The 72,089-nt window shown below is 43.8% G+C and overlaps 3 protein-coding genes across 4 annotated transcripts in view; all 3 read left to right on the top strand.

Annotated features, from left to right (window-relative positions):
* Positions 1 to 299: 299 nt before the first annotated feature.
* On the top strand, positions 300 to 849 carry LOC311027427 (uncharacterized protein; the record flags this gene model as incomplete). The annotated part of the gene is made up of 2 exons (XM_084031454.1): positions 300 to 395; positions 757 to 849. 2 exons carry the CDS (start codon positions 300 to 302, stop codon positions 847 to 849), a joined length of 189 nt encoding a protein of 62 aa, XP_083887580.1.
* Positions 850 to 21,118: 20,269 nt separating this feature from the next.
* On the top strand, positions 21,119 to 41,789 carry atp1a3a (ATPase Na+/K+ transporting subunit alpha 3a). Of its 2 annotated transcripts, XM_084031358.1 has the most exons (23): positions 21,119 to 21,328; positions 28,937 to 29,050; positions 29,667 to 29,726; positions 29,965 to 30,168; positions 31,276 to 31,389; positions 32,009 to 32,143; positions 32,593 to 32,710; positions 33,262 to 33,350; positions 33,677 to 33,856; positions 35,812 to 36,010; positions 36,273 to 36,517; positions 36,626 to 36,818; positions 37,005 to 37,180; positions 37,348 to 37,484; positions 37,629 to 37,779; positions 37,860 to 38,028; positions 38,117 to 38,271; positions 38,741 to 38,864; positions 38,981 to 39,126; positions 39,246 to 39,376; positions 39,759 to 39,860; positions 39,976 to 40,067; positions 40,537 to 41,789. In XM_084031358.1, exons 1-23 carry the CDS (start codon positions 21,323 to 21,325, stop codon positions 40,563 to 40,565), a joined length of 3,069 nt encoding a protein of 1,022 aa, XP_083887484.1. In that variant the 5' UTR covers positions 21,119 to 21,322; the 3' UTR covers positions 40,566 to 41,789. The 2 variants fall into 2 exon arrangements, with proteins under 2 accessions (XP_083887484.1, XP_083887485.1); XM_084031359.1 differs by lacking the exons at positions 21,119 to 21,328; positions 28,937 to 29,050; positions 29,667 to 29,726; ... (4 more) ...; positions 33,262 to 33,350; positions 33,677 to 33,856 and adding an exon at positions 35,232 to 35,249.
* A 26,728-nt stretch (positions 41,790 to 68,517) lies between these two features.
* Positions 68,518 to 72,089, top strand: part of pou2f2a (POU class 2 homeobox 2a) — a 52,187-nt gene continuing 48,615 nt past the window's right edge. Inside the window, exon 1 of the mRNA XM_084031637.1 lies at positions 68,518 to 69,038. Within this exon, the coding sequence (XP_083887763.1) occupies positions 68,939 to 69,038 (100 nt within the window). The 5' untranslated portion in view covers positions 68,518 to 68,938. The remainder of the gene's footprint in view (positions 69,039 to 72,089) is intronic.

The following is a 72,089-nucleotide window of genomic DNA, read 5'->3' as shown; positions in this document are numbered from 1 at the left end:
TGTCGATCCAGTAATCGGCCCGATGGATAGACTATTAGACAAACTCCTTTCATTGTGTGACGCTGATTTAAAGAGATTTACTCTTTTGTGTATTTACTTTAAACACGGCCTCTCCTCGCCACCACCAGCCTCCATCACTCCCAGTAATGAAAGCACTTATTAGTGTTTCCCAAAGCCGGAGTGAGCAGAGATGTGAGAACGGGAAAGAAAAGACTGAGAGATGGAGGGATTAGTGTCGGCCGGTAGAGAGGTAGACTCAGACAGATTAACAGACAGAGAGACTGGGGGGGATCAATGGGATGTTCAATAGGGAGAGATATGAGGAGAGAGAGGAGGAGGGGGAGGAGGGGGAGGAAGAGAGAGATGAAGAGGAGGAGAAGGAGAAGGAGGAGGAGGGAGAGGAAGAGGATGGAGAGGGAAATGGAGATGAAGAGGAGGAGGAAGAGGAGGAGGAGGGAGGAGATGAGGAGGAGAAGGAGGAAGGGGAGGAGGATGAGGGGGAGGAGGAGGGAGAGGAGGGGGAGGTGGAGGAGGAGGGAGAGGATGGAGGAGGAAGACGAGGAGGAGGAGGAAGAGAAGTAGGAGGAGGAGGGAGAGGAAGAGGAGGGAGAGGGAGATGAAGAGGAGGAGGAGGTGGAGGAGGAGAAGGAGGAGGAGGAGGGAGAGGAAGAGGATGGAGGGGGAAAGGGAGATGAAGAGGAGGAAGAAGAAGAGGAGGAGGAGGGAGGAGATGAGGAGGAAGAGAAGTAGGAGGAGGGAGAAGAAGAGGAAGAGGATGGAGAGGGAGATGAAGAGGAGGAGGAGGAAGATGAGGAGGAGGAAGAGGAAGATGAGGAGGAGGAGAAGTAGGAGGAGGAGGTGGAGGGAGAGGAAGAGGATGGAGAGGGAGAGGGAGATGAAGAGGAGGAGGCTGGAGAGGGAGAGGGAGATGAAGAGGAGGTGGAGGAGGAAGATGAAGAGGAGGAAGGGGAAAGGGAGGAGAGGAGGAGGAGGAAGAGGAAAAGGAGGAGAGGAGGAAGAGGAGGAGGAAGAGGAAAAGGAGGAAGAGGAATTGGAGGAAGAAGAGGAGGAGGCAGAGGAAGAGGAAAGGGAGGAGAGGAGAAGGAGGAGGGAGTCCCCATAAATAAAATGGCCGGTGAAAGTGAGAATCCCCAGGTCTGATTGTGGTTATCGTGTGGAACAGGCGGCGATGGGAGATAATTTGGCGACGGTTATCCTGAAAATAATCAGGTGAAAGAAGTTTCATGTTGCGTTGAAGAAAGGAGGGAGATCTGCTACGATGAAGCCTTAATCTCAGCGGGAGTTAATGACTGTTTTCCCGTTGATGGAGACGACAGCCGGATGCTGAGATGTAAGGCGTGAATGTCTCGGGTTATTACAGTCGACAGCCGATAATTAAACAGAGAACCTTTTTCAAAAGCAACAAAATACAAAAATGTGAACTGATTTATAAAGTGCACTTCCAGTGTGTGTAGGTGAAGATAACTAATTGCCAAAAAAACACGAAATTCAATCCGTGATGTTCATGTTTTATTCAGCAGAGCACTCAAACCCCCGTTAGAAAATCAGGCTGCTTTTACGCTTGGTTCTTAACGAGAGAGAAGAGATGCACTTAATTTTAGAGTAGAACGCCACAGACAGAAACTCATTTCAGTTGTCAACAACAACCTGTGTGTGTTCTGTCAATACCAGGAGTAAATCTCCAGTATTGCTTCGGTTATGGATTAAATATTAAATGGAAATGTTTGGTTTGAATGGAGCTGCAGCTCAGACGGCTCCTCTTCTGCTGGAAAACCAATCAAATACTCACAGAAGGTCCAGATGATCCCGATGATACCTATAGAAGTGTCACTTCCGGACATCAGTTAGACTCCGCCCACAACATACATCTCTGTTTACAGAGGAGGAGGAGGAGGAGGAGGAGGAGGAGGGACCCTGTTTTGTTGGATTCCCCATAAAGAAAAATGGCCAGATAATGATCCATATTCTTTGTGATTTTAGGACTCAGACTTAGTGTTGCTTCCTGACATCAGTTAAGCTCCGCCCACAACATACAGGGGGAAGAGGAGGAGGAGGAGGAAGATGAAGAGGAGGAGGAGGTGGAGGAGGAGGAAGTGGAGGAGGAGGAAGAGGGCCCTGTTTTGTTAGATTACCCGTTAAGAAAAATGGCCCCGGAGAAAATGATAATCTGGCGCTCCACAAGTGGGAGGAAGAGGAGGAGGAGGAAGAGGAGGAGGAGGAAGAGGAGGAGAAAGAGGAGGAGGAGGAGGGACCCTGTTTTGTTGGATTCCCCATAAAGAAAAATGGCAGAGAATGATCCATATTCTTTGTGATTTTAGGACTCCTACAGAAGCATCACTTCCTGACACCAGTTAAGCTCCGCCCACAAAATACATCATCTCTGTTTGCAGACAAATGTCTTAAAGTCTTCATAAACCGAAGAAAAACGAAGCAAATTAGAATATGGACGTGCTGGTTGTGATGAAGGCTTCATCCTCTGAGGACCATGAATGTCTCTCATGACCTTCCATCATGTAGATGCTGAGATATTTCAGTGATTGACATCGTTCAACACATTATGATGACACTCTTGTCTGGCTTGATTTTGTTTTCTCTCCTATTCTGTTTTGGTGAAAGTGAGCATGACCTCGTCTTAAAATCCTGCCAGCTCCTTCCTGTTACCAAAAAAAAAAAAAAGCAGCTCATTGTCAAGTAGGGTATACCAATGCAATAAGCTGAAACGTTTGCACTTGTTTACTGACATTTCCTCTCTCTCAACACGGACGTGAGACAGGAGGAGGAAAACACAATCACCAGCTCATTAAAGCGTAATTATATCATATTACTGTATAAATACAGGGTCGCCCATGAAGTTGGAATCATTTACAATGTCTCGTCTTCTACAGCGCCAAACAAATGTTATGCATGAATTCATTTTCACCGGGTTAATTGGGACACAGCGTGTAATCATGGCAGCCGGTCAAAAGTGATGACGGATGCATTTAAACAGGAATAAACAGAGGATTGTGTCTGTAAACAAAATAATCCAACGTTACAGTGTATTATTAGACATTTTACTTCCATTTATGTTCTATTTAAAACCGTTTTCAAGCCTCAAGTTCAGCATTTTGGGCGTCGACAAGGTCAACTTTAGTTTACTAAATGAACATCATGCTGGATTAATAATAATAATAATAATAATAATCATAATAATAAGACATTTTATTTAAAGGCACCTTTCTGGTCATCAAGGACACCGTACATACATAAAATACACTTTTAAAAGAAACAATCAAAGAACAAACAGTATAAAGTGACAAAGTGTGGAAACAATAAAGTAATGATAATAAATAATAATAAATAAAAAGCAATTGACGTCAGGTGGAACAGGCCTTTGAAGAAGACTTGAAACTTAAGACCATAAACTCATGTTTATTACTGAGATTATACATCAAATGAGAATTTGGCTCATTTTCTCATAGACTTCTATACAATCAGACCTTTTACAACCAGAGGAGTCGCCCCCTGATGGCCAGTAGAGAGAATGCAGGTTTAAGGCACTTCATTATGGCGTCACTTATCAGAAGCACAAGCAGAGGTTACATTTAGGTCATTTAGGTTGACACAAACTCAAATTGAATTGAGCCGGTTGGGGAAAAAAGAGAGAATATGTTAAATGTTTAAAATCCTGTCATAAATGATAATTGATTCATCGTTTGTGAACATAGTAATCACAGACTGCGACTGCTTGTTTCTGTTTCTCCCTGACAAATTCAGGTAGATGAGTTATGTTTGTCTCAGCAGCAACAATACAGGAAATCATTTCGTCTCAGATGCCATAACACCCTCAATCACACGCTCCCAAAAAAATACCATCCAGGCATTCAGATCCTCAAATCACAAATCCTCCCACCGCCTCGGCAACACACTGGTTCCCACACTCTCCCGAGTACACTTTAACACACACACACACACACACACACACACTCTCCTGTGAGTGTGTCCGTGGTAACACTGCCCCCGTGTGTCGGCCCCCGAGGAAGTGCAGTGAAGAGCCACCCCGGGGTGCTTCACATCTAGTTATGCTGTCTAATCACATTTGTGTAAAGTTTATATCACACTGAAGTGTCGTCATGTACAAACAGCAGGAGCGATAAAGGAGGGAAAAGTGATCATAAATCATTCCGGGGGAAATTAAAAACCAGATCAAAACTGTCAGCAGCAATAAGACGCTGACGCGGCGACGAGATGCCGAGAAGCTTTCAGCCGGAGCCGCCTGCTAGAATCTGCATTATTATTATTATTATTATTATTACTGTTATTATGCTCTCTTCTTTCTTCCTTCCCATATTCATAAAGACACTAAACACATGCTTTATAGTAGATCCCCCGAAACACTAACTGGAGTTTTAGTAGTTGCATTATGGTGCATTATTTTGTTTCTTTTTTCTTTTTTCTCTTCATAAATGTACAAAGCTCTTACCTTGTTTTGTTTCACTCAGTTTAATTTTGTCTGTTTTAATCTTTTGGTTGTTTTTTTCTTGTTTTTTTCATCTGTACGTGAGTATTTATTTCACTCCTGTTTCACGCATCGTTTCTGTAAAGGCACGACTGTTTGTTTTGTTGTTGCAGCAATTAAACCTTTTTTGAAATAGTGGGTTTATGACTTTAACCAAACAATAAAACGAAGACAAGATGATATAACATCAAGCCGGTCTTAATTTAACAGTTTTATTTATTATTACCAAGCAAATATGCAGAATAGCTTAAATACTAGAATAAACCCAGCCAGTTGCCATGTGACCTCACAAAGAAAGCCAATATTAATATGTATTCACTGATTTAATTTGGGGTTAAATCAAAATTCAGTATCCACTACAACAAAACTGTCATGCATACAAGCAAGGAATGCAATACCATTAAATAATTGCTAGAAACGGGTGACAAGAAAAAAACATAACAAGTTACACAAACTCACCAGAATCTCAGAAATTAAAATATCGTTTCTGCAAATCCTTGTGGTGACAAATAACGATGATTGTAGAGAACGATGGACTTTATCGAGTTACAGTGCAACGGCTCGGTGTTTGAAAGGTTGTATGTGTATCTGGTCCCTGCTGGTCCACTGAGGTCTGCAGTGCAGGATCCCGCAGGGGGCTGTAGGTGGAGCTGCAGTTGTCTGGCAGAAGCTCTCTAGGTGAAGTGGGTGGTGCAGCTTGATGGCAAAGGCTTTAGTTGGAGGTTCAGGATGTTACATCCGGCTGCAGGTGGAGGTTCAGGATGTTACATCCGGCTGCAGGTGGAGGTTCAGGATGTTACATCCGGCTGCAGGTGGAGGTTCAGGATGTTACATCCGGCTGCAGGTGGAGGTTCAGGGTGTTACATCCGGCTGCAGGTGGAGGTTCAGGATGCAAGCTGGCATCTTGGAAAAGTAACATCTCAGGTGGAGCTTCGCTTTTTTTTTTCTTTGACAAGAATTTCCGCCTCAGATGTTATTCTAAGATGTCCTACCACACAGATATGTAACACCCCTGTTTTCACTTCACATACTTGATCCTTTTCATTGAGAAATACGTTGAAAGAAGCAGACACATCCTGAATAACGCCACCTTGAGTTCAGGTGGAGGAAGGAATGAGCTCTTTCTGGTGGACGGATGAAGGCTGTAATCGGAGGTTCAGCTGAAGGTTTTGGCCACAGCTGTCTGCTAGAATCTGCAGGTGGAGGCGGACAAAGCAGCTGTCGGAGGTTTCGATGGCGTAAAAGTAGAAAATTGAACACTTCTTCTTCCGGTTGGTGATGAAATCCCAGATCAGTCCTTTCAGCAGCATATGAAGCTGAATTCTCCAAACATTTTTCTTGAGTATCTTTCTTCCTTGTTCCAGAAGACCTTCGACATCATGTAAAGTAAGTGATCATCCAACCATGAAACAATTATTCCCTCCATAAATGGATTATCTGGCTGGTGCTTATTAGCTTTAGCAGATCAAACAATAGCAGCCATTCATATGCAAAGTGACACCCGGTCTTTGGAATTGGGAGTTTTTTCTGATGACTCTGTCATGTCTGAGGCTTTACTGGGGAATCATTTCTGTCATCTGAGGGCCATTACTGTCTCTTGATGACTCCAAGTTTGCTAATTTTCAGCGGGTTAATTGCTCTCTGCCTCTTCCTCGACTTCCCCGTAGCTCAAAGTTTGGAGTCATTAACTCGGCGACAGTAATTCTCATTCCGTGTGCCTGCCGGAGCCGTTATTCAGCTGTAAACCAATCACTCAGCTGTGTTCAGAGGAGAAGGAGAGAATGACTGTGTGTTTCATGAATTACATTTTCTGCCTGAAACAGTTGCTTTAATGACTCTTGGGAAAGAAGTTGTGGAGGGAATACTTCGCCATGCATGTCGAGGTTAGAGGAGCATTTATATGGGTTAATCCAGCCTTGAATGAAATAACCATATTGTGGAAAAAGTCACTTAGATTTCAGCTTTAATGCAGGAAGTTTCTTAGTAACAACACTTTGAAATATTTTCATTTATAAACTAACGTTACTGTCTTTGCACACATGTTGGCCATCGTTGGATTGTGGGTTAGGGTTAATGATCTCGCTGAACATAAATCAGAAATGTTTCTTTGCCACAGAGATTATTTTATATACATATATATACATATATATGTATGTATATATATGTATGTATATATATATATGGAGTGCTATTGTGTTTTCTGTGCTTAATATTGTGTTTTGCTGGTGATCTTACAAGCTGTCTGATATTCAGGGGACCACATTTGGCTGTACTGTCCCTTTAAACACCTGGTTCTTAGGGGGCGGAGTTACAGGTACAGGAAGTAGCAAATAAAGGAGGAGAAAAAGGGGGCTTGAATAGTATGTTTGGGATTGAAAAAAACCCCGAGAAGGCCACAGGACACAGGAACTCTGCATCTTCCATGGAGTTGGGATCTAAAAGGATTTACAAATAAAAACAAGATGTTCAATTATATATTTATTAAGATTTAACCCGGGATCAAAGCCTGGGATACAATACTGTTTTTAAATGAAACATCCAAACCTCCGTTGGTCCCTTTTTCTGTATCTAGACGTCCAACATGCTGTTCCAACAGTCCTCCAGCAGAGAGAGCAGTTACTACAGAAACTAGCTGAGATGGAGACAAGCATCAGAGAGACAGACAGAGAGAGAGACAGGGGAGGGGAAGGAGGGATGTCAAGGAGAGGAAGGAGGGAGATCTCCTTCACGCCTCGTCACACTGACTGTTCAGGTAAAGCCTGAAGGTCACAGACACGTAACAGGATGGGATTCTTCTCCTTCCTCTTCCTCTCGTGTTTCCATCCATCACTTCACACTCAACTCACATCGACTCCACGCAGGTGAAGTCGTCTTCGTGAGGAATGTGAGCTGTGATGTAGAATGAGACTCACTCCCGTACGTCTTCCTGCAGAGCAGCAAAGTGATGGCGCCACCTTGTGACCAAAAACATTATGCAGCGCATTTAAATCCTGTTACAAGCAGAAGGAACGTTTAGGAATTTATGCTATGAATCGATTTAAATGTCTTCAAAAAGGCTCTTTAATTATGACTTAATGGACGTACAGGAATAATTGCTATACATCTATTATATGTTTATTTTTCTCATTTAACTCATCAAGTAGCCTAGCACAACATTTTTACTCTGATATCTTGAAGTATCTTGAATAAATATGCTTTGTTATGTTAAATAACTACACTTTTTATGTGACTGGACTTCAAATCCAGATGTTATGTAACAAAAGTTAAGTAATTCAACGTTCACATGTGACACAAACGGCTGTTTCCTGGGTGAAAGTCTTCCAACTTGCCAACATTTTGGACCACAGCCAATGTCCAACTTTACAAAGTTTAGTATCTTTATCTGCCTTACATTCGTCTTTTCCTGCAACAACAGAAGCGGTGCATTTATTCTTCCTCTGCAGTTTCAAGGCTGTCAGACCAAATAATAAAAACGCCCTGTTCAACGGGGATAGGTGAGATTAATCTTACATTTAGAGGCAGATTACATTCTATATCTATATGTCAAGCCCATAAATCAGCATTCAACTATAAATTACGTGTTAGTGGGACTGACTCTATATCAGATCTCTGCTGCTGCTGCTGCTTGTGAGTTAATATGGACTCTCTCTCGGCTTCCCACAGTGCATCATCGATCACCTCCTGCTCATCCGCTCGTCCATATGTCACTCCTCATCCCTCCCTCTGCACATATCTCGGGTTCAGGTGAGTCACGTCAGCCATTAATAGCTGATCCGCAGAGAAAAAAAAGCTTGAAGGAAACGGTGCTTGTGAGAATAAAGGCACATGATGGCGTTGCTTAATGAACTGAAAAGCCAAATGTGATCACGAATCAACGATTTCTCACATTTTTAGCACAAACCTTAAGGGCCCGTTATGGAGACAGATTTATGTTTTGGCGAATCGATGCGTGGGCTCATATTAGTACACTCAACGGCCGTTAATCTGGTGAAATACGGAGCCCTGACTCACTGTAGGACGCTTATTCTACCTTTTTTATACCTTAATGGTGATTCTTGTTGTGCTCTGCTGCACACATTAGAGGACGTAAAGTTGAAATCAGTTAGATTCTGTAAATTAGGATGCAGGGTGACACATCCTCTGAAAAAACGTGCGCCATCTTAACTGCAGCAGCCACACACAGAAAACTCCTCGCCGTTTAATCACGGTGCCCCCCTCCCTCTACTCCATTTATACAGTCGCTTCACTGACTTCATTGTCCCGTCACTTCTATGACTTCCTCGTTCCCTAATCTCGTCTTCCCTCCAGCAGTCGGTGGCATCACTTGTTTCTCCTCTCCATCCTTCTTTTGGGGGGGGTGATGGAGATCTCCATGGAAACAGCCCAGCAACAGGCTGGGTCCTGGCAACCAATCAGAGCCGGCTCTGGCTTTGTGTCTCATCCAATAGGAGAGGCAGGAGAGGGGGGGCGGGGGGTTTACAGGAGGGTCCGTGGGCCATCAAGGTGAATGCTCAGGGAGGCGTGATCACGGCACGCTTACTTCCTGGTTGGACTCTGAATGTCTCTGCATTTTAGTGGAGTTCTTAATGAAAACTAAATCTTCAAACAATAGACTTTCTGTCATGTGGCCGAGTTTAAAAATATAAAATACATTTTGATCAATGGCTTTACTTCTGGTAAATTACTCACAGCACCTGCCAATTAACAGGATGGATGATGCACATTAGAGCTGCTGATTTTAATTTCTATCAGACTCATCCAATCTGGTTGATCAACTAATGGGGAAGCAAAGGATTGTGGGACATGTGTGTTGCACTTGTGTGGACGTGGAAGCAAAAATACACACAAATACAAATACACAATATTATTATGCAGACGGATCATCCTTTCAGACAGTGAAACTCCTGGATCAGTAGACAAAGAGGCTAAAGGGCAGCCAATGAGGAAAATGTCAGGGCAAAGCTGACATCTAATTAACATTCAACTTTGTCCAAAGTTCAGCCAGCTGTCACTTATTCCACTGCAGCGGTGGGATGAACGTTGATTAAACATCCTGCTTGAGGTTGGGAAATAACTACAGATGATCAATCAGAACAACCAATCAGGAGGCAAGTAGTGGAATATTACTGTATTTTAGACCATCCGGTCGTAAACTGGTTCAAGTTACTGGCAAGCCAACTTAAAGGAGCTAAATTTGACATTCAGAGCATTAATATAGGATCAAACAACAGCTATTAGCGATGGTGAAGGAATATCTGAGCAGAGAATGAGGTCACTCTCCCTCTGTGTGTGTTGTTATCCGAGCTTCTCTCTGCTGTCTCTCAATATGTTCTGAATTTTTAATATAATACCTTTTTTTTTTTAAAGAAGGGAGTTACCCAGGGGGCTGCACGGTGGTGTAGTGGGTATCACTCTCGCCTCACAGCAAGAGGGTCCCGGGTTCGATCCCCGGGTCGGCCCCGGGTTCCTTCTGTGTGGAGTTTGCATGTTCTCCCCGTGTAAGCGTGGGTTCTCTCCGGGTTCTCCGGCTTCCTCTCACAGTCCAAAGACATGCAGGATGGGGATAGGTTCATTGATGACTCTAAATTGCCCGTAGGTGTGAATATGAGTGTGAATGGTTGTCTGTCTCTACATGTCGGCCCTTTGATAGACTGGTTACCTGTCCAGGGTGAACCCTGCCTTCGCCCAATGATAGCTGGGATTGGCTCCAGCCCCCCTGTGACCCTAAATACAGGATAAGCGGTAGATGATGGATGGATGGATGGATGGATGGATGGAGTTACCCAGGGCTCAAGTCTGGGGCAACTTGTGTTCGCAAAAAACTGTCTCACAATCTCACACTTACTTAACTCATTCACCAAATTATTATAATTCTAAGAGGTTTTTTTTACCCAATTTGCCAATTTCCTACACAAATGATATTGTCAAGGTAGAACAGAAAGTTAGTATGAATTTCAACCAACAAGAAATACACTTTTACAAGTCTTAGAAAAGACTAGTTTTCTATGACTTTTCTTTCCCAAAAAGGCTTTTTTGGACAGCTCATCCAGAACACTGCTACCATATAACTAATATGTGAGATCGCTGCACTCTTTCTAAACTGATGCAGCTCATTTATAGGTTGTTCAGTGGTCTGAAAACACTTCTCTCTCTCCTCTCTGATTTGCATGTACAGTATTAAACAGCCTCCGGACTTCCCTGGAACTGTCTCGCTAGATGTTTCCTGGAGTCAGCACACAACACAGCCAATCAGCGTTCTCACTGAGCCGCACATTGCTGGAAGGAATTGCCGTTTCATTTGTGGCTCGCTATCTCTGAATCTATTTTACATCAGCAGTTGACTGGAAAGTGAAACTGAAACCACCTTTATTGTCAGTCTAACTCTACAAATAAGACGTATAGATTAGGAAATTCATGTTTTATGAACAGAAATGCTATCTGCTGGGGTTTGTTTGGAGAAATGACCTCCCAATATTGTCGTTTCACTTACATTTTTGTTGTTTCTGTCACGTGTTGGTTTCAGGTATCGTGTCAAAATCAGCTTTTGAACCATATTCCTCTAAATGTTATCTTAATGTGACATGTTACAAGGCTCAGGTGCTGTTCTCTCAGTCCTCCATTAAAGAACAGCACATCCATTACCCCCCCCCCCACACACACACACCTTACGTAACACTGCAGTTAGACCAGACTGTGAAAGCATCCAGCAGTCTGAAGGAGGACACCTTCCTCAGTCAGTTATGTGTGGCTTTGCTGATCCATAAATACAGACTTTATACTCCCTCTCGTATGTAATATGCACCGATTGCACATTTTCTTGGCTGATTTCTGAAGTTTTAAAAGTTTGACCGACCGATTCAGATTTTTGAACAAAAAGGCTTTTTTCACCTCTGTCCATCCCAAAGGCTGAATGTTATCCTTTTACTTGGTTATCTTTCATGGTCATGAGCATAAAAACACACCGTTCAAATGATTAGGAAATCAATTGGTGTGTGTGTGTGTGTGTGTGTGTGTGTGTGTGTGTGTGTGTGTGTGTGTGTGTGTGTGTGTGTGTGTGTGTGTGTGTGTGTGTGTGTGTGTGTCCGACCTGCTCCCAGGCACAAGTGTGTTACTACCACTTTCTGTGCCAGTCATCAGCTCACATGACCTGCCAAGTCAGTGTACGGTTGCTAAGCAACAGCCTCTCACCATCCCTCCATGTCTCTTATAGTCCATCAAACGGATTGTATGGGCTGAGGAGGGTTGAGAGAGAGGTTTATTTATAGAAGACACGGCAAAATAGGTGGAATTACCCTGTTGAGTCTAAAATGAATCTTTCTTTCTTTCTTTCTTTCTTTCTTTCTTTCTTTCTTTCTTTCTTTCTTTCTTTCTTTCTTTCTTTCTTTCTTTCTTTCTTTCTTCATCCGGATGGATGTGAAATGAAAGATGGAGTGATAAACTATCAACTGATTTGATTAATTTCAAGCTGATTTGATTAAAACGGTTGTCAGAGGATGAAAACGGAGCCACGTTTTATCATTTTCATACATTCATCACAAAACAAAATTGACATTTATTAAGGAAAGTGGCCTCAGGGGTGGGAGTTGGAAAAATAATTAAAAAATAATGGAAGTGATGACAATGTTTACAAATGGATAATGAAATGACACATTTTCAATTACTTACTTTAATTAAGTTGATTTTGTTAGAAACAATACCACAAAATGTCACCTAAACAGGAAAAAGCAAACTCTGTTTTAAATGTTCAACCAGACTCAACAAGGCTGCCTCCCTAAAACACCAACCCTAAAGTACTAAATCACACACTTTCCCCATTAACGCTGCTGTCACAGCCGCCTTCCCCGACGTTAAATCACCCGGCAGCCTCCACCAACCGGAACCATTTCAGCCGGGAAGCTGCTGTTAAAATGGAAGAGCCCATCGGAGTGGAGCCACGGCTGTGATGGAGCGGCTGATGGAGTGACTAATAGGTGTGTAGCAAAATGCCAAAGAGGAAGATACAGGCATGATTGAAAGATGGACACATTTCCTCCATTCAACCATTCAAAAGTTTTTACTCATAAAAAAGAATAGATCAGGGAAGAGCTTTTGTCTTCTTCTTCTTCTTCTTCTTCTTCTTCTTCTTCTTCTTCTTCTTCTTCTTCTTGCTCTCTTTTCTCTCTGACCCACCGAATAGAGCCTCAACCAACCTTTGAAAATGTACAAGGTGTTCAGCACAGCAATTATCTCAGCCTGCTGTTATCAGTAGTATGTCATCCTGCTGCACTGGATTACCTTTTAGTTGTGAGTTTCTATATTTACAGAGCGTGTCCAGAAGATAAATGAGCAGCCATTACAGGACCCGCTTCTCCCCATTACTCTGGAGGAAAGGTCCAGTAACCCCGTCACAGTGTGGGGTTGTTGGTTTTTACAATAAGGTGAACTCCTCTCCTCTGTGTTCACCAGCTGAGCTGAGATCTTTAACAGGTTCATGATGTGTTTGCAGGCAGCGACATGCAGGTCTGAAGAGTGAAGCCGACGCTGGAGTGCCTAGAACTTGCATTCAGTGGTGAGAAAATGACCCGATTCTCTCTGGATTTATTGTCTCAGTAAACATTTTAAACATGATTTATGGTCTCAATCTCTAAAGTCTTCTTCAATACAGCCTGATGTTAATTTAGTAAATCGTGGTCCATTTAGAGTCCAACAGACCAGAAAGCGAGTTTTCATCTTACAAATTTTAGTCTTTCACAATGTTTTCAATTCACGAAAAGTTTATTTTAAAATTTTGTTTGCCTAAAATTGTTGGGGGGTTTTTTTTCAAAAGAATAAAAACGTTCTGTCATTTCCCTCCCGTTCTGTCACTTCTGGTCGCACAAACCAAGATGATGACAACCAAAAACCACGATGTCAACAGCTGTTTGCACATGCAGTCAACTCAATGTAAAATCTCACATGACGTAGTTTTGGGTGGATGGCAACAATGAAATGTAAAATGCACACCACCCTTAGGTGATATAAATGCACGTAGCCCACTAACATACTTAAGCCTGTGAGAAATGGAGCAGATATCGTACTGTAACTACATCAGTGTCTCAGCTTCTTCCTGGCGAAGCCTCGCGCGGCCCCCGACCGATGTTATCTCAAGGTCTTATCAAATCTCCTGTCGCTCGCTCTGCTAGAGCCGTCACATGATGAACGGCCGGTGATTTCCTCTACAAGGTCACCCTGACACCTCGAAACATCCGTGTGTGTGTGTGTGTGTTCCCAGGGAAACAGAGATGCTGTTTGTTTGCAGGCCAAATGGAACACCAACATTATGGACGATAAGGAGAGCCGGAGAGAGACGGATGTCTGAGGTGGATCCATTACTCAGGTGAGTAGCTGAGCAGGTCCGAAGCACCGTACTGTATCGGGCAGCCAAACCACTTACTGCCTCACATCTTTCCCACTCTGTGCCATTGCATACAGAGTCAATGCAATAGACGCCAATTTGCAGCGCTTATTCACACGAGTAGAAATATTTCAACTGTGACAAGAAAGCCTAGCAGCGTTGAGATTCTCCTCCTTACGTCTAGATGACATTTGTGTTGAAGGAGCGGCTGCAATGTTAGCCTAGCCTACCTCCGTTCATAAAAGTTTTAAAACCTTTTAAAAAGTTATTTGCTTATCGTCTTGCAGATGGACAAATCATGACTTCGGACAAATGATCATTTTCATGTGTTTATTGCAATTAAATCACAAGAAAATTGTTTATTTGAGGTTCATCCAGCTGTAGTAAACCAGCCGATGTGTGTTTTTGCTATTCACAGTGAATACAGCGTTCCAAAGGTTGAACTATTTGTCTCAATTAGCAGTTGTTGCACCCTGAAAAATAGGACCTTGTCGCAGCTTGATGGCGTCTACATTGACATCAATGGATTTGAAAAAATCGGCATATGAACGGCCCCGAAAATAGGCGTGACATGAAGGGACAGCTGATCTTAAAATCATAGTCCAACATCATAATTCCAACTGAAACCAACACGTCCTCGTCGACCCTGTAACCACACACATCACTTTCATTTGAAAAGTCATATTATGCAAAATGATGCTTCACACCACAATCTCCTATTCCTGATCCACGATAGCCGTCCAACATCATCTGAGGTGTAAATCGAGCACCTCTTTCACATTCATAAGCTTTATTATGAGTCATTCAAAAGCCCAAATACAAGAGAATCAGGAGTTTCTGGTTATAAGTGTAACGTCGGTGCCTCGTGGTGATGAAGGGTTTTGCTAATCGATGAATGTGGCGTCGTTGTGCATGTTGCATCGTGAGTCATTCTCCTTGCTCCCTCCCTCCCTCCATCTTTCCTCACTCCCCCACGCTGGGAATTATGCAACACTCTGCAGGGCCGTCAGGAGACACGGAGTGAAGAGGGTTAACAACCAGAGTATATATGCATCTTCCTTCATTCATCACTCCTCACACATCCTTCACCCCTCTTCCATCAAGGTCGTCCACAAGGACGGTCAGCCACATTCTCGGGCCCTCGATTGGCCGTCGCAGCAGAGTAAAGGGCCTTAAAGGGCCAGAAAGCTTCTTCTTTTTTTCTTTTTTCTACACATTTTTGGCAGCAGCCATGTTTACCACAGTTAAATACCAGCTGGGGGGAGGAAGCATGACAGGGTTGGGCAGCTCACATTAGTGGAGTTTCCCCAAAATGCCCCTCCCTCCCACTTCCTGAAATATTCAGTATTAAATATAATGAGCAGTTGAGCTCCTGATTTTAGAGTTGGCAGTGGATGCTGTTCTCATCCTGTTCAGGCCGACACATGAATGACGTCTGGCCCCAGTTTTTATTGATCCCTTGTTTTCATCCATAGTGTATTTATAGAAACACAACAGGGATTATAAATTCCATCTGTATGAAGATTTGTATGCGTGTTGAGGAGGAGGGAAAACGTGTCAAATATAATGCTGAAACCTCCATTGTAGTCAAAATAATCTCAGAAAGGGTGAGTTTGAGTAACATTTTACATTTAAAAGAATCACTTATTTGTTCTTATGTAGCTTAAAGCGTAAAGCGACTGCAAGTCACATTTCACTGTCCAACCCTGAGGTGTAGAGGGACAATAAACAAACATGTAAGTCCAACCCTGAGGTGTAGAGGGACAATAAACAAACATGTAACCTTGTAAAAAAAATGATTTCAAAGAGCAGCAGGTGGCGTCTGTGATTTGCCACGCTTTTATGATCTGGCGTAACAGCTAGGTCAAGTGGCTTTGTCATTGTCGTTGTGGGTTATATTGGTTCTGATTTATGTGTTTGTGCTTTCAGGTTCACTTGACCTTTGTTTGTTTTTTTGCCTCTAAATCAACAGTTTAACACTGATTGTTGAAATTGGTAAATGATACGCTATATACCGGGTTAGTTGTACATATTTGTCATGGTTGTTGTTTTTTCTAGGCTGTAAAATATGATTTTCAATCACATCCCCAACTCCACACAGAGGGAACCCTAATCCGGACCTGGACCCAGACCAGGATTCGAACCCTGGGCCCCCTACATATATAGAGAGAACGTAAGAAATGTAATTGCTAGGTGATACATTTTTTATGCTTTTGTGTTTATTGTGCTTCATATTGTGTTTTGCTGATATTCAGGTGAGTATGGCTGTACTGACCTGCGCCTACCTGTACTGTCCCTTTAAGCACCTGGTTGGCAGTGCCAGGGGGCGGGGCTACAGGTGCAGGAAGTAAAGAGGTTTGGACCTATGGCAGTTCTGGTAAATGTCAGGAGGGCCGAAGCACTCTTGGGTCGATTTGGGCAGCTGGAAAAAAAAACTTAAATAAATTCACATGAGGCAACAGCACTGGTCTGCTAAATATAATGGATTGGCCCACTTTAGTGTGTGTCCATAGTTCAAGTGGCCCCTCCCCGCAAGTTGACTCGCCCAGACAGGTCAGGGGTCAAGCAAAGCTACGTGAAAATCAATTAAAGGGCCCGGTGCAGCTACATGTGCAAAGCTTACGGATAGTTTAACCATTTAACACAGAGTTGTTCTTCAGTAATCACCAAATCAGACAAACACCAACCACGACGAGGCTAAACGTCTTGTTTCAAACACGTAATGAATCAACGCGTCACGCTAAACTGAAACCAGCGTGTTTGACTTTTCCCTAAAAACCAACAGCGATCCATCAATTAATGGGATGTATTTGACTTCAAAGTTAAGGTAGGGTGCTTATTTTTCTGTTCCATCTAAATGGCCGCCGTGCCACGCAGTGTGTGTTATTATTTGAACGTTTTATGAACTGCTTCAATGTGTGTGTTATTTAATTATAAAAGGCTGTTGCATGTTATTGGGCCTGTAAAGGGACCAGATCGCCAGGGCCGATTTTTTTTTATATCCCAGTCCGCATCTGTTACACTCTTTCACTAAAAGTTTCAAATAAATTCCCGCAGTCCCAGAGCAGCATCTGGCAGTCTGTTGTGGGAGTTTCCCCTCTGGTAAACAAACATTATGCGGTGTGTCTAGGGCTTTTATTGTGAAAGGTAAGACCTTTGGACTGCAGAGCCTCCGTTTTGTTTCCGTTTTGAATATGTCTGTGATAACGATATGAGAGAGAGAGGACATACATGTGATAACACACTCACAATGCTATCACCACACCTGAACCATGCAAACACCTGTTATATTACTGCAGCTGTGTGTCGGCTCATTGACCTCTTACATGTCTGTGTGTGTGATGCATGGCATTCCTCACGGTACTCTACCAGGTGTCTGTCTGTCTGTCCATCTGTCTGTCTGCCAACTTAAGTCATGTGTGCTTGAGACCAAATCTCTGTTAGGGCCCCTCCTTATCGTGAACACTGGGTCCCTTTGCCACAACACTGCCTGGTGATCCAACACAAGTGCAATTAGACCAGTAAATAGGACGTTCACTGTGGCATTTACAGTCTGTTAGCTCGTGACCCGAGTCCCCAGACGTGCTGGGCGAGGTCTCGGCGAGGGAAATGAGCGAGTAACACCCTTGACTGCGTTAGTGAATACCACAAAGATCCCCCGGGCGAGCAAATTAACCCCCCACAGCTGCTCCATGGAGCTGCTCGGGAGACTGCGGTTGTAGCTTCCTGCACATACTCAACTGCCCCACAATGCATTGCGTCTGTGTGCTGGCTGTCAGTCATGAGATCAGTGGGATTTCTTTTTTTTTTGTTTGTTTTTTGCTTCTTATGACAGAAATTGCAGTTATTGATCACATTTCCCTGACTCATCTGAACTGTTGTTACCCACAAAATAGCACAATTAAGAGGTTTAATTGGTGATTTCCTTGGCTGCCTCTGCGAAGGCTTTCCATGATGACATTCATCCTCCTCACGTCTGTTGTTTTGTTCCAGATAGTTTGATCTCAGCTCTGCTGAGAAATCATCTGTGATTACAGATTAAAAACAGCTCCCATTTGTTGCCGATTGGAACGGTGACGAAGCATTTTATTCATCACAACATCTTTTCACCTCCATCTGTCTGATTCATTCTGCTGCAGATAATTAAACTGTAATTAATGTTTCGAAATACATGAAATAAACAAATAAAAACTGACATGCCCACTTTTAATGTTTCGAAATACATGAAATAAACAAATAAAAACTGACATGCCCACTTTTAATGTTTCGAAATACATGAAATAAACAAATAAAAACTGACATGCCCACTTTTAATGTTATACATCTTTTTCCCCGTTGACTCTGCTTTCATATCCCTCCACACATCCATCCGGTTTTTTCAATGCAATTTCCGCAATTTCGTTTTGTGTCAGCTAGATGATTAGGGAGCCACGGTTAACCTGACAGCTGTTGCTATGGTGACCAGGTCTCGGAAATGCTTTTGTTCTTTTCTTTCCACTCTACCCTGTTTCTATGATATCCTCCCCTGCCTTAAAATACACTCTTTTGTTGTTTCACCTTTTTTTATGAAAATGTGTGCTGAGCATCCAGCTAACTGAAACACAGCTGAGAGCTGAGGGAGGAAGAGAGAGGTCACAGAGGGGGTGTGATGGTGGGTGGTGGCGTGCGATAAACAGACCTGGTATGCTGGCTTTTTATGAGGAACATACTTTGTGTTTTCTAGGCCTTCCAACCACTTTACTGTCTACATTCAGCCATGTTTGATACCATACTGACAGCAGAGGCTGGCCTCCTCTAATCTAGGGGAGACAGAAGGACTACAATTCCCACTCGTTTTTACAAGTTGGCAGCACGCCATTAAAAGTCTCTCCCATCGTTGCTTTTTCAAGCAGGATGTTTGAGTGATAACACATTTCTTTCAGCTCCGGTTTTACAATTTGCTAGAAAAATCTCCCCCACGTGATCGTAGTTTCCTGCTGGAGGCATGACAGAAAACCAGGCCACGCTTTCAATTAGGATAGAGGGGAAGTATTGATCCCATCTGAACACGGTGGCTGCCTCCAAGCAGAGACGCGGTCGTGCACTCGTACAGACGAGCCTCGCCGCCGCTCACAGACAAACGTCTCTATAGCAACGCACACATGTCAACACGTTTACACACTTGATCACTGTCTCGTTGGCTCATGTGTGATGCAGCGTTTGTGAGCTTTCCCCTCCGTCGATCTGCTCGGGATGGGTGCATGCATGACATGGCAGCTGTGTAGTATTCATAGCCTCCTGCTCTGTTTGAAGGCTCTAAAAACAGCAGTGTAATTGTCTAATCTTCCACAGCAGGTGGTGCATACAGAAATAAAGCGTGTGGAGCCTCAGCTTTGCTCTGACCGTCCATGAACACCGCATTGTTTCCATGCGAGTCCTGCCGGGGTTTTCATTCCCCCATATTAGCCGTGTAAGCCATGTTGATTCCCGTGTGATGCCAGTGAATGGAGAGGCTTGTCTTAATGTCAGTAAATTCCCTTTTCCTTTGTGTCTCCCTCTTAAAAACAATCCCATGTGTCTGCAGCTCACATCTGCATCACATCTGTTTGACATATCCTGCCCCAGTAGGGCCCGCTGTCTCTTGTGTGGAGAAGGTTCTTTCCCCCTGATGCCAGTGAGGATGCAGATGTGAACCCCCGCTCATGCTTTAGTCTTTGTTTTGTGTTTCAGTGACAGAAACGCTGCAGTGGGAACGGATGCTGCAGATTAAACAAAAAAGCTTCAATTCATTGGATTGAAGTGTGAGTTTCTATTTTCTATATTCACACAGCAGATGTTTGGCTATTTGCACCCGGCCAAGTTGAATATGCTAATTAACTTAGCAACAGTAAGCTAGCCGAAAGGCAAGCTTTAGTCGTGGTAATACTAAGAGTATGGGTCCACCAATCATGGATGGTCTTTCGCCATGTGTGTGTGATGTCAACCCTACTTGAAGTACCTCTGCTATTTCCTCTCCAGCTTTTTTCTTTCACTCTGTCATGGTCGTCCCTGCAGAGGAAACATCGCAGAGACAGGGCTGTTGTTGCCATAGTAACATTGTGTAGAATGCAAACATGCTGGACTTTCTGTCTGGACGTCGGCAGGCAACCCAGACGCGACATTGGTTGTTGTCTATGTCTACGTGGTATAAAGAAAATCAGTTCGATAGTCAGAGGGCGTTCCCGATCTGAGCATCAGAACATCAGGCTGATAACGTGTCTGAACCAGGCATTAGTTGACTTTTCAGTTGAAGTTTGGTTAGATTTAGGCAACAAAACTACTTGTCCTACAATATAATACATATATGCATACTCATACCACAGAACCCTGGGTGCACCATCTTTTCAGATAGCCCTTAGGCCATGAACAGAACAATATTTGGCAATTATAGCCTATTTTAACTTAACTTTCTTACAGATTTGCACACAGCAGCATCATAGAAATGTAAGAGGGCACTTACACTGTATTATAGTTTAAATTTATTTCATTGATTTAAATTAAGTTTAAGAGCAGATACAGAAACACTTTTTTGTAATATTTGGGCTCTTCTGGTCTGGAAACACTGCAACTCGTACACATTTAATATAGATTGGAACATGACTGATTTTTCTGTAAATGGCCCACAATGAAAAATGTTTATTCCAAATTAAAAATGTATTTTTAAAATTGTATTAATCTTCCATTTAGATCAGTAATTCATTCATGAAGGGCTTTCAGATGAATGAGTAATTCCCGTCATGATTTAATTAAGATATCATGAAAAATTATTTGGTTCCCATTGTTCCAAACCGTATTTATCGTCTAAAAGTTGAGATGATGTCGTATATAAGCCTATTTGATCAATATATTCGCCTGGCCTAATCATATGGACGCAGCAACAGTCTGTAACTACCTCGTTGCTTTCATCCGCGGAGTGTGACTACCAGGGAACCCTGAGTGCTGCGGCAGCCTGGACACAGCCGCGGAGGGAGACAGCATCCGAAGAAGAAGCCTGCTGTGCGGGTCTACTTTCCGCCGGCATCATTTGCGCCTTACGGGGGGAGAAGGCTGGTGAAGTATCTCCAGCGGCCGCATATGATTTTAACATTTTACTCCTGAAAAAAAACCCAACCCTTTTTTGGTTTTTATCTGAACTGGGTTCAGCTTTGCTGGAACTTTGCCTCGTCAAGTTATCGTATGTCCGTTCATCTTAAAAAAACGTCTATTTTTAGGGTAGTATGTTAGCTAGTTAATTGATTTGTGTCTGAAGAGCAATAGATATCAACTGAAGGAAGACATTTTTTTTCCTTCTCATTATCAAACGACTGTTTCCTGCTCCGTCAACCCGCCTTAAAGCCAACTATTCTGGTTGAATCAAACCTTTAAAAAAAAAGCGATTCATCTTCTGAGGAGACCCGACTGACTGCGCCGCAATGGGGGTAAGAGTTAACGTTATTGTGATTTTATAGTGTTGTAAAAGAAAAAATGTCAGTTTAGTGTTAAAGCTGGCTGTTCATTCTGGGTTTGTGGACGATGTGTCTGGCGGGAGGAAAGGGTTAAAGTGCACGGGAGCCACAGGCATGATGTTAGGATGACATTGAACACGGTTTGTTTAAGCTAGCTCTAACTGCCGCGAAACCGCATCGCTCCTTGAATTATCCTTCCGACAAAACGGCTCTAATTTCTCCCAGAATTTCCCCGTTAATGAACATTACGTGCCTCCAGTTATCACGCCTAATCAGCGCGTTGTGATTGATGATATCGCGACATCATCGGGCAACAGAGGAGAGTGTTTGTTGCCTGAACACGACGTCTTTTTTTTTTATATAAAAAGACGCCAGGTTTGCGAGTCAATCCGCCGCGAAACCAGAGTCCATTCGGTGCGACAGAACCGGGGCTGGGCTCGGTGCGCGTCATGCAGTAACGGTCGGTCACTATTCCTGCCACTCCTAGTGAACATCACGGTGGCTGTGAACATTTCACACCTGGTTATAGTTGTGTGACACAAGCAGTGGAGCGTACTTTAATTTGGCAGAGAGAGAGAGAAGCTTTCTGGCGCTGTAACGTAAAAGTAACGTAACGAGCAAATCTGCGAACGCGCCCATCACACCGAACGACATCATATCTGTTTTAGCTGAAATGAATAATTAAGGGATTAATATGTGTATCGGTGGAAAAGATGCAACGCTTCATCCAAAAAATAAATAAAGCGAGATTACACCGAGCGAACATCTGGCACCGGGACCCCGCTGTACGCGAGATTGAGGATATCCCCGCTCCTAAATCCTAAACACACGATTAGTACGACTGCATAATGACAGGGGCGAGTCCAGACAGAAACGAAATACTTTTTATAGCAATACTATGCAGGTGACCCGCGCAATTACGCACGGGAACACTGCAACCTGCTGCTGCTGATGGTGAAAACCTGCATCCTCGTCTGCATAATATCTTGACATACCTCCAAGTCTGACTGCAGTAACTCGTATTCATGTTATACACACGTATTTATTCAGGTATTCCTGAAAAAGGAGAGCTAAATCATGAATTTGCAATATGCCTATTTTGGAAATAATGGAAGGTGGGGGCTGGGGGTCAAAATCATGAAGGCTGTAATAATAAAAATAATAATTTAGTGGTGCATTTTCCATTCAAGCGTTACATATGTGCCGGTGCAGTGCCGCTGTCATTGATGCTGCTGCTGGGCACGGTGAGGACATGGATGCAGCTTTTATGTCTGGGTACCGAATGGGCACAGACAAGTGCGTCAAAATGGTTCCTCTGTGTTGGTCACACCCTCCCAACCCCCAAACAATGTCGAATGGTTCCCAAAGGAAGGTGCTCTCCGGGGGAACACACAGCCAACACCTCCACCTCCACCGTCTCGTTTTACCCCAGCAGCCTCACAAAAACACCGATCTGTCAGGTCATGAAGGACATCCTGTTCCAGCCACAAAATTTAGACTCCCATGATGTCATCCCTAATGACAAATCAATGGTACTTTCCTGTAGTGTAATTAAAAGACATTTCCCAGTGTCTGTACTCTGCAGTGAGGTTTTACAACCATACATTGCGTTATAAAACTCCATCATCCGCTGTAAGAGTTTTTGCATTACAGTATCAAGTTGTGTTATAGCCTGTGAAATGATGTGGGCATGCACTGTGAGACTGTAGCTCCATTTCCTCAGTGAGCATGGTGTCACGGTCCATCCCTGTAATGAAGTGTGATGGGCAGGGGTTTCTACTCTGCTCCACATCCGTGTTGGGAGGAATGGGATGAGAGAGCATTCAGGCTGAGTGGTGGAAATTGTGCCCGCTCTGTCACGGTTTGGGATGCTGTCCACTAGATCGCCGGAGGGGGAAAACCATGCACAACTCGGACTACTGCGTCAGAGAGACGATAGGGTGGGTGTGTGTGTGTGTGTGTGTGTGTGTGTGTGTGGTGGAAAGTCCCATGTTCAGGCTGTGATTTGCCATCGGGAGGGGTGGAGTGAGAGGAGGTCCGGGAGCCTCGGTTGACAAGGCAACTGGTGCCATTTGATCCGTGCCAATCAATTAACGGGAGCTGTTGCTGCAGGAGGCAACAATCGGGTTGGGTGGGTGAGAGAATGGATGGCAGAGATGAAACCAAGGCCAGACACTGTAGGCCTCCTCACAGGAAAGCCCCGTTAAGAGGAAAACTGACCAAAACGCAGTGATTGACACCACATGCTGGAGGAAGAGAGAGAGAGAGAGATAGTGATGCCTTTTGTGGTGAGTCACCTTGAGAATGGTGAATACTGGGAAAGCTGGAGGAGTGGAGAAATGCCACAAAGAGATGCTGGAATGCTGCTCACGTGCAACGAGGACACTGGAAGCAGCAATGAGCTTGAGAAGAAATATAGAGATCAACATTGAGATACAGAGGGGAAGCGAAAGCTATCCCATGATGGGAAAGTTTTGGTAGGAGAGCCAATCTCTGAGGAGGATGGATGGTATGTGATGTGGCTCTGTTTATGTGTTTTTATGAGCCAACTGTTACTGATAAGCCCAGCTGTAGGTCATTAAAATCAGTACACAGAATCATACACGAGTATGTGTGATTGTCTTTAGTGCAACTCAATTCTAAATACCCATTATTGTAAATTATGATTTGGGATTAATGTAAAATCCATGTGTGGTTGGAAAATAAAGGAGGCCATCAAGAGAGTAAACAGAAAATCAATAGAGTGGTGTTTTCTCTGAGCATGAGCAAGTATGCAACAGCTGTGGCCTTCCACAGAAACCACCAGCACTCGATTGCATTTCGTTGTATTTAGTTGTTTCATTAGTGAAACCAGCTGATTATTGAGCAAACGTGTTGGGATGAGTCAGCTTTCACTTTTTTTCAGTGCATAATGTGCCGTTACTAAAAATGAAACTCAGTCTGTAGCTATTTCTTCTCAGATAATCGGCACACTGGGGATATGCCATGAATTAAAGATTTAACGTGTGTCAGTGTGCAGATATACCCGACTTCAGTTGAACAATACGACATACAGTTTGACTCAAATCGCTGCCCAAATGTTGAGCTCGAGGCGGGACGGATATATAACCGGTTGCAGCCCAGGTTGAGATGTAACTGTAATGTGATCGATACTGTGTCTGTACATAATGATGGTCCAGTTTATCACTTGTTTGCTTGACAGTAAACCTCTGCATACTTGTTCTGTGGCCTACTGGCTATAAACAGTTTAGGGAGTGAAACAGCTAGTGGCTCTAGTCTATGCACAACATTTTAGTTAAAGATAAAAAACAATGAAAAACAACGCCCCAGTGTTGTATTTATATGCGGCTTTGTAGAATTGAAAGCCCTTTTTAATTGCATCACATAAATACGCATTAAAAAACATTTAAATTCACTCATTACTGTGTGCTTTCAGGGATCCGGCTGATTTTCAAGGGTTGAATCTGCTCTTTATAGACTTAAATAATGACATACTAAACCTGTGGGAGTGTCCACTCAGTTGTGATGTCATCACTACATAGCAGTCATAGCATGAATGAACTGCCATGTGAAGTTCATCGTCACACATGTAATTGTAGTTACGCCACATACTGTGTGTTCTCCTGGTCATGGACTCTATTGCATAATTGTTAGCCTGTCGATATTTGATCAATACTGCCTCTCAACCTCCTGTCTAACTAGTTTCCATCTGTGTGTGGAATAGCGTGGATCCATACTACTGAAAACCACTGATCGATTAGTGCGTTGTGCGTTTCCTGGAATACACCGTGAGGTCACTTTGACGTCACTTCCTGTGAGAGGGTAGCAGTTGTCATTGGTAGCAGTTTTCCAGCGCCACCATACATAAATGATGTCACATTATTAAAACAATCCCAACCCCCCCCTCCTTTCCCTCCCCCCACAGTTGATTTCAATTATTTAGATGGGCCCATCGGATTGGCTGTTGCTAGGAGACATTACATCCCCCATCTATTACCCCCTGCAAGTAGATGCTGTCAATCTGATTCTGTCAACAACTGCCATTTTCTACAACGCTCACAGGCACGTCGCCCAGCGGGAGGTGGCGCGCTGCTAAATGGTGGGAACAGCACAAAAACCTGTGCTTTGTTAATCTAGAAATGTACTCTGACAGCCATCCGAGCTTCCACTGGATTTATTTAGGCATCATCATCATGAGTGTTCAGACTTTCTCTTCTTGAGTAACCTTCGCTGCAGATGAGTAGACCAGAAGAGAGCGGAGAACGAGATGGGCAGCCCGGAGGGAGGAGAATGTAAAGGAGGTGGGAGGGTGAAGGGGGGGTTAGATGTGTGTGTGTGTGTGTGTGTGTGTGTGTGTGTGTGTGTGTGTGCTGTCAGTCCATCAGTATTTTCTAGGTCGGTCAGTCCACTGATCTGTGCGATAATCCATTTCTTTATGTGTGTGTGGTTACGATGATCCACTGTGGCACCATCAGAGCTACTAGCCTCCACTGGAAGCAAGATACACAAGCAAGTTCAAAATATCAGGGCAAACAACGGGACATTACATTCACTGCAACTTTATTAAATGTTGAATAGGCTAGACATGACTATGAATACCAGCAATCTACCACTTTCATGTAAAAGGGTCAATAGCATAATAAACAAAAAAATAAGTTAGGTGTAATAATGCCCCTTTTCCTCCATATACAGCTCATTTTAAGGTCCCACAGTAACTGATATGATCACCATAACACCCAACCTATAAAAAATGTCCGTTAATAAGTAATCGTTGTTAATTTTGAAACCCTTCGTTTATTTATTCATACTCAAACCAAGGATTCCCAGATGGAAATGTCCCAGTTTGATGTCTGAGATTTGACCAGTGATTGAGCAGATTAAAAATGGCTTATCCAGCCCTCCTCAGACCTGCTCTGTGCCGCAGGCCTGGATACAAAAGCACTGACCGTCTGGATACTGCTGAGACCTCCTCAGGTTTTACAGCCCAGGGCTCAACACGATCGCCTGATAATGGGTGCCACACTGACAACCAGCCATCAGCTTTTGGTTGCGAAAGTAGAAAATGTGGTTGCCATTTTTTTACAAAACTGAAGGGTCTTCACTAAAGAAAGATGTGATTTCTTATCTGCGATGCTATATAAATAGTTGTTGCCTGAAAAAACAAGTAATTCTTGCTCTGGTTTGGTTCAGGAATGACCTTGAAAGGCATACTATGTCTGTAAAATGAGAATTGTCTGGGAAACATATTGACTTGATAATGACTTGGGAGTTCATTTCCCACTGCTCATATATTTTTCATGAAGTGGTCAAATGTTTATGCGTGAATGTGACTGAGTCCCCCGGGGGTCTGTATGTGATAATGAAGAGTTTGAAAAAGCCATGTACCTTCCCCCCAGGACAAACACCACCATAGATTGCTAATTCAGAAAACGGCTCGTCTATATCTCTACAAAACAAGTTTATAAATACGTTTTTTACAAGAGCACAACATTGTATCTCGAGCTATACTCTTAATTTCCCTCTCAAATTGACATTTAACTCTAAAATGCACCAAATTTAGGGTTAAAATTCCTGTATTTTTTCACATCGAAGGATAGCTGGTCCAGGACCAGTACCTCCAGTACCAGGGTATAATCACTGGGATCCAACACTATATATATTACAGGAATTTCTTTTTGTGAAGCCCTATTTTTTTATATGAAATCTATTTGGTGCATTTATGCCAAAAAGAAAAGTATATTTCGGCATTGTAAATCAGTGAATGAGTAAGGATGAATGAGAGACTGTGATTACAAACATGGGAGAGAGAGGAGAGAGAGATTGAGAGGGATTTACTGTTCAGTGGGTTGATCTGTCAGTATAGTAAACAGCTGTAATCTGATGGCCTGCTGGAAGTGACTGCCGGGGGAACCTCCTGCACCTCCTAACAGATGGCAAAACACATCTCTCTTTCTCTCACTCACACACACACACACAGTACACAGGGTAAATCACGCAGAAAAATACTCACGTTTGCAGTCAAGCAAAATGTAAACATGTGTATGACTATGTAGATGGAATAAAAGTATTTCACACTGAAGAACTTGGTTATTGCTGCCCAGCCGTGGTGGTAGTACACATGTTACAGCATTGTAAAACACTATTTAGACAATCGTATACCATTAAAACCTCAGTAGAAATACATCTACACCCTAAATCAAAACATTAATGCACACAGAGATGTATAGAGGTAAGATGATGTAGAACAAATGGGAAGGTCTGCTTTGTTGGCTGTCAATAACTCAACATGCTGCTTGCTGTTCATCCAGAAAAAAACAGATGTTAGACAGCATAAAACAGCCATCAAATCAGTGTGAAGCCTCAGCGTGGACAAATCCCCATAAGAGCTGTCCCAAAATAAGTCTGCCCTCCACACTCGTCATGCAGGACTGCACACACTATGAATCCCAATGTGTTTCCCCACAGGACATCCACACGGTTGTAGTCTGGGATGGATGATAGTGAACATCTGCCTGATGTAGATCAGTAGAATTGTCAGGCAGTGAACTCATATTTAGGCCCAATTTATGTTTTATTCCTTTTTTCTGTCATGTTTTTTTAGACGTTTTTGTAACAATCAGAAGAAGGCCTTAATTTATTCTCCTGTCCTGACTCTTTGTCTACCTTCTGGCCTTTAATTTCCCCTCCATCTCCCTCGGCCTCCTGAATGCTGGTATGTCTCCTCCTCCTCCTCTCAGACACAGCAGCCGCCTCTGGAGTCTGAACACTTGTAGCCTAAAATACACATCCATCGCTAATGGCTGACAGTCGTCGACCACAGAGCCCAACTGTGAGAAAATCAATCATCACAATATGTTTGGCCAAGCAACTCGATATCCATTGCGACGATGGGTTGACCATTGGTGCTTTCCCAAAATATATACACAGGGAGATTTCTGATAATCATCAGTGATGTGCCAGTAAGTTCAGACAATAATATCACTTTACTGTAATGCAGCTGTTAAAACCAGGAGAAGACAACACCTATGCCATACAGCAATATCCAAAATCAAAAAAGAAGTGTCATAACACGAATTATGGATAATATATTATACACAACATCAGGATTTAAAAGAGAGAGAGAACTTAAAGTGAGGGTTTCAGTCTTGGGCTGTAAAAATGGTAGATTTTGTCTGTGGTGGGCTAAGTCTGGACCACCATGAGCCGGGCTAGGGTTGGTGTTTTAGGCCCGTACAGTAGTCCCCATCCAACGTGAGTGTGAATTGCTGTTATAGTGGAGCTCTTGAGACTAATGATGCCAGATCTAATGAGGAGCTGTCGAGTTCCCTTTCTCCCTCCGGGGAATAACGTCTAAATTTAGATTTCAATCTAGATGTTTTGACGGGTCGCTGTGTGGAAGAGAAATTAGAGCTGGCAGCCGAGCACGTTCTTAAAGTAATATTTGTGATATTAATCGGCAGTAATCCGAAGTGAGAAAACCGTGTTTTAGATGTTCATCAACTGTATCACAAGAAGGACGATGAAGGTTCCCTTGAGAATAAGGCAGAAGGAGTCAGCTGATCTTGTCTTTGTGTGTTACAGTATGGACGGTCGGACAGCTACCGCGTGGCCACCACGCAGGACAAGGATGAGAAGGAGTCGCCCAAGAAGAAGGGAGGCAAAGATCTGGATGACCTCAAGAAGGAAGTTCCCATAGTAAGTGCATGGCTTCCTACTTCCTGTGACCTCACTGCTCGCTGTAATTTGGTTTCTTTTTCGACTACGTATAAAGAATCAGTTACAGAACGAGTAAACAAAAGCCTGGAGGTCCCAGCTGAGGAGTTCATAGATGCATCCTGGCCTCACGCCAGCATTCAAAGAGCTGCGATGCTCCTGTAATCTAATCTCCCTGTTTGAAAAGGAGATGGGAGATGATTCTGTAGCAGCTGGTGTAGTTGGAGGTAAAAGGTCACAGCAGTTTAATCGTGTTGTGGAAGGATTTGCCCCAGTAAGGGGCAGGAAGTCAAACCCTCAGGATACCCCCTGTAAAAAGTAAACATGCTGGGTCAGATACACACATTTATTCAAGTATTATTTATAAATCTTTAAAAAAAAACTACCTCAGCCAAGGACGGTACTTAATGTTTAACGTTTTCCTGCTTTGCTTTAGCAAATAAAAAATTCATATTATAGGAATGACATTCTCCCATGTTTACCCTAAAATCTGTATTCTTTGAACTATTTAACAATGTTTCAAATGGTCATTAGATTGCATGCATAACTCATATCATGACAGGTTATTTTAATTGCTTTGTATTTGAATTTTTTGTAGACGGAACACAAAATGTCTGTTGAAGAGGTTTGCCGGAAATACAACACTGATATTGTCCAGGTAGGTCGCTGACCTCGGATCAGAAATGACACTTTAACATCATCACTTCAAGTTAACGTGGTTGATTCTGTCCTGATTTAACACAGTGCTGGTGATTTAGCAAGTAATACATTTCCATTGCAGCTGTTTTAAGTCACTCTTCCTCAATCCTTATTTTCACCTCTTGCCTTTGCTCATCCATCCATCCCCTTTAATCCATCTTCCATCTTTGCCTCCTCACTTCCTCTGCCCCTCTCAGGGTCTGACCAATGCCAAGGCAGCAGAGTACCTGGCCAGGGACGGCCCCAACGCCCTGACTCCGCCCCCCACCACCCCAGAGTGGGTCAAGTTCTGCCGCCAGCTGTTCGGGGGTTTCTCCATCCTGCTGTGGATCGGTGCCATCCTCTGCTTCCTGGCCTACGCTATCCAGGCGGCCACAGAGGACGAGCCCGCTGGAGACAACGTGAGTGGAGAGTTGTAGGAATGGATGACGTTATTACGACATTATCGTTCAGCGTCATACTGCCATAATGGTCCTCAATTATTCAATATTACAACGTGTGTTATGAATCTTGTGCTACATTCAGTGTTTTTCTCTATCTCCAGGTCATAGATATCTATAGATGTCTCTTTCTAAGCTTTTCTTGGACAATAATTGTTTTCCTTCAAGCAATATCACCAGTAGGGGAATTTCAATCACTGTGTTCAAATCGTCCAGCCATAGATGTTAGGATCCTCAGTCCCAACTGTGTTTTGTTCAGTACCTGTGAGAAGCCAGATATCAATAAGCACGCAGAGCAGTGAATTCTTCAAGTGTGTGTGTGCTCCCTGTCCTCCAGGACATCATTCAAAAAGACAATGTGCCGAGTCACCACTCCTCAGGGCTGTGTGATAACGGCTGTGTCAGCTGTGTTGTCTGAATCAGTGTGACAGACACCATCCTGTAAGCATCCATTTCCGGGCCCGCCGCGGGGAGCGTGTGACTCCTGGTTTGTAATGGCAGGGTAAGAGGAGGGCTTTTCATGGGTCAGCTCTGTTTCATGTCGGGTCAGAGCGCAGAACGGAGCCGGGGACTGAGGCTAAGCGCCGCTGACACACACAGCATGAAAGGACAAAATAGTTGGTTCAGGCCACAGGGGAGGACTCGGGGAGAAACAACAACAGTGACGAGTCGGCATGAGCTACCAAAACTGTACCACCAGAATATAAATTCACACTCCTGTCGGCTGGTACAGCACGTAGTATGGGAGGACTTCTATGGTGACAGTGAGACAGCCTCAAGGTGTCAAATCAAACCACGTCCTGCTGCCAGCTACAGGATGCAAACCTGCTGCAAACAGCTTTGAGACGAACTGTGTGATTTATGGACTCCTCCTTGCTGAAATAGATATTTTACCTCTCACAGTGTTTGTTGCCAGAATGTGATGTTTTCTCTTTTTCTGTGTCTCTCCACTGGTCTATTTTTCTCTTCATTTCTTCAAACGTGGCACACTTTTAGACAAAGGTGCAGTCGATGAGTTCATTTCTGCATTAAACATTAACGTCTCATCCTTCTTTCTTCTCTTTGTAGTTGTATCTGGGTATCGTGCTGTCGGCTGTCGTCATCATCACCGGCTGCTTCTCCTACTTCCAGGAAGCTAAGAGCTCCAAGATCATGGAGTCCTTCAAGAACATGGTCCCTCAGGTACTGGACACTCAATATTCCTACCAGGAAGTTGAAAATGTACACCCTTGACCTTTCAGTTTCATTTCACTGTAAAATTCAGGCAAGACGAGTGGCAAAAACTACATTTTGAAAAAGTCAACATGACCCAGTTACCCAAGGTAATCCACTGCTTTTTGTGAGCAGTTTAATTTAGGAAACGGCTCACAATGAATGCAATTAGCGCCGCTGCAAACCCGAGCCTGTGTTGGTTTGAAGGGGGGCGGCTTTTAAATCACGATGTTGGGCTCGGTGGTCAATGACTCAGCCGTGAGCGATGGCTGTTGATCGTTCCAACCCCGACTCTAAGCACTCTAAAGTATAAAACTCTAAGCCTCTGTCATTTCAAGTCGTGTCATAATAAGTAAATGACATTGGATGCTGGAGTAATGCAGGTGTTTATTAAGTTGAAAGCTTTATTTTATGACGCTGCATGCCACAGTGTCATGCTTGCACTGATTTTTTTCTTTCCAGTTTGCTTATCCTTCTGTGCTGATTCACCTTTCCTCTAACCTCTCTCTAATTGTTATTTTTGGCATTGTATATTTACTCCTCTCTCTTCTCTCCCCCGCCACCCCCCCCTCTCTCTCTCTCTTCCCAGCAAGCCCTGGTGATCCGTGAGGGAGAGAAGATGCAGATCAATGCTGAGCAGGTGGTGGGAGGAGACCTGGTGGAGGTGAAGGGAGGAGACAGGATCCCCGCTGACCTCCGCATCATCTCCTCCCACGGCTGCAAGGTGGGTCACAGATACATTATGCAAAGCCAAGGATGATTTATCCATAAACAATGAAATCCATAAACAAAAAGTGCACTTCTGTCATGCGTCTGTTTTCAGAAGGAATTTAAACAGCAGCTACAAAAAAAACCTCCCTGGGAAGATGACATGGCAGCATCTTAAAATAAGATTTTCAGTGTTCCTGCAGCTTCTCATATGAACCTTGAATCAGTCTCAGAATGTTTGCTGGGGGATATAAGTTTATGAAGTACGTCTCTTGCGTAACGTCTGTATTAAAACTCAATAAAACCTCTGCACAGCAACACAAACACAGGAGGAGGCACAGCAAGCATGAACGAAGAAAACTGGCCTTTTGTGGCTTTGTATAAAGGCCTTATCATAAACGCACTCAACCAGTCACCCACTCCCTTATATTCTCTCTCCCTCCCTCTCTTTCCTTCACTTACAAGGTGGACAACTCGTCCCTGACTGGTGAATCAGAGCCCCAGACCAGGTCACCTGACTGTACCCATGACAACCCCCTGGAAACCCGCAACATTGCCTTCTTCTCCACCAACTGTGTCGAGGGTAAGATCCCCATCGCCTCTATCCAGAATCATCATTATTTACCATCCTATTCATCACATAAAATAAACAAATCATACACTGTTAGGGTGAGCCCCTCTCTTGTAAACGTGTGTGTGTGTGTGTGTGTGTGTGTGTGTGTGTGTGTGTGTGTGTGTGTGTGTGTGTGTGTGTGTGTGTGTGTGTGTGTGTGTGTGTGTCACATTCACATGGCTGCAGGTGTATGTTTGTACTGTTCCGCATCGGTGCTCAGATAGTCCTGCAAACAAAGATGCTACAGATCAGGCCATGGTCAAAGTGGTTGGTGGTCAGTGACATCACTGGTCATCACCGACTGGAAATGTGACCCCATCTGTTCATCCCATTACGTCACTGGGATGCCCTGCAGCTCACTAAGCGCCTCACACTGGTAGAAGAGGAAAATGATAATGTGTGCTGCCCTCCTGTGGACAAAGTGTTACATAGCATGATAACATTCACTAGACTTCATCTTTTCTGAACAGATGAAGAAGTTGTGTTTTGAAAGCCTGCTCCCTCTTCTGTCTTTACTTCAGGAACAGCACGTGGCATCGTCGTGTGCACTGGAGATCATACAGTGATGGGCCGCATCGCCACTCTCACCTCAGGCCTGGAGACTGGCAAGGTACCCTATTCATTATAATAGTCTTTTATCAGCAACATAATGGAGGTTGCTTATTCGAAACTGGTTGTTTCTATACAAAGTTTTAATGTAAGTAAAACAGCTAAGATGTTTAGTACATTTAGTATTGTTTTTCAGCTTCTTCATGTTTCATAATGTGTACAAATGATCATTTAGATTAATAATCTGATTAATAACCCACTGCTCCTTAAATACTTGATGGCTAAAACGCAGGGGTCAAATGTCACTACGTTGTGCTGCGTTTAATTGTACGTGACGATAAATCATATTCTCCAACCCAAAAGCCTTCTCCTCTTCTACTTCTTCAGACACCCATTGCCAAGGAGATCGAGCACTTCATCCAAATCATCACCGGCGTGGCCGTCTTCCTCGGCGTGAGCTTCTTCATCCTGTCCATCGCCCTGGGTTACAGCTGGCTGGAGGCCGTCATCTTCCTCATTGGCATCATTGTTGCTAATGTGCCCGAGGGACTGCTGGCCACCGTCACTGTGAGTAGGCCGAGGCATAACAAATGTGTCCGTGTGTGTGTGTGTGAGACGGTTAGTGGAGGAACATTTATTTTGGAGGTCTGTTTTTCTATCTGTGAGAGCTGCAGGGGATGATAGATTTTCTAGTCAGGGCTGCAAGACATTGCGGTGTGCACATGCAGCGAGTTAGTTTACTGACATTGCTTGTCCTGTGACGTACAACTTTTCCGCTGCTTGATTCGACGATGACCTACAGTCAAGGTCGACCCGCCACAGTTTCATTATGAGTCGTACATTTCGTCCTTTCTCACTGGGTGGGGTCAACGTCTGCCTGGGCGGGGGTGAAGTGGGTAGCGAGGGCACATTTCCTTCACGTACACCACGACTGACTGAGCACCCTTCCTCGTCACTTCCCGGTCGCTGCGCCCTCTCGCCCTGCGGGGAGGCACGCTGCTCTCAGCGCGACTATCAGACAGGTCAGACTGTCCCGGTCATTCATACTTTTACAACCAATATGTTTATGATGCAAATGTTCTGTAGAGCACAGAATTCAGCCTCCTAACTGATGCATTTCACTTGTAACTGTAAAAACTTCAGGGTGAATTGTTGTATGTTTTCATATAACAAAAAAAAAATATTGTGTAGCCCTATTTCTAGAGTGTGTACATGTGTTTAAAAGGTTGTGTCATTCCTTCATTTCCAGCTGTTTTCTTGTGTCTGTTTCCACAGTCCTTGTGTGTGTGGTTTCCTCCTCAGTTCCCAGTGTCAAACCTGGGTCAAACAGTATTTTTTATATATTAGAGAAATCTAAGAAGCTTCACAAAATCAGAGAAGACAGTAACGGCTTTTAAAATGTCTTTAACATTGTTGTTCCATGACGTGTCTCTTTTTTGAACATGACTAGTAGAGGGCCTTTTTTTAAACTCACAATCCTTGACATTATAACTAGACAGTATGTATGGTTTGTTTAGAACATAAATGAGCCACGTTCTGTTGTAGATTCAGTGATGAAGAGAATACTAGTCCTCTAGCCGTTTGTAGTTTGGTTGTCTGGTTGTGCGTACAGTGTTGTCAGGCTGTTGTCGTGTCGATAGATTTTGTCCCTGCATCCCGTTTCTCTGTGCTTGTGTTATTCCAGTGTGTTGTGATGTTGCTGTATGTCTCCGTGTGCATCTCTGTGTATATCTTTGTATCTTCTGTGCTTTAACATTCTCTCTGTGCGTCAGTACCTGTTCCTGTGGTGAAGGTGGTGTATTGTCTGTTTCTATATCTCTCTTTCCATCTCTCTCTTTCTCCCAAAGCAGCCCCCATATGTGTTCTTTGTGTTTGTCTCTCTCCATCTTCCTCTCTGTGTCTCTCTCTCTCTCTTCCAGGCCGGTCGTGGTGCTGTCTGCAATGACAACGGCTAGCTAATGTAATGCTATTAGGCTAAAGACAAGTCAGCTTCATTCACTGAATCCGGCCTCTTCTGCTTGGCCTTGGCTAGTTCTGTTTGGCCCATCGGTCCTACCGTACTTGGCATGACGACATAATGCACCGCTGCCATGCTTCACCGCTTCACTCGTTCATGCCACATTTTCTCTCTGCATCGCTGTTTGGGCTGAGTTTCTGTTTTTGGAAGGAGATTTTTTTTATCGTAGTGCATTTTGCGATAGAGAAACATTGTTAAGAGCAGGATGAACTTCTCCAGGTGACAGGGCGGGTTGCTTCCTGGGTTTTGCTTCATTGTTTCAGGTACAGTATGGCTCTGATGCGGCTGCACATTGGCAGAAGTCAGTTCAGTACCTGGAGATGTTCATCTGTGCTGTTAGTTTACCACATTGATCCTAATAGTGTTTTCTCTTTTGTTTTGTTTGATTCCACTCTCTCCTTTTATCTTATTCCATCACGACGACTCCTTTCCTTCCCTCTTTCCTTCTCTCCTTGCCTCCTCTCTCTCCGTTTCCTTCGTTGCTTCTGTCTCTGTCCTCTCTCAGGTGTGTCTGACGCTGACTGCGAAGCGAATGGCTCGTAAGAACTGCCTGGTAAAGAACTTGGAGGCAGTGGAAACTCTGGGATCCACCTCCACCATCTGCTCTGACAAGACGGGCACCCTGACCCAGAACAGGATGACCGTGGCCCACATGTGGTTCGACAACCAGATCCACGAGGCCGACACCACCGAGGACCAGTCCGGTAAGATTCCCTTACTTTGCTCGATCATAAAACGGAGAGAAAACAGATGCGTTTGTGTTTTAATTCGATTTGAAAAGTGCTTTGTTTTTAAAGTGACAGCGTTACTTCTTGTTATTCATCACATGGGCTACACCTTAAGAGACGTTGCTACAGAGCTCGTCATTAATCTATTTAATTGATTAGTTGTTTCAGCCCAAGCAGACTTTCAGCCCGGTTGAGCTACCGGTTAATAAATGTTCCTTTTCTGCTCATCATCCTCCAGGCTCCTCCTTCGACAAAAGCTCCACAACATGGGTGTCTTTGGCCCGCGTCGCTGCTCTGTGCAACCGCGCCGTGTTCAAGGCTGGCCAGGATTCTCTGCCCATCCTAAAGCGCGACGTGGCCGGCGACGCCTCGGAGTCAGCCCTGCTGAAGTGCATCGAGCTGTCCTGTGGCACCGTCAAAGCCATGAGAGACAAGAACAAGAAGGTGGCCGAGATCCCCTTCAACTCCACCAACAAATACCAGGTTGGTCCCCTCTGCTCACAAATAATGCACATGATCTGATTGGTAATAAATGAACTCAAACTTGCAGAAACACAAATGGTTCTTAACACTACAATTTGTTCTCATCAGCTCTCAATCCATGAATCTGAAGATGAAAATGACAACCGCTACCTGCTGGTGATGAAGGGAGCCCCAGAGAGGATCCTCGACCGCAGCACCACCATCATGGTGCAGGGCAAGGAGCAGCCTATGGACGATGAGATGAAAGAGGCTTTCCAGAACGCCTATCTGGAACTGGGAGGACTGGGAGAGAGAGTACTGGGTAAATATTAAAGAAGATAGGGAAACGGTTTTGATTTAAAGGGACAGTACGCCTCAGAAGTGATTTGGGGTTGAGCTGACCCTTCAACAATAGGGTCATGCTTTGGAATATCTTGTATGGTATTATCCTGTTTGTAATGTAAATTCATAATATTCCTGTATGTACGTCCGTCTCTTATTCCTCCAGGTTTCTGCCACGTGTTCCTTCCAGAGGACAAGTATCCAAAAGGGTTTGCCTTCGACACAGATGACGTCAACTTCGAGACAGACAACCTTTGCTTCGTAGGCCTCATGTCCATGATCGACCCTCCCCGTGCTGCCGTGCCTGACGCCGTGGGCAAATGCCGCTCCGCTGGCATCAAGGTGGGCTCCTTTCAAGTCTGGCATTTAAAGGCCTGGAGAAGCACAACGCAGCACCCACCTGAATGTGAAGGCTGTGGATGGACAACCGTTTTTAGAGGAGTTTTTGTCTCTTTTTTCTTCCCTTTCATCGCCCACCTCATCATCCTCTTCCTCCTCCTGTATTTCAGGTCATTATGGTGACTGGTGACCACCCAATCACAGCCAAGGCCATTGCTAAAGGTGTGGGCATCATCTCCGAGGGCAACGAGACAGTGGAAGACATTGCTGCACGCCTCAACATCCCTGTCAGCCAGGTTAACCCAAGGTGAGACAGAAAATTAAGATTTGAAAGTTTACATGCAATTGCGGGATATAAGTTGCCTTTTAAAATCCTTTTTATTCACCAGATGCTCAGTTATGAATTGTTATACAGAAGTGTACAAGTTTAGCTTTTATCTGTGCTGTGCAGGGATGCCAAGGCCTGTGTGATCCACGGCACAGATCTGAAAGAACTCGATCAGGACCAGATGGACGATATTCTGACGAACCACACAGAGATCGTCTTTGCCAGAACTTCCCCACAGCAGAAACTTATCATTGTAGAAGGCTGCCAGAGACAGGTACATGCACATGCATTCACATCCACACAGCATCCTAGATGGGAATGAAAACTAAAATGTGTGTCCTCCTCTTGTGTCAGGGTGCCATCGTGGCTGTGACAGGTGACGGTGTAAACGACTCTCCTGCCCTGAAGAAGGCTGACATCGGTGTTGCCATGGGAATCTCTGGCTCCGACGTGTCCAAACAGGCCGCCGACATGATCCTGCTGGACGACAACTTTGCCTCCATCGTCACCGGAGTAGAAGAAGGTGAGAGACGAACAAGAGACGGTATCATCAATCACCTCCACCTATTGAGCGGCCTGTCTTTATTTATACACCACCTTCCTCCTTACAGGCCGCCTGATCTTTGATAACCTGAAGAAGTCCATCGCTTACACCCTGACCAGTAACATCCCAGAGATCACCCCCTTCCTGTTCTTCATCCTGGTCAACATCCCGCTGCCTCTGGGCACCATCACCATCCTCTGCATCGACCTGGGAACTGACATGGTAAGAGACACGCTCACAGACCGTTGCATACAGACACAATGAGTTCATGTCCAGTCATGCACATGCGTGAACCCGCACACTCATACATGCATCTGTGAACACTCATGCATGCCCAGTGAGCCAGTAAAACCTGCTGTACACACACATGTGAACTGTAAACATGTAAAGCAGGTGGTCATGCCTGGTGATCATCATCACGTTAGCATGCACAACAGTTCAGACGAGTCATAATGGTCACTTCTGCTGCATAAATTACATAATCGGAACATTTAAAAACACAATTAGTGGTGATTTTAATGAAACAGCCGGTGATATAAATACACAGAATTGAGGACTAAATTAAGAGAGTTGAGGAAGCTGTAGATGACCAGTCCACGTGTAGCATGTTGAAATAAACCAAAGCTCAACTTGTAAACATGACCAGCTGCCGTGACACACATGACACCACAAATGAACTCTCCTCCGTCAGGTACCAGCCATCTCTCTGGCCTATGAAGCAGCAGAGAGCGACATCATGAAGCGCCAGCCCAGGAACCCGCTGAGGGACAAACTGGTCAACGAGAGACTCATCAGCATCGCCTATGGACAGATCGGTAGGTCACATGTTAGTGTTCAACACACAGTACTGACCTGTGATCAGTGCTACAGGTGCTGGGAGAGTTGATCACATGATCATATCTCAATGATTATAACGACTCTGTGTCTGTAGGTATGATCCAAGCTCTTGGAGGGTTCTTCGCCTATTTCGTCATCATGGCTGAAAATGGTTTTCTGCCGTCTGTGCTCGTCGGCATTCGGCTCAACTGGGACGATCGTTCCACCAACGACCTGGAGGACAGCTACGGGCAGCAATGGGTATGACATCATCAGTGCTCTCCTGTGTTCACCCGTTTGAGTGATTGTGCAACAGCATCGTCAGCTACCGACAGAAATCCATCCCAGATAACGCATTGCGTTGTCTTTTCTCTGCACAGACCTATGAGCAACGTAAGATCGTGGAGTTCACGTGCCACACGGCCTTCTTCGTCAGTATTGTGGTGGTACAGTGGGCAGATGTCATCATCTGCAAGACCAGACGTAACTCTGTGTTCCAGCAGGGCATGAAGTAAGTCGAATGAATGACTGTTGGAGAAGATGAAAGAAATGGGGGTTGTGTTGGTGACATGGTTGTTGCAGTTCCCTGCAGCCACCAGTAGATGTCATGAGAAAGCCAGGTTTTATAAGTGCCCCAATTATTGGCATTGTTGGTTTGTTCCCCTCTTTTTCTGGTTTAACCCCTCCTTTGCTGCTCCATTCAGCAGGCAGCATATATAATCCAGACACAAACCCCTGCAGGAAATCAACGTTGGTCCAAAAGTAGAATTAGATAGAACTGATGTAGGAATCCACATGTAGGCATCTCCTCATATCTGTTGCTTTGCTTGCTTTGTCTTCCCTCGCCTCTCTGTGTTATAAGTAACTCCTCTTTCTGCACCGATTGTCTTCAGGAATAAGATTTTGATCTTTGGCCTGTTTGAGGAAACGGCCCTGGCTGCCTTCCTGTCCTACTGCCCTGGCATGGACGTGGCACTACGGATGTACCCGCTCAAGTAAGTTACACTTCCTCTGTGTGTGAAGGCTGTGTTCGTGTAATGGGATTACTTCCTCCTGCAATCACAATACAGTCATGTTAATCGTGTCATCGTTCCCTCCCTTCTCTCTCAGGCCCAGTTGGTGGTTCTGTGCGTTCCCGTACAGTTTCCTCATCTTTGTTTACGATGAGATCCGAAAACTCATCCTTCGCCGAAACCCCGGAGGTAAGACAACACACATTCACGCTCACACATACTGCCACGTATTCAGTGTGTGTGTGTGTCACAGACTGTGTATAAGAAGTGGACGTTGTCACTGCGACGTCACCCACTGGTTTTGAAGGCTCGAGTTCAGCATTTTGGCCATCGCCATCTTGTTTTTATGCAACCGGAAGTGACACAGTGAGAGGGTGGAGCTAAAAACAACCAACTGATTAACTTGCATGAAGTGAAAACACACCGTGAAAGCATTAAAGTTGTAAGATTGAAACAGGGACTAAAGCTTCCCCTGCTTTATGGTCTATTTGACTCTATATGACTATACAATGATTTAGATTTTTAGTATAACTGAATCGAGGATACGTCATCATTTTAAGTACAATTTCTGCTCTAATGTCGATCAATAAATGACATAATTTGATATATTTCTCTTTCTCCTTGTTTCCCTCCTTTTCTCTTCTCTTCATCTCTGCAGGCTGGGTGGAAAAAGAGACATACTACTAAATTATCAAAGCATCACTTACTTCTCACCCGTTCTCCCCTCTATCTCTCTCTCTTTCCTCCTCCCCTCCGTCCTCCCCTCCTCTCCCGTCACCATACTCAAACTGTACCAGAGGATAATGTTTACCCTTCCTCCTCTCCATCCTCATCCCCTAAAGAAACAAAAAAAAAACCCTGATGAGACGGACCAACGACGGAGGAGGAGGAGAGGATGGGGTTTGTAACTCTCCCCTGTCCTCTCTGTATCCTCTGTCCCCTGTTTTTCTATCCGACGTCTAAACAGCGCTCGTCTGCCACCGTCACATGTGTACTCGAACCGCAACGCTGTGTGAGTCTCGATTCAGAATAGAATTACAAGAATAAAGACAAAAAACGCCTGACTGTTCCACTGCCATCACTTTTGCCAAGCAGAACAACAACATGGCAGCTTCTCTCCAGACTCCCAACTGGCCATCTGAGCGAATGAGTGGCCTCTTTCTTCTTTTCGTTTCCTTCTTTCCTGCCCCAGATCCAGCTCCTTAATCACTGCCATTCACCATCTACGCCTTTACTTGTGTCTCTCCTTCTCTCTCTTTCTATTTCTACGCACTCACTGCCAATCTACTACTGCCGTCCTTCCTCCTCCTCCTCCTCCTCTGACATTAACAGTCATTCTCGCCATAACATTTTCGCTCGTGCCCTCAAGAGGGTGGAAACAACGGTCACTTCCTTTTACTTGTTCGTAAAGGTTTTCTCTTTTTTTGAAGTTGGGAGTGGTTCTGAGAGCTGCTCGTTTTCATTCGGACATGACGAAGCACACTGTCCCTCCCTCCCTCCCTCCCTCCTCCCACCACCGACTGCCTCCCCCCTCCTCACCCTGCCTGTCTATCTGTCTGTTTGTGAACAGCGTGCAAACCCTCCATCCTTGTAAACTTCCACCTACTTTCACTACCCCCCCGCCCCCCTCCTCCTCCCCGCCCACAACTCCACCCAACCGCACCCCTGTTTAAAAAAAATACAATCTTTCTGTGTCCTCAGAAAAAGAGATTTCTCTCCGATTTCATTATTTAAATCAGTGGAAATATGAAATAAGGCACCGTACCTTAACATGCGAAATGGCAGCAAAATCAAAACTAAAAGGCAATGAAATAAAATAGAAGGATATCTCTTTTTCAGCTTGGTCTCCAGTTTGTTTTTGTGTGGAGTTTTGTCAGAAAATGGAAATAAATGCTGTGTGACCAACTCTTATTTATGGCAGTAGTGTCAAGTCCTCTGTTTTCTGCCTTAATGGGGGCCTATTCTATTTCTGCTTCTTCACTTTGCTTTAGTGTGTTTATAGTTTGTTGTTCATGTGAAATGTCTCCAGAGGGTCAAAACCTAAAGTCCACAGAAACTCCTGAACGGAGAAAACACCATTCAAATCTTTTCCTCCGTAAAGTGATGATGTCATCAAGTAAAACATCAGCATAACATCCGCCCAGCCGCTAGTTTGTTCCGCCCTCAAACAAAGCTAGTAAGAGAGGAGCTGAGCGTGGAGTCTCCATGTTGAGAAGACAAAACGTCCTCCGTTTGGACGTCTAGAGGAAGAGGAGCTGAAGAACAAGAGGCTGATATTCATGTTATCACTATTCCTCAGGAGAACAACTCCTGGTATCTGGTTATGGTTTCTGACAAACATTAAGAGGTGGACCAATCACAACAGAGTGGACCAGCTGATCAATCAGAGCAGACTGGGCTTTTTGGGAGGGAGGGGCAGGGGGTCAAACAGAGAGACTGCAGCACAGCCTGATGGGAAAATAAATGTAACATGTTCTAGTAGGAACCTGAAATACAAGTATGACCAGAAAAGGAGCAGAATATGTTATTTTTAAGGGTTTCAGTGGAAACGCAGGAGGAAGCCGGATCCTTCATCTCAGTCTAAAATGGACATCCATCAGTTCAGCACCCACCTGAGGACTTCAACAACTCATAACCAGTAAACCATTCATATTTTCAGCAACATAAACTTCATACAGCAGGTAACAGGAAAATGATTCCCGCCACCAGGCCTTCACATGATCTTCCTCAGCAGATGTTCACTGATTGGCCACTTGGGGGCAGAAGAAAACAGTTGTTAACACAACATACCACTTTTAAGTAGATTTTGGCCACAACGTTCCTACAAAGAATGGGGGTTTGGTTCTGTCCCACGGTCATTTAGGATCTTCACTGTGGTTATTGTAGCTGTTTTGACAGAAAGGAAGTAAATTTTACGTTGCAGGTCTTCTACCTGCAGGGCTGTTCCTGGCTCTGAAGTCCTGGATCGCTGGAGAGAGAAAGAAAGAGGGTTTATTTCCTGAACTGCTCATCATTCTGACTGAAGTAGGTTTACACAGAAGATAAAAATACACAACATTCAATCACTAATAGATGGATCAAACTTCTGCTTACATGTATGAGCGATTAATTCATCGGAAAACACAAACAATCGTTCCAGCATCTCAGAGTCGACGTGTTTTCAGTTCAATGCCTGAAATAACGTCTGAGGTTAACACATAAATCATCTCATTATTAAAAAGTCTCTAAAGAGATCACTAAAATGCAATAATATCAGTGCTTTGGAACACTTTCAGATCACATCCCCGCTCACATTGTTCACCTATTTAACGATATATGCTGAACATTATTTATTTTTTCCTGATAAAACTAAATATGATGTATGCTGACATCAGCTAGTACCAAACAATTTCACCCAGTAATATCATGACATCATCCATCAGTCAATCTGTAACTTTCAGAGCTAGAGAAGGTGGTGTACCATCCAATCAGATTCCTCCCAACGTTAAGTCCCGCCTCCTATGCTGTTTCACTAAGAAACACACTAAGACGGATACCTTCAGCCCCAATTAGGTTTTTATTGTTTCGGTTATGTATCAATAACTTCTATATTCATATATTCAGTTACACTGTGTGTGTGTGTGTGTGTGTGTGTGTGTGTGTGTGTGTGTTGCGCAGACACACACAGGGTGTCCATGTTTCATGAATACTATTACAAGGCTTTCAGGGCAAATGACTGCTCCTGCCCACTTGACACACACACACACACACTCACACACACACACACACCCCTCTAACCCAGGGATATAGGTCACCTCCTTTGAGACTTCATTGTTTTTCTCTCCCCAACATTTTAGGATTCCTTGCCGTTCATTGACTGCAGTTAACCGCTCGTCTCCTGTAACATTATGTTTGATGACCACCGAGTCAGGAATATTAATAGTTCTGTTCAGTGTAATTCATATACGTGTATATTTGCTTTATATACAATCAAAGGCCTAAGATGTTATATTTATCTGTGAAGAAGAAGAGCAGCAGGTTTCTGTTCATGTTTAGGTGGATTCATAGAATTAAATTAAACTGTAAATACTTTTAAAGTTTCCATTTACATCTTAGTTGGTAACAGACTTCACCTGTGTGTCCATATGAAGCAGCAACGTCGTGGAAAACAGCCAAACTATGTGTAAAAGAAACCATAATAATAAACTTTAATAACGTGTTTTACAGTGTCATTGTAAACGTACACAATATTACTGTTATTAATTATTTATAGTCATAAAAGCCCTCTGTTCATTCTCAGCAACAATGGAAAAAAAACAACAATAATAATTATATTACTCATTTTTTATTGCTATTTCCAAAAGTGACTTGTGTAAATACATAATTTAAAAACAAATGATATATAATTAGTTGTTAATACTCTGTCCTCTTACAGAAATACTACAACACACTGGTATTTATTTCTCCTGTGAAACATAAAGTAGATCCCTGACTTTCTCTTCTTCACACACATGGACAAACGAGGATTTCACTTTGCAGCCATCTGACTCGTTAAATCTTCTCCCATCACCGTGCTCGGCTTCCTCCGTGTCCTCTCTCCTCTCTGCCTGTAATCTGAGTATTATCTAGAGGGCGGGGCACCCTCGGGTGTGTGACACTCCAATAAAACTATTCAGTTCATACCACAAACACACACACACACACACACACACACACTAACAAACATGTGTTAGACTAAAAAGAGAGGAGAAGCGTTATATAGCTGCAGCTCATAATGATGCCCTCCCCACACACACACACACACACACACACCTTCTCTCAATCTTCTACCACTTACACACACCCCTCACCCCTCCCTCTTTCCTCCAAATCACACACACACACACACACACATCTTCTCTCAATCTCCTACCTGATTACACCCGCACGCTAACACCCCTTTTTGCACAGCTCGCCAACACACACATCCCCAACCTTCCCTAAAACCCCTTTCGTTTCCTCTGACACACACACACACACACACACTGGCTCTCTTTTTGTCAACGACCAACACCCCCTCCTCCCCCCTGCCTCCCCCCCCCCCCTCCCTGTAATCTGGCTGGCCCGTGGCCTCCTCTCTCTCGCTCCACTGTTCTGTGTGATAGAATATCGATCGGTTTGCCTCGGCTCGGCGTGGAGCAGGAGTGGGGGCGGCTGTAGGGCTGGTGTGTGTGTGTGTCTGTGTGTGTGTTGGGGGGTGGGGGGGGCAGTGGTCAGACATGCTCCAAGGTTGTTACCACAGCAACAGTGATGGGTCAGAGGGTTGCCATGGTGCCTAGGTCGAGGGGTCAGGGGGAGGGTCTTGGAGGGGTCTGGTCCTCTCCCTGTGTGTGTGTGTGTGTGTGTGTGTGTGTGTGTGTGTGTGTGTGTGTGTGTGTGTGTGTGTGTGTGTGTGTGTGTGCGTGTCTTAATGGGGAGGGAGGGGGGAAGGCGGTGTCCAGTCCAGCTATATTGGGTGTGTTAATAATGAATGCTGTTGTATGTGGTCGCTGTCTCTTTCTCTCTCCCTCCATCTGTGTCTCTCTCTTCCTCTGTGTGTGTGTGTGTGTGTGTGTGTGTGTGTTGTATATTATACCTAGCAGAAGAATATCTGCTTTATTCAGGTTTAGTTTTATTTATTTTGTTTATTTAGAAAACAAATGTAAAGAAACTAGTTGTGCTTTAGAAGGAATTATCAGGTGTTTTATAGATTAAAGAGAAACTCAAAACCTGCTGGAAAACCTCCGAGCAGACCGTTAGATACACAAACACAGTGTGATATTAACGTTTCAGGTGCACAGATCACACATTAACATTCCAGCAGAAAGAAAAACAGGCCATTCTGTGACATAAAACAACTCCATTATGGCATTTTGTTTATTTCCATATTGTTATATATTATTGTTTTTATATATCAAGTGATTATGTTCTCTCTAAATGGACTGTGGAGGAGAATATTCTAGACCCCTAATGAAGGTTACCGAGGGATGAATCACGGGGCTTTTTTTAGAGTGAGAGTGGGAAGGAAATGTGTTTTAAACCCATCATCAGATGTTTACAATTATCACACAAACTCCACAAAGCGGTCCGTCAGATAGCAGAGAGTACCAGAACATTCCCGCTGTGTTGTGTTTAATTAAACCTGCCGGAGGAGAGCTGAGCGTGTTTGTTGTCTCCTCGGTGGGGCTGAACCCGGCGCTCTTCATCGCCATCGTCGTCTTCTTCACGAGCACGACGGCGGCAGCAAAAAGAGAAACACGCAAAGAAGATGTGAACCGACAATGCTGCACAAAAGCTTTTTCTCTCAACTGATTCGGACGCTAAAACTAAAAGAAATGTCCTCATTTGTTGTTAGAAAAGAGACATTTGGAGGCGTATAAGAAGTGTGTTTATGTGGCAGAGAAGAAAACCTTTAACACCACATTTGAACCGAACACACACTGATTCTGTGTGTGTTGGTCGACCGGAGCTCACTTGTGTTAAATGTGACAGAGGAATGCTTCTGTGTTTAAAACATTTCGCCTGACTGTGGTTCAGAATACAAATTCACATCCAGCTTGACTTATCTGGTCAAAAGCACCTTAGTTCCAAGATATATATATATATATATTTTTTTTTAGATTTTAAGCCAGTGGACCAAATAGGATCTTAGAGTCACAAGGCGTCCGTGCAAAGCCAATCTCAGACCCCCAGCCCCTCAGACCCCCTCAGACCCCCAGCCCCCTTCCCCTCCAATATCCTGCATTACCCACTGCAGGGTTATCAAGCCGTCCCTGTGCAGCTTGGACCGCTGCGTCCGTGTGACTGATTTCAGACACATTTCAGTGCTGCTGTTTGCTCCGTGTGGGTCTGAGGGAACTTCGTGGCAGAACATAAATACAAATCTGTGTTTAAACGTGCATGAAACAAAAAACCTCAGCGGACACGGCGAGGAGTACGATTCCCTTCCGTCCGATGTGAAAATGTCCAAACGGCCGTGTCCTGGTAGAGGCTTCCGCAGGATCAGAATTCTTTTTTAAGGCAAACAACAAGCTTTTCATGCTCATGAATTTAGATATTTGGGGCTATTTTGCTTCCATAAGATGAGTCAGACTAGTGGAAAGATCCTAAATCCACATTTAGCTGTTTATTTGAACATTTTGTCCATTTGCTTCTGTAGATTTCTCCTAAAGGTACAGTTATAATGCCTCATTTGTCTATTTAACCTTTCAGAAGACTAAAAGAAAAATATTATTAATATAAATAATCAACTGTGGAAGTTTCATGGTGATTAATTCATTCATTTTTTAACATATTCACCTTTAAAATGAATTGTTTTTTTCTCTCTAAATCTCCACAAACTTTACACTTTCATTCCTATCAATATTCTAAGGTATAACTTGTTCATATATCATGATTTGTTTATTTCTTAAAACATGGTGAATATGTTTTTATATATATAATGGAATTTTCTGATTTATGGAGTGAAACAAAGAGAAATCCCCTCGGACTAATATATCAACAAAATGAAACAAGAAGAATTTTGAACCCGGCTTCGTTCAGATTCAGATTTCTGTTCTGGAAATGTATTAAAATCAGCACTTTTTTAATAAGATAATGCTTCATTGTCACGTTTAAACATACATTTACAGACAACTCGTAACAGAAAAAAAGATGTTAATTAAGTGATGAACTGGGGAAGCTTCGTGGTGATATATTCTCGTCTCCCCTTAAATAAATGAACCCAACTGAAATCATCTCGCCTCCCACACTGATGATGAATGAGCTTGTTTTTGTGTTTCATGTGGATCTCATAGTCGACGACGCTGGATGTGTTTACTTGATTACAGCCGTGCGGATGATGAAGAAGGCTGTTGGTCAACCTGTTGCAGTTCAGACTTTGGACCACAAGGTGGCGCTCGAAGCCCTCCTGCATGAAGGTGAGGCTCTGTCGGCTCTATTTAACCCGGACAACATGTCTTTGAGCATCAAGCGGAGTCTTTAGTTTAACTCCCCGGAAGTGTGAAAGACAGCATCATTATGAAGTTATTATGTCTAATATTATGTCTCTGGTCTGGTCAGTTAGCTGAGGTTTATGTTGGACCTCTTCATGTGATCCTCCAGATTATAATCTATGTTTTAACGTCTTTCGTAAATCCACGTGAAGCTACCTGCAGCTTTCAGGCCGTTTTTACCCAGAAGTTTCTGCTCACATGAAGGAGTGGGGGAGATAATGGTCCATGTCATGACTGTGTGGACCTGGTATCAGACCTCTGGACCTGGTATCAGACCTCTGGACCTGGTATCAAACCTCTGGACCTGGTATCAGACCTCTGGACCTGGTTTCAACCCTGTTGGTCTGGTTTCCACCCCAGTGGACCTGGCATCAGACCTCTGAACCTGGCATCAAACCTCTGGACCTAGTTTCAACCTTTATGTACCAGATATCAACCCTCTAGACCTGGTATCAACCCTCTAGACCCAGTATCAACCCTGTGGACCTGGTATCAACCCTCTAGACCCGGTATCAACCCTGTGGACCTGGTATCAAACCTCTAGACCCGGTATCAACCCTGTGGACCAGGTATCAACCCTCTAGACTTGGTTTCAACCCTGTGGACCAGGTATCAACCCTCTAGACCCGCTATCAACCCTGTGGACCAGGTATCAACCCTCTAGACCCGCTATCAACCCTGTGGACCAGGTATCAACCCTCTAGACCCGGTATCAACCCTGTGGACCAGGTATCAACCCTCTAGACCCGGTATCAACCCTGTGGACCAGGTATCAAACCTCTAGACCCGGTATCAACCCTGTGGACCAGGTATCAACCCTCTAGACTTGGTTTCAACCCTGTGGACCTGGTATCAACCCTCTAGACTTGGTTTCAACCCTGTGGACCAGGTATCAACCCTCTAGACTTGGTTTCAACCCTGTGGACCTGGTATCAACCCTCTAGACCCGGTATCAACCCTGTGAACCTGGATTCAAGGGGACAGTGTTACCTGCAATTAGTTTTTTTTTAGCATATATTGTTAAATAGGTGAACAATAATTATATATAGAAAATATAATCCATCCATCCATCCATTGTCTACCGCTTATCCTGTATTCAGGGTCACGGGCGGGCTGGAGAAAATATAATGTATACCATTCATTTTGTTGGTGGTTCAATGTAAATATATTGTGTTTGAGTTGATAAATCATGGTCTTTACTTTTCATGGTGACATTGAATTATTACTGTGGTTATTAAGATCACACTGCAGCAACATTAACAACCGACAACATAAATATCTATAATCAATCAATCGTCCCCTTAGAAAAACACTCGTCCACGTGTCCACGGCCTGTAACGAGACACAACGTTACTGTCTCTGTGTCTTCATTAACTCTGTTCATTCACACAGCAGCCTGACGCCGTGGACAGGAAGTGTGTGAGCGCTCTATTTAACAGAGGACATGTCCCAGCGGGGGGAGCGCATGTTAAATAAGGAAATGCATGCTGCTTCAGGACACCTGAACACATCGCGGTGGGAACACCTGAACACACCACGGCTACAGAAACTCAAGTATCCCGTTTCACTTCCGCTAACTTTCCTCCTAAACACGCGTCCAGTTCATTTTCTCTCACCTGCCGTTGTCTCCTTAAATGGTGGCGACCATTTCTTTTCATCGTCTGCTTTTATGACCTCAATATAACTTTTATTAGATGGGAAAGATGCTGAAGCTCTATCTGCCCTGAGCCGAGCCTCATCACCTGCTTCTTCTGCTGCTGCTGCTGCTGGTGCTGCGGTCAACACACACACACACACACACACACACCCTTTCTGGTTGCAGTCTCAACTCCGTCGTCATGGAAACAGCTAAGATGCCGAGTACAGGAGAGGTAAGGTGTGTACGTGAGGGAGAGCGAGAGTCTGTGAAGGTAAAGAAAAATCCTGTGAAGGACACGTATAGATTAAAGGTGAGTGTGTTTCATTGACCCTGTTTGTGAATACATACGCCTCACACACACACACACACACACGTTTCCCTTCATTTGTCCGTCCGTTCTTCGTCTTCTCCCGTGTTTTCCTCTGACTCCCTTTCAGACGACATGTCCACCTTTCATCACAACACTGTTTGATTGGATTGTTTTCACTATTAATGGTGACCTGGAGGGAATCCAGCACCCTAAACTGTGTTAACGCCTCGGCCTTCCCATTGAACTATTATACAGGGACCCCTCTCTCCCTCCTTTTTTTTTTTTCTTGCTTCCCCTCTGTGTCTCCCGGCCTCTCCCTCTCCCTCTCCCTTTTCTCTCCTGCCTCTTAAAAAGCCAGATGGGCCGGAGCTCCTTTTATTCTCGAGGCCCGGTGCACGTGCCGAGGACACAGGGCCTCACAGCGTTTAATTCACCAGCTTTAAACGCCTCCTTCTTTTAACCCCCCATGACCAACACCATCACCCACCTCCCCCCCTCCCTCCCCCCCTTCCCTCTACTCCACTCTATTATCTCGTCTTCACTTACACTCCTCTCGGCTTTGTTCTCTTTCTGTCAACTTTCATGGCTTGTGTCCTTTTTTCTTCTTCTCGTTACATTTCCATTATGTCCTGTTCTCTGCAGCTGGATTCTATTTGACTGTGTTTTCATAAAAATATGTATTTTTCTACACATAAATAGCCTTGCACATCCAGTATAATATAGTGCATGCACTCCATAGTCTCCCCAGTTTAGTGAGTTTTCATTTTTGTAAAAAACAATTCTGAAATTCTTTTCCTCCTAATTTTTTCCCCCAAGGTCAAGATTAATATTTACTTTATTAATTGTACAGCAAAATTATATGAATGAGTCAGATTCGGCTCATTTTCAATCTTTAATGTGACAAAAACACAAGTAGAAATGAGTCACACAACACTTAAGCAATGCATGACTTTAGCTTGTGGGAAGAGAACGCGTGAAATTAATTTCCCTTGTGATTTAATGTGCTTTGTTTTCTGAAAGTTAACAGAATCCAAATCCTGCAGACGGGAAGACAAAAGGTGAAAAGTTAAACCACGTTCACGCTCAAGCATCATTAGAATGAGATGATGCTGATGAGGGATGCAGTAGAAGAGCTCAACTGATCTGCCACCTGCAGGTTTGTTTGACCTCCTCCTCCTCCTCCTCCTCCTCTTACAAAACCACTGACCCTGACAGAGAGGCTTCAGCTCCACATCAACACAACAGGCCTGATCTGCTGCTTTTAATTAGGTTAATTGATCAAATGGTGGAGACTTCTTCCTCCTCCTCCAGACCCCCCGGTCCCGGTGCCAGGTCCTCCAAAGGAAACGGAGTCTAATAGTTATTGAATGTGCTCCGTATTTATTCGGGATTATGCGGGTTAACGCGGAAATAATGAGGTTGCCGATCTCGAGGCGGTGTTGGGGGGTCGCGGGGAAATCGATGAACACACTGAGTTAATTATGAGAAATCAATTAAAAGGATGGAGGGGTGCTTTGAGGGGAACAACCTGCCGAGGAGGGCGACGTCCTCCTCCTCCTTCCTCCCTCCTCTCTCTCGAACTGAAATGAGAAGAAATGATTTACCCGGTTCCCCTTTCCCCCGTACACGAGCTCTCCTATCACTTTGTTTTATGATCCAGACTTTTTGAAACGTGTGATTAAAACACAGCCATGTTCTTCACAGCTGGACACACCAAACCCACCCTGCGTGGTTCCGAGGCTCGTCCTGCACACTGACGTCCATCCGGGACACGTTTGCTTTCCGAGGCTGCAGGTAAATTAATGGAAATCCTATCAGTCGGGGATGTACACACACGCGCGCGCGCACACACACACGCGCGCGTGCAGGTCAATGGGATTTTCACCCTGATCTGGAGGGTAAACACTCGGCCCCCAAAAAAATCTGCTGTCCACGTGAACCCTACACGGAGACAGACACGCGCGCCATGGGAGCCATTGATCCCTGTAACACGACGATTCCCCGATCGATACGTTGCGCAATGATCGATTCGTCGCCACGCACATTTGTCCGTCTGCACGCGCTTCTTAAGCCAGTTCCGGGTGTGAGTGTTTCATTTTCTTTGAATGCAGGTCTGATGTCTGAAGCTGATCTTTTATTTCAGGCCTTTTGCTCTTCCTGACAATCCGGGTTTTTACGCGCGAGGACCACGAGCTGTTTATGATCAATAACACGCCTGATCTTAATTACCCTGATGTGTTTTAATCATGTCATCATGTAGTCCGGTTGAGGAGTCACTTATTAAATGAAGACATTAGCAGCAGGTGTTCTCTCATTGTTTTACGGTTCTCTAATGTTTTCAGTCATTAAACTGATCATTTAGTGCACATGCACGCGCTCTCTTTACGCGTTAAAATGAAAAGGAAACTGACCTGGATACTGTTTTTCATCTCTAAAACCGTTTTTTTTTTAATTATTATATATTTTTTTTGCATTAAAATTCTCGATGGTTTGTTCAAACTTATTTTGATTCTGTCATTATTTTTTCGTTTTGGTTATAAAAATGTGGTCTACTTTTGTCAAATTTAAACAAAACGCACGAAGCTTTCATGATTATTCCGTGGATTTAAATATGTTTGCTTATATGCAAATAAGCCAGAGTCGGTGAAAACGTGTGATTTCTGCTATTATGTGTCATAATAAATGACAAATATCATTATTACGTACAGCAGCGAGTCACTCTGCCGTCATTTGCGTTCATTTGAGTGAAGTTTTGATTCATGCATCGAATGTAAATGGCCTGTTATGATGCGCTGGAAGAACGGGAAAGAATTGGATTATTTATCACTGAAAAATATTTAAAATCGGGGAGAGAAATGTTTAATTAACAGCACCAAACGAACGTAAACGAAATGTAATGCATGAATAAATTATACGAAAGACATAGAAATATATCAGCGTTTAAAAGACAACCAGGACACTTTAATTCGCATTTTATGATATTTAGTTAAATCGTTTTTGTTTTTTGTTTTTTTTGCATAAGTGAAAATATATGTAAGTAATATCTATTAGGCTTCACGTGTAGTTTAATATAATGTTGTAAATAAAGTTACAGACTGACCTCAGGGGGAGATAAATGTCCTCATTGTGTCTGAAAACCGCCACGGCTTTCAAACGTCCATTTGTCATCGATCGATTTTCCATCCAAACCAAAAACAGTTTGACTTCCATTTGAATTGATGAATAATAACCACAATTTCATATCGCTTACCACAGCTTCCTGGTCGAAATTACAAAACACTGTGCTTCTGTGAAATTAATATTTAAACGTGACCTTTATGTTGTTAAGTTGCTTCGTGAAATTATGAATCTCGAGAAGAAAAAAAATACATTTGAGGTCAACAAACTCCTCTTTGGAGAAAAATAAAAAGCAGAAGAGCTGAATTATTGATACGCTTTTAATCAAAACACAAACGCGACCACCTTTTAACATCTGCAGGTGTGATTGGAAACATCTATATTTATTCTGCAGCAGACCGATATAACACGTGACACCTGTACGTCATCACTGTCACTGACGCCATTGTGTGATTATTTGGTGACGGCTGCTGCGTGCTTTTATTGCAGACCCCCATTACCTTTTTTCATCAATTTGCTGAGAGCGCGTCTGTCAGCGCGACCTCACGAGACAGACCCCGCCGCCTTGACCCCCCCATCGGGTCAAAGGTCAGCCGGCCACTCCGCCATTACCGCGGCTCATCATCATCATCATCAGGCCGGCTCTCTCCCCTCTCTCTCTCTGCGGGACGCAGACGCCGCCAGGCGGAGCCGGCGCGATGTGATTCATGGGTAAGTAGCCTGTTGTGGGCCCCGATAATGATACCGGCGCCGTAGAACCCGGATGATAATGATAACGGCGCCGTAGAACCCGGATGGATTCAGACGTTGGTTTGTTTTTTTTAGTTTGGATTAGTTGGACGTTATGGAACACTGCCGTTGCTAGGCGACGCGCGAGAGGTCAGCTCTAAGAAATGCTAAGCTAGCGTTAGCATTTCAGTTAGCTAACCACACGCTCTCTCCTCAGTTCCACCGTTACATCCCATAATATATCCAGTACGAAGCGCATTAGCGTCACTGGGCTATTTAAACCCATTAAAGATGTATTATACCGTTATAATAAAAACACTAGCTCTATTACTGCTAAGCTAACTGCTAATGGATAACGTCCCTAATTTACTGTGCAGTTAGTTAGGTTAGGTTAGGTTACTTTATACCTCAATAAAACACAAGAGCAGGGTGTTCACAGATGAATACAGTTATTATATCATTATTGAATTAATTCCACATAATGTTATAGCACTGAGGCTATGTATGTGTGTATATATATTACTGTTTGAGCTTCAAAATGGACAACTTTAATGTTACAGTTATTCATAATTATTGGTGGATCTGATCATCTTTTATAATGGTTACATTTATATATATTTTAAACGTCCTCACCTTAAAATGTATACATTTAATAAGTTAGTAAATCAACCAATTATTATGAAGGAAAAAAATGTAATCATCAAAATACTGTGACAGTACTGTTGTGTCGCTCAGCTAAAAACTGCAGGCTGTTAAATAATATTTCCTGCCTCGCTCCGTGGAGAATAAGGATCAGGACTGTCCAGTGACTGATAAGGAATAAAAGCCCCTCACATATGGACCCACTCCTACCCCCCGCGGTTCACTGTCATCTCTGTGTTACTCAGTAGTATAAAATGAATTAATTCCAGATTAACTGATAATATCTAGGAGTCTAGTTTTAATTTCTGCTTGACATTTTACAGTATCAAAAATGGTGCAATCAGCAAAAAAATAAACAATAATCCCAGCAGATAAATAATAAATCTGAAATCTTTTCAATCCATCGAACTAATTCCTTTTTTTTCTGACATCAAATGGCTTCCAGCTAACGTCTGATTTATGAAACTCAAAATGATTAACCACGATCACGATGCCCATTGCATGTATTGACTCACGTCATCGCACGTATTGACATCTGTGTAAACCTCACAATAGTCGACATTTGACCAGCGCTCCTCAATAAATAGTGGAAATGAAGCTTGGGAGGTCAGAGAAACAGTAACTCCCCTTGGATTGATTTCCAATAATCTGGTCATTGCTTGTCTGATCCGCAGAATGGAGGCTACGGAGGAATTGTCAGCTCTTGTCCCGCCGGCTGTTGCCGTGGTGACCGGTGTGGAGATAATAGCAGTTAATGAGATATTAACCCCGAATAAGGAAGAAGACAGGAAGCGATGAGCGTCTGCTGGAAAGACTAAAGACAGGATCCGTCAATGGATGACCCCGGCCTGATCAATATTGCTCTGTTATTCGGCGTCGGTAACAAGCAGCCCCGACCCCGTCCCTCTGAGACTGAGGAGGTAAATCCAATTTCTCACTACAAACACACACACATTAGGACATGCATTTACACACACACACACATCACCAAAACACACACAAAAATATAGTGTACATAGGTAATCATATACTACTCTCTCTCACACACACACACACACACACACACACACTATCAACGATAGTTGGACGGCTGGCCTCATCGTCCAGCTGGTTAGGATGCAAGCCGGCGATCATGCCCTTAAGGTCATAGGTCAACTTCATCCCAAACACCTGACCTCATCCACCAGAGGTTGACCTCTCTGGGCCAGGAGTGTGTGTGTGTGTGTGTGTGTGTGTGTGTGTGTGTGTGTGTGTGTGTGTGTGTGTTTTGTACAAGACGGTCTAGCGAGGGAGGGAGGAATTTGGTGGACAAATGAAATATAATGTCGATTGTTTCATATTAAAAAAAAACAAATTTTTATACCAAATTTGTTCTAATTGTGAAGGTGAGCGATGTGAAGTGGAGACAAAACAATGAATGGAATGAGAAATATTTGGGAGAAAACAAAAGACAAGCTGAAGGAAACTGGCTGAAAGAGGACAATGACAGATTGTTGGAGAGATTCAGTTGCAGGTTTTCTTCTCCCTCAATGATTGGCCTCAAGGTCCTTCTCGGTATCACTTTGCCATCATTTCTTCCTTCTCTTTTACTACTTCTTCTCTCTCCGTCTGCTCCACTGTCCCCCCATCCCTTCATCTCTCGCCGGCTTTTCTGGCAAATTATCACCTGACCTTGACTCATGACCCCCCGTAACACCCCAAACGCACACATGCACACAGACACACACGGTCAGGCATACAACACACACTCACACAAGCAGTAGCTCACACACACAGGCTTGCAGACTCCCCAGCCATTGACACACACACACACACACACACACACATGCACTGTTGCAGCATTTCCTCCGACAGTTCCTCAACATGCATCAGATATTTGTTCGATACATATATTTAAAATCTATATTTTGGAAGCACTGCTGAGAATAATTTATTTAGTACACTTCAAAAATATACAGTGGCTATTAAAAACCATGTTTTCCAAATATTAATACATTGTGTTTAAATGTTAACTCAAATACTGTAAATAAAGCACAGAAATTGTTTAATTAAATTACTAGTAAATAAATAGATGTGCTTGATATTTGCACTTGAGTCTGACATTAGCTGTCGTAGCCTACAGGAAACAATTAGGGATAGTTTATTGGTTTTTGCAATGAGCAATTTACATTTTATTGCAAGTAGTTTAAGCGTCATTGAAGGGGATTGTGTTGTAATACAAGCTGAATAACATGTTTGTGAAAATTCAGAGTTTAAAGTAATTTTGTAAGTTTAGCAAAAATGGAAAACCAGGTTTCTTAATTGAGTTATGTTGACGCATCTTTTAATATTTTATTTTAAGACCAATTACCAGGTTAAGTTGCTGTCCTGTACAATTTCACTTAAAATACATTAATAACAATTCATAAAAATGTGTCACGATTACACTGAAGTTTAAAGTTGTCTCTGTACTGACTTATTTTAAACTTGTTTATTAAGTGCGTCTGTTAAATCGTAACTGGACGAAGTCTAAAATGCTTTCTGTTCCCTCTTCCTGGTCGTTGAATGAAAACCTTCAGCACTCGGACCGACACCAACTCACCGGCCATGCTCTACGGGAACTAAAAGGAATTAAGTTCAAGGTTTTCTCATTCTTACAATTTCCCCGATGTGCTTCTTGTGTTTGCAGCAAATTACCGCAATCAAAGGATGGCGCCAGCAAGCGGCCTCCCTCCCTCGTCTCCCTCCGAGTCCTTGCACACCAATCTCGTCATTCCAGCAGTTCAAAGATGAAGGTGAGTGGGTGGGAGGAGGGGTTGTAGGATGAAAGCGGGGTGGAAATACGCCTGGCCGAGCACTTGTGTTCCCCTCCCTCCCCTTCAATCCTCCTCTCCTCCCCCAAAAAACATTCTTTTCCTTCTTCCAGCTCTCCTTCACCCCCTAATCCCTCGCTACTCCGCTGCATATGTTTCCTAATCCGGAGTGTGTGGGAGGCCCATGAACCCCCCTCCCTCCTCCTCCTCCTCCTCCTCACCCACGTCCACCCTCGCCTTTCTCTCGGTGGCTGTAATGCTGTAACCTGCCTCCATTCCTCTTTCTTTTAGCCCTGGACTCTGTCTTCCTCTCTGCAGCTCTTATCGTCAGACAGCAGTGTGAACTAGCCTTCCTCCGCCCCAAATGACTTCTCTTCTTCCTCTCCTCTCATTTCTGGAGACTCCCCATCTCTTTTTTTCCCCTTTCTCTCTTGTTTTTTATTTTTCATTTCATGTATTTTCTCTTCATTTCTCTTTTTGAGAATGATTATGCAGTCCGTATTCTCTTCTCTTACATTTAAACATGTTTAAACATGGAACATTGCAGACTATATAGATTCAACTGGGCCAGTTTCTTACACTAAAACTGAAACCACCAGATCAGAAATGCATGGTCAGACCCCTATATAATTAATCTAATTTACCTGAGCCTAAATCTAAGAATCAGAGCCAAACCCTTAATGGTGAGAAGATGGTAAATACGTAAATCTGTCATCACTTAAAGGTGTAACATCTGGCCACATGTTCCAAACAAATAGGGGCAACATTTCACCTCTGCTACTGCGTCCATACGTCTACATTTTATTCGTCAAGCTAGCTACTAACGGCCGGACACGAATACGCAAACTTTTAAAGGAACTCCTGAAACTCTGAGATCCGGTCAAAACGTAACGCTGTTACCTTGTTATCTTCACGTCTGTGAGTTTACTGTGACAGTGTGTGCTTTCAGAAATGATTAAATGATGTATTGGATTCAATCCAAAGTGGCAGAAACAAGAAAAGTCCTTGTTTTGCAGGGAGGGAGTTATCTCTGGTTGAATACTAGCTGCCACAGCTAACTGTAGGACAAGCCTTCGGCTCTACGTCTTCGTCTTCTTGACTCACCATCGCCTCTCATGGATACAAGTGGTATTACAAGACGGGCCGGGGCTAGCTGGTTAGCATCATGTCACTATGTGTCTCTGCAACACAACACACATAAACGATACAGCCTCAACACTGTAAGCTCTTTTCATTCGGAAGTTTAAACTAAAATTCTAGCCAGATTTTGCACATTGCCCCTCTTAATGAATGAATAGAAAGTGTTATTTTTTTGTAGGATATCGAACTAGCGTGTCCTTTTTCTCTTTTCTCAACACTTGATTAGTTTCCAATGGTTTCTCTGCTGCTCATTCATCCTCTTTTTTTCCTCCCGCTAGCTGTCTTATTTTCTCTCAGGTGATTTCATTCTCTCTCCTCTCCCTCATTTCAGCTGCTCTTGAAACACACACACACACACACACACACACACACACACACACACACACACACACAGGCTTTTTGTCCGGCTTCTTCTCTTGCTTTACCCCATTACTGAATAGTATTCCTGGAGCCTTTTGTGGAGCCTTGTATAGGCACATGCCAAGTCAAGTTATTTCAGAGCGGTTTCAATGGAATTACCCCCCAAAATAATCTCCTTTCGGCCCCCCCCTCCAAAAAAAAAGTAGAAAAGGACGGAAGAATAGGAGAGAATAATGTAAGCGAACCAGCACCCTTGACACAGAATAAGCCTGTAGTCCCACACTAGGAACATGAGAATGTCAAAAGATCAGACAGACTACATATTAAAGACGCACAAAGGAATCTGGATATGAATCGTGGATAAAGAGCAGTGATATAAAGCAGCGTAAATCCACCTCAACTCAGCTTATAATGTGGCGATAACTCAGCTTTTATCATCTGACTGAGACGTTCAGGACCGTCATGTTCAGAAATATATGGTGCAGGAAACCGTCGGTTAGAAACTGTTCTCAGACCAAGTTAATCAACATCTACGTGTTCATTTTAAAATTAATTCATTAATAAATTAATTTTCCAGCATGCAGGAAACGCGTCATCATCACGTCATCATCAAACTCGCAGCACAATTGAGATATTGAGACACACAAGGACACTTTTAACAGTGGAATACATTTCAATTTCTGGTTCACCAACATCCAAAGACATTAGTGTCGTGGAGGTCAAGGGTCAAAGCAGCAGCGCCCACACAATACATGCAATAAATCTGAATGATGGCTGTCCATTTCAAATTATCTCTCAATGAACTGTGACCACTGAGGAGGGATCAATGAATATTCTGTGTATTCTGAAGCTGTTGTAGCTAATTTTACGCTAAACAGACAAGTGAAGTCGTATTCATGACATACCTGCCCTGTTTATATTTATTTCTCTCTGGAATATATAACAAAACGCTACCAGCTGTTTGTTCATAATACAAGACAGTTACTTTAACTTAGCTGAACTTAGGTTAAATACATGTCAAGTGATTCCAGTATGTTTGAGAGTCATTATTTAGATAATTATCGGGATAATAACGCAATTATTTTGGCGACAATCCAGTCAATTAACTATACATTCCTGAAGTGAAATCACACACTTTATGATCCCTTTAACACGGGAATATTCACCAACATGAATGGTTTTTAAGATTGATATTTAACAATGTAAATGGACACACAACCCTGGTCATAAACCACAGAGCAGCTTCTGGCTGGCTGTAAATAACCAGCACATATCCCATAATGATTGCAATCCATCAAAACACACTTCACCATGTTCTCTTACTCATGATTACATTCAGAGTGACAGGAAAACTAGTTAATTAAACCGTTGTATGCAAAGATACCATAAACTCCAACCTCACATTCACTCGTTATAAGCTATTTATCACATTGAGTGTGGATATATCAGTGCATCATGCATGTGTGCATCAACAGCTTTCTTCATGTATTTACATACGTGTTTCTGTGTGCGTGTGTGTTCATCAATACATACACGTATCTATCTATACCTCTCCGCGTGTGTGTGAGTGTGTGTCGGAGCCAAGTGTCGCATCGATAGGTTAATAGCTGCGGTGTCAGATTCAGTAACTCTCTGATTAGTTGACAGTTCACTAATCCACACACCGTCCTGAGTTATTGGCCCGGCCCATTGATTTCCAGCCTGCCAGCCAAGCCAGGAGGAACTCAGGGGTCGTAAGAGAGCCTGCCGCTATTGATTGGCCCCAGATCAACCTCGCCGCCACCTCCTCATAACACACACACACACACACACACACACACAACTGCAGTCCTATGGCATGTGGCCTTGCCATACCTTCATATTCTCTCTCCCTTTCTATGGCTCTCCTCTCGCTGCCTCCCGTCTCTCGCCAGTGTGCCGTCGGGTATATTTGTGTCATCTCCATCAGTCAATTCTTTTTACAGTGAAATATTTTATTGACAGATTTCATGGCGCTGTCGGAGGCATCTAACAGAACTGCGTCGTCTCTCTACCCGCTGTGCCCCGCTGCCAATACTTCCACATCCTTTCATCTCTATCAGCAACATTAAAGTCATACTCCTCCCAGAGTCTCCACCATCAAAAACCTTCACCTTCTGTCCACTCCGGAGATGGCTGTAGAACATTTGTTAGTTTTCTTTCTTCACAGAGGAGGCAGCTGCGCTCGCTTTGAATCGTCGGTTACAGGAGGATTTTCGATGGCGTCATGTCTCGCGGAGGAAAAAATTAATCTTTAAAAGGAATCAACCTTCAAGCCTTTAATTGAGTTTTTATTCTCAAAGGGACAATGTCCATTAATCAAAGGTCAGACAAATGTAAATGTTTAAAGGCTAGTTTTCATTGGCAGTCCTACTGCAGGATGTCTTTAAGCACCAAAAGATAATTAAGTTAAAATAATATAGTATGTACAGTAGAGAGCATGTGTTGGCCATCATAGGTGTAAATTATGACACAATAATTTGGGATCAAGAAATAGTTACATTGTTTCCTAAATAAGGTCCCATGGGGGACGCAGGATGTGACTAAAGAAAAAAAACTTACAAAACATTTTGAGTAAAATGTCATTAACATTAATATATATATATATATATATATATATATATATATATATATATATATATATATATATATATATATATATATATATATATATATATTATGTGGCTGGTAACTGCTGGTAGTTTGAAGACTAAACCCAAAACACTTGGTCTCCATCTTTGTGAGCCCAGCTGCCTGTTAGACCACGGGGACGACCTCCGCTGTGCACTACAATACAGAGCATGAATACAGCATCGCAGAGAGCGCAGTGTGTGTGTGTGTGTGTGTGTGTGTGTGTGTGTGTGTGTGTGTGTGTGTGTGTGTGTGTGTGTGAGACAGTACTGGAAATCATACCGGGGGGATTTCTTAATAGCCTGCTGTACCTTTAACACCGCCCAAGCCTAAAGCCACGGTGTTGCCTGCTTTGTCCCGGACACACGCAGCCACTTTCCCTGCAAGTCTCCACAGCGTCAATTAGTTTAGCTGCGAGGTTGTCAGCTGTGTGTTATACTCTGTCGGGGGGTTTCCACCAGCGTACTGCAAGCCTGCCGTGTGTGTGTGTGTGTGACCATGAGCATGAATTCAGGCAGTTGTAGCAGTGCAGCGTGTCCTTGAGTGAACGCTCCAAGTTGATTTAATTTTTAATATCCCGTTTAGCTGTTTAACTGATGACATTAATCCGTCTGTTAAACTGTTCATTTATTAACATCCCTGATGAATAATGCAGGAGGTGGTGGGCTCGTCTCTATGGACAGCAGCTGCTGTATTAATGTCTAGATGATGTTATTATAAGTGTTTATGGAGCAGCTACGGCGTTAGCATAGCCTAGCTCCGATTGAACTCTGAGCTTTTTAAAAGTTTTAGTGCTTATTTCAGCCATGATTGATATGTGATGTAACATTGTCTCCCTCTGAATTCCACTCTTTCATCTCTGACCATACAGATTATTGTGAAATTACCTGGTCCTAAAAGTGAGCTGCAACAACGTAAACCGATGGATTCAAACCTGCAACTCTCCAGGCAGCTAACAAGGTAAATGCATTTAATTCAGTTGATCCATGAGCACGTCCACACCGTGTTATCTTCCTCTCCACGATCCCAGCATCCCTTGCATTCCTTCAGCCCTCTCTTCTTATTTCCTTCCTCCGTCGATCCTCGGCCTCTGTGTAAGCATGGAGGGGGGGGGGGTGTTGTGGTGATGGGGGGGGAGGGGGGGGGGGGGTTGTTAAACATTTTTCTTCCGTCTTAATTGTTTTGACTTGTGCCATTGGCATCCCGATTAGGCCCCATTGATTTCCCACTGCTAAGTGCATTGATTCCTGCATTTCTCATTGATCCCCGCTTCTAAATCTACCCACACACACACTCTCTCTCTCTCACACACACACACACACACACTGTCTGTCTCTCTTTCTCTCCATGAACACCACGCTTGCTGAGTATGAACGTGGGTGTGTGTGAGTGAGTGAGGGAATGACGGAGAGAGAGAGGGGGAAGTAGATAAAGAGTAAACACAGAGAAAACGATGCAGAGAAAAGAGATTTGAGACTTTTGTCGATGGTGTTTATGTACTACAAGAAAAGGGATTTGAAGTTTGTGTAAATAAGATGCACATCTCACAGGAGAGGTGTTGTGAGGGGTGTGTGTGTGTGTGTGTGTGTGTGTGTGTGTGTAGTAAACAGAAAAGGTCTTAAGGCATCTTTTGGTGGTTTTGATCATCCATTACAGCTTTTTCTGCCGTATATTTAAGAATTTTCTATGAAGTTTAAATCTGTTTTTAAAAGAAAATATCGATTTCTTTCTTATTTGCAAACTTTGCACATAATCACCAGAATATTTATGAAAGACGACTTATATTTGTAGTGTTTTTTGCAGTGTCTTGCTATTATTCTGGTACACACACACACACACACACACACACACACACACACACTCTCTCTCTCTCTCTTTCCTCTTGATCGTATTCCATGGTGTCCAGGAGAGTCAGGTCTGATCCTCTCAGTGTTTAAGGCTCTCATCTCGCCCGACGTCTTCAATGGACACACATGCACACACACACACACACACATGCACACACACACAGACACACACTCCAGGCTGCATGTGCCGGAAAGCTCCATCCATGTCATTGGCATTACCTCGAGCCTTGATGCTGAATTTGTGCTAAGCTAAGCTGTTTGGGCCTCTTTGAGCACGTGAACCAGAGGCTGTGTGTGTGTGTGTGTGTGTGTGTGTGTGTGTGTGTGTGTGTGTGTGTGTGTGTGTGTGTGTGTGTGTGTGTGTGTGTGTGTGTGTGTGTGTGTGTGTGTGTGTGTTTGTGCATCCATGCAGGTTATGGTGTGTTTGCATGAGTGGGTTGGTCTGGTGTTTTCGTGCTTTCTTTCTTGTTATGGTGACTTTGCATGTGTGTGCTGCTAAGCATGTACTTAAATGTGTCTGTGTTAGTACCAGCACATGAATTGGTGTGTGTGTGTGTGTGTGTGTGTGTGTCTGTGTGTGTATACATGTGTAAAAAAGGTGATACCCCTCCCCTCTTCCAACTTACATCTTTAATCCATTCCAACCAATCCAGGGTGAAATAAGATGCAGAACATATGTGTGAAATATGAACATTAGGAAAGTCACAGAAGGAAAAATGCCCTCAAAGTCTAAATACAATTATGCGTACAATATTAGAGAATATGCATGGGAAAAAAATCCCCAGCCTATGAAGATAAGAACACAGGAAGACATCCAGGGAGAGAACATGTGTATTCACAAACCAATTTTCACGCTAACTGTGATTTCCAGCAAGCTGGAGGCGAGCTCAAGAGCTGTAAGCAAGAGCATTGATCTGCCTCAATGATCGCATCAAGGTGGCGTATCGACAGCATCGTGTTTTACTCTTTTCTCTGTTTGTCCTCCGCGGCCTTAAGAGGAATAATGGATATGTAGGAGAGGTATTGGCAGGGCCCGGACCGGCCTATTGACAATCTGTCAGCATTGATTACTTAGTCAGGCCGCGAGAGGAAAGGGAGAGAGACACAGACGGAGAATGAGAGGGACAGGAAGAGTGAGAGAGGGAGAGAGATGCTGAAAAAGATAAAACGTCAGATACTAAAAATAATGTGTGTGTATTAGGGTTAGTGTCTCATAAATGGTTCCCTTTGTGTGTGTGTGTCTGTGTGTGTGTGTGTGTGTGTGTGTGTCTGTGTGTGTGTGTGTGTGTCTGTGTGGGTGTGTGTCTGTGTGTGTGTATTAATATTTTAGTGTATATTAAGACCTGCGTTACAGCGAGGTAATGATTCTTCCTCCTTTAGCGCTATCTCTTTGTGTGTGTGTGTGTGTGTGTGTGTGTGTGTGTGTGTGTGTGTGTGTGTGTGTGTGTGTGTGTGTGTGTGTGTGTGTGTGTGTGTGTGTGTGTGTGTGTGTGTGTGGTTACAGCTGTAGCGGAGGGGTAGGCGGTGATATAATTGTAAGCTGGTATTGATTGGCCCCCTCTTGTTATTGATGAGGGAGAATTTAATTCAACCAACTCGTTTGTCAACATGACACTGCCATTTAACAATGAACTCTCTCTCTCTCTCTCTCTCTCTCTGTCTCTCTCACACACACACACACACACACACACACACACACACACTGACACAGAGCAGACAGATAGAGAGCAATAACATCAAATTCAGCAACTGACTATGTAGCGAAAAAGGATGCATTGATGTTTTCCAGAGATTTGTTTGTATTTTTCACCCCCAAAAAAATACCGGAGCCCATTAATGCTGAATGCAGTGAGATATTATAAAAGACTCACAGAAATATGTTACAGGCTCTAATCTTTTCATCTCTCTTTCAGTCACATGGTGTGCATGTGTGTGCAGCGCGGCCGAATCTGTCATCTCATTATAAATCACAAAGGAAAATATCCGTTGACCATGAAATGTCAGTTAAATATCACTATTTGACGGTTTACCATAGTTCCAGGGCTGCACACACACACACACACACACACACACACACACACACACACACACACAACAGGTTCGGTGTGAGAGATGAGAGGCAGAATCTATTTGTGGCTCCTTTCATACTGCTGTCTGTCCATGTGTTCATATTTTGTGTGTGTGTGTGTGTGTGTGTAACTGATCAGAAGGCCACTACGGCCTATCAGCCCACGATGTCAGACAAAGCAACTGCAGCAGGTTGCAGAGTAGTTATAAAAGGATAGATATAACAGAAGGGGAAAAGAACATATTGCTATTGATGAGGCCCTCCGTGCGCCATATTTTTCACCTCTCCTTCAAAACCACGCACACCTCCCTCCCCTCCCCTGCGATGGACGCACAAAACACACTATATTCTACAAGAAATAATTGCTTTTGTCTGGAAGGAGTTTGGATCGGGGCTCCTCTGCGCTCGCCCTTATGTGGAGAGGGGGGCTCTTGAGGGACAACCGGTCGCTTCTTTATATGGCTTCTCCTCGCTCTCCTCCTATTGCTCCTTTTCTTGTCCTCCCTGTCGCCCTTTGGACACGCGGATGTCATCTGTCAATGGGGAGGGGGCTTTTTTATTTGGGGGGGGGGTGATGTCCTTTGTGATGTGACGTGTGTCTGCATACGGGACATCAAAAGCTGCAGCAGCAACGGAAATGCTCTTAATTAAAGGTAGTACTGTAGTAGTATAGTAGAAACTGCAATACTCTACACAGTAAACATAAAAGTAGAAATACAGGAAATAACTATTATTAATAGTAGAAGCAGTAGCAGTAGGAACAAGTTATAAAAGCTGTTGTTTTACTAAATGATGAGTACTTGGAGGAGAGGCTGAAGCAGTACTCACAGTACTAGTCGAAATACAGGAAATAACAGCATTAGTGGCACTAACGGATATTATTAATAGTAGAAGCAGTAGAATTAGGAACAAGTTAATATTAAGAAGTACTTTAAGAGGCCCCAGCATCACAGTAGTATGAGTACTACTAGTAGGTGGTAGACTAGAAGAAGTTAATACAAACTTATAGTGTGAGCAGTAGTTTTAGTTGTAGTATGAGCTGTATGAGGAAAAAGTAGTAGCAGTGTAGTAGTAGTATTGTAGTAAATAGTATGTACTATAATAACTATAGTACCTGTAGTAGTTAACAGCCGTTTAAGCAACATTAGTGATAATAGAAGTATTTTATCCATGAGCAGAGCTGCTGCAGGGCTAGTACACACAGTACTAGTAGTAGGCTGTAGTAGTACTGCAGTACTACATCCGTGGATCAGGACGCTGGTGATGATAGCAGATAGTTCATATTCGACATTTCCTTTCTCTCCCTGCATAGACATTAGCGCTGGCAGAGAGCCCGAGGCCTTTCCATATACGAGGGCCATAATTGATCGATAACTTATTAACAGCCCAGTCCCACCTCGGAGTGTATAGGCTGCAGAGAGGGAGACAGGCGCGCGCGTGTGTGTGTGTGTGTGTGTTTTGCTCTATTTTATTTTATTGACTACGATATTTAGCCTATAGATTTTTCTATTTAGAAAAATCCATGTCGGCGATAATCTAGAGTGTAAATGCGCAGATTTGGGCGTCTGACAGCCAGGAGACTGTATGAGGAGCGGGGAGAGCTGATGGCCGCGAGGCACCTTCCCTCGGACACACACACACACGCACGCACGTGCACACACAGCACGGCCAACTAAAACATTCCCACCGACCCTTAATAGGAAAAACAGTCAATTTAGATTCAGCTTAACTGACATTTTACGCACGCACGCGCGCACGCAGCCTGCCCGAGCCCAACATAATTACTAATTTAACACCCGTGGCTCTGCAGGCTTTGATTATTCACCTCTGTGAGGGAAAAAACCTACATTAGTTGAGTGCTGCAGGTGACCTTGCGTTAGCCAGACCCACGTAAATCTATATGAGAGAGAGATCCACCTGCTGAAATATACATCAAAGGTCCCCCCCCCCACCACCACCACCATGAATTCATGTCCGCACATTGTGAAGAGGCGATCGATTTCCCAGAGCTCGGCGATGATGTGATTATTGGCTTTATTATAATGAAGTAATCAGAGGATCAATTGGCCGGTTCCGTGCTCGTCTTGTGCGGGATTATAGTGGACATACGGCGAGATGGAGAGTGTTTATATGTGTAAAATAATTCAACACAGACTCTAGGAGACAACAGCATTTAATGACATGTATTTTACATACATATATATATATATTTTACATTGGTGTAATATGAGTGCACTTCAATACGGATCAAGTGAAATGTAAGAACTAAACTGACAAAGAAAGTGTGTTTGTGTGCATGTATATGTGCATATATGTGAGGGTGTGGGGGTGAGGGAGGAAAGGGGGGTACCGCGGGGGGGAGAGAGGGGAGGGAATGGACGCGGGGTGGAAAAGCAAAGAGAGGGGGGCTGGGTATCTCAGTGTGTCTCCCGGACGGAGCGCTTCGCCGTGCCAGAGTGCGTTCAGGCTGCGCGGTGAAGGACCGAAACCACCGGGGTTCCCAGAATAAACTGAGGGGACGCAGATACGCGCGCACACACACGTAGAATACACACAGGAAGAGGCTGGGGAGAGAGAGAGGGAGAGGGAGTGAGAGAGAGAGTGAGATACACACCGGCGGATGGCGGAGCAGAGCCAAAGAAAAGACACTACAGCGTAAAAGAAGAAGAAGGGCTCCGCTTCGCTTCCCCCTCCTCCTTTCTTTGCTTCAGCGGAGGAGAAAAGCAGGAGACAGGTGTACTTATTGATATGGATTTATTCATTTATTTATCTATCGATTTTGCTTTCATTAGTGAGCCGCGGTAGAGACCGAGGGAGAACCAGCGAGGAGAGGAGAGGGAGGAGCGAAAGTCAGGCAGGAGGTGTCTGCGAAGCCTTACTTTATGATTTGATTATCCTCAATCTTTTTAGCCAAATAATAGCTTTGCGTTTTTATCATAGTGTCGCTTTGTGTGCATGTATCCTCCAACAGACCAGCCAGCTACTAACCAAATCTGTGCGAGAACCAAAAAGACAACTCCGCTGCTGCACACGGACAGTTCCCCTCCTCGTTCCTCGTTCCTCGGCGCCGAGGATTCACCGGCTGGACATCGTTTTGTTTGAGACTTTTTTTCCACGCCAGTGCGGGAGGAGAGACATCCACCTTTGCACAACCCGAAACCAAAGCAGACCCCCGCCGAGGAGGAGAGACAGAGAGCCGGACAACGGAGAGCCTCCGCGACCTTTACGCACGGCCGTCTGGACACAATACATGGAGTCCGCTCGTGTGTGTGTGTGTTGCATCCCGCGGAGAGCAGCCGAGAGAGAGGACTGACTGCACTGGATTCACGTGGGTGCGATGAGAACAGGTCCCGGTCCCCTGCAGCCCGTGTTAGCCCGTGTACGGATGACCACTGATAGCTTTACGTTTCCTCCCACAGCCGTCGCTGCGCGCACCTGCACCTCCTCTCCGCGCGCGCGTCTCGGGACTAGTTGACTCCGAGGAGACGCAAGTAAAAAGGGGGGACCCGCGTTATCCGTGTCGATCCACACGAATCTTTAAAAAAAAAAAAGAAAGAAAGTGAGTGATGTGAATCCGCTGAGAGTCCATCCCCGGAAGAAGAAGCCAAACTGTGTGTTTTTTACAAAGCTTTCTACCGAGCGTACCTTCACGAGCGAACCTGGGACGCAAAGGAAGAAAGGCCAAAGACAGACGGAAGCACGACGGATGAGAAAAGAAGAAAAGTGAGACTAACATAAAAAAAAAAAAACGACGACCCCCAGGTCGACAGAGGACCATGTTTGTCCCCCTGCCGGTCCCCTTCGTCTTTCAGAGAACAGCGTCCGACTTCAGCGCCTGGAGACTCAAGTCCTCGCTGGCTCCGCGGTCCAGCCCCGGTAAGACTCCTTCATCTCCACTGTGCACACAAACAAAGAGTAAAGCCCGGGGTTTAGCTCCATCTTACTCCCTAACCTGCTAGATGGAGTTACAGTTAAATACTAAACATTTAAGCTCATATTTAACTGATGGTTCAATAAACTTTAGATCAGATTACATGCACATTTAAATCCCGTCTATATTTTACTTTATATGACTCACAACGAGCATGTTTCTATATGAAAGTTATGTTGAAGCTGTGATATAAACCATGTCTTCTATTAGAAAGACAAACCTGCCAAAGTGCTTCAATTCTTCCAACTTATCTCTTGAATTACTAATGATTTTCTTGTGATTTAAAATCATCTGAAAAAAACCCCCGAAGATATTATTTTAGACACATAATGTTGTTATTTGACCATGTTTTTCTTGCACCTCTGCAGAGGAGGAATTAACTTCATGTATCATTAACAAGGCAGAGAGTTAAATTAAAATACTTACTTGCACATAAATCCCAACCACGTAAAATAGGACGCATTGACGTTTGGCTCATTAGCATCCATCAGAGGCGCCACGCTCTCTCCTTGTCGTCTCCCCTTTCATTCGTGGCAATCCATCCATCTCCACCTCCGTCCCATCTGCCTCCTCTCCTCTCCTCGCTCCTCTCCCTCAGTCGCTCTCGGTCAGGTTAGGCTGGAATATTCATGGTCATCTATCGATCACTGGGTATTGATCTCCCGACCGGGGGCCCACGTTGAGAAAACAGGATTACAGTCGAGTTGGCTGAGGGAGAAAAAGTTTGGCTTCACTGGAGATGATGTGAGGAGGAAAAAAACAACAGAGGGACGGTTTCTAAATGATGGGAATTCAAACATACATTTTATTATGTAGTAAAACTAATATTCCTATAATTGTCCTATAACTACAGTTTGCCAATCAATAGTTGTATAAAAGCTATGAGAAGCATATCATGCCTTTATGCTGTGCTTTAATACCCTGTTATCACTCTAATATTGCTTTAGAGACTTCCAGTGTGATCAATAAGGGCACCAGTGCTCTTAATGGTATTTTTTCATCTGGCTCTAATGTCCCTATAATATTCCTAACGGGCTGTATCTGAGATATTTGCTCAACGTGTTATTCTTAGATCCATAATAGATCCGACAGGGAAACAAATAAAAATGCACTATAGCACAGTTAAAGAAAAAGCAAATGCATTCTTCTGTCAATATGTTGGATTTTTATTTCTTGGGTGTATCTCGGTGGGTTAGAGGTCAAGCAGCGTTTCCACTCCCCTCCTGAGGCGCTTTTTAAAACTTGGCAGCGTGACTTGTCGGTCCCCGTTTCAACATAAAGCACATGCATGTATGGAAGTGTGTCTACATGTTTAGAGCCGGGTGACAACGCCATGGCTCCCCCGGTCCCCATCCCCTACCGCCGTAATCCATCCGGGCGGAAATTTCAAATGACAGATGGGGGGAGGAAGAGGAGGAGGAGGGGGGGAGTGTATGCCGAGCCATGCTGGGCTAATTCAGGCTATCACCTTAAGTATGTGTCAGGAGGAGAAAAACGGTTGAGGTTATAATGAGAGCTGGTGCTTTGACAGGCAACATGTATCCACTGGCTGTTGTGATGGTGGGAGGAGGGGGGGGGGGGGGGTCTTTTAAGAAATTAAAGTGAACGACATGATGAGAGAAGAAGAGGTGAAGGCTGCGTCTGAGAGGATGAATGAATGATTGAATGCGCCAGCACAGGCGAGAGTGAAAGAATTAATAAACACCGCGATTGAACAGATGAAACGCTTGAATACATTAATGATTGAGTGGAAGAATCAATCATTTAATGAACAGTGTAAAGAATGAATAATGAGTGAATATGTGGAGCGGGTGAATTATTGAACAAATGAGTAGAGAACGTGCAGCAGGTTCTCCCGTGTTCCTCCTTCGAGCGAGGGGGAAATGAAAGGGTCAACGTGGCCGGCAGGATGCTTTTCTTTGCCTTTTTGAAACATGTTGGTGTGATAAGCAGCCGATACACATGAGACAAATAAACTCCATAGGAGAGCAAAGGCCGGCCCTCATCCCTCATTTCCTCCTCTGTTTTTTTTCTTCCTTCTTTTCTCCTACTTTCATCCTTGATCTCTGGAGAGAAAGAAAGTCAGAATCCCCCTGTCTCTCATTCTCCCTCTCATTTCTGTGAAGTATTCACTTGACACGAAAGCCTTTTCAGAAAAATGCAAACTCTCCCCTCTCTCTTTCTCCCTCGTTCCCCACGGACCGGGAGCTTGTTGAATTGGATTTGCCTGGTGTGGTTTGGCCGGGCCCCATAAGCCACTTTAGCTAAGTCTGTTACCCACAATTCTCTGTCTCTCTCTGATCTGCGCCTTTGACCAAGGTGTGCGTGTGTGCATCTGTACGATTGCCTGCACCTGTGTAGGTGTGTGTGTGTGTGTGTGTGTGTGTGTGTGCATATCTGGGTGTGTTAGAGTGAGCAAAGACGGGGGAGTCAGAAGTCTAAGATGAGGTGAGTGAGGTTCAGTGGAGGAGGAGAGGGAGAGGTCCTAAACAGCAGACGCTAGCAGACAGTGGTTCTACAGTGGATCTAAAGCGAGGGCTTATGGGGTTTTTTGTCAGCTCGACTCTTTAACACTACAGCGTTGAGACTGCTGGCCTCAGCTCAGCTGGGCCTAAGACACATCGCCACAGTCAAACAGTCACCGGCTGGAATTTGTCATCAGAGAGTTAGTGTTATCTGTGCTCGTTTAATTGCACAGTCATATATTTGTTTTGTATTTAAGTCGATGCTTTGGGTCTCGTTATTAATCGCTAACACTAAAGGAAATCCACCAGGTTTTAGTGTTCCTCTCATAGTCAGTTTTCTCCTTTACTACCTGCGTGTGTGTATATCTGTGAAATGGAAACGTTTAAGGGTGCTGTATATCTGCAATTAATTGATTATTAATTGATTTTTATAACCTGACTGTGCTGCTATGTGGCTGCAAACATGATTACAGTTGGTGTCCTTCAACTCATTGTTTCAGATTTACAACTAAATGACTTTAACCCTCATTA

This window comes from Eutrigla gurnardus (assembly GCF_963514095.1).
Source record: "Eutrigla gurnardus genome assembly, chromosome: 17".
Lineage (NCBI taxonomy): Eukaryota > Metazoa > Chordata > Actinopteri > Perciformes > Triglidae > Eutrigla > Eutrigla gurnardus.
The sequence above is the reverse complement of the archived record's forward strand: the minus strand, read 5'-3'. Positions and strand labels throughout refer to the sequence as shown.

What these genes read in the sequence shown, in the direction of transcription:
- atp1a3a (XM_084031358.1), top strand. An exon ending in TCAAGAAGGAAGTTCCCATA is followed by an intron (nt 29,051 to 29,666) that starts GTAAGTGCATGG and finishes AATTTTTTGTAG; the next exon opens with ACGGAACACAAAATGTCTGT. An exon ending in GTCAGCCAGGTTAACCCAAG is followed by an intron (nt 37,485 to 37,628) that starts GTGAGACAGAAA and finishes TGTGCTGTGCAG; the next exon opens with GGATGCCAAGGCCTGTGTGA.